The sequence below is a fragment of the Helianthus annuus genome, chromosome 7, assembly GCF_002127325.2.
Source record: "Helianthus annuus cultivar XRQ/B chromosome 7, HanXRQr2.0-SUNRISE, whole genome shotgun sequence".
Classification (NCBI taxonomy): domain Eukaryota; kingdom Viridiplantae; phylum Streptophyta; class Magnoliopsida; order Asterales; family Asteraceae; genus Helianthus; species Helianthus annuus.
In genome coordinates, this window is record NC_035439.2 from 107,870,400 (window position 1) to 107,942,488 (window position 72,089).

The following is a 72,089-nucleotide window of genomic DNA, read 5'->3' on the forward strand; positions in this document are numbered from 1 at the left end:
CCGAATATCTCAGAACCTCGGCAATCTATCAAACGAAATTTCGGTACTAAGACCATATGCCAATGAATGGTTCCCACCTGGTCTTCAGTCGATTAAGATTTATATCGCCCTGCACACTTTAAAATGATTGTGAGCCTACCGATACATCTTATATAGAGCTGCTTATCGTTTTGCATTTAAGGTTTAAAGAGGTTTGGATAGACCACTGATGTACTATCATTTTCTCTTTTGCTCGCCAGGAAACTCATTTTTGTTTTTCTATTGTTTTTGTGTTTTTGAAATTTTTCGATGTTTTTGGATTTTCAGATTTTTGGATTTACTCCCCCTAAATTCAATAAACTAAGATAAATTTAAAAACACACAAAGATATTTACAAAAATGATTTTCCGATGTTGGTTTACTCTTGCTTGACCTTAATGCCGTTTACCAATAATAAGAAGTCAAATCTAGATTTGTCAAAAGCTTTGGTAAATAAGTCGGCACGTTGGTCATCGGTGTGGACCTTAACAACATCGATTAGCCTTTTCTCAAAGCAATCACGTATGAAGTGATATTTGATTTCGATGTGTTTGGTCTTTGAATGCTGCACAGGATTTTTAGTGATATCTAAAGCAGCAGAATTATCAACGTAAATAGGAGTAGTTAGGAATTCAAAACCGTAGTCCCGCAATTGTTGTTGGATCCAAAGAACTTGTGAGCAACAACTTGAGGCAGCAATGTATTCAGCTTCGCATGTTGATGTAGCGACGCATGTCTGCTTCTTGCACTGCCATGTGACTAGGCGATTTCCTAAAAACTGACATCCAGCCGTTGTGGATTTGCCGTCGATTTTGCATCCGCCAAAATCAGAATCACTGAAAGCTACCAATTCAAAGTTATTATCCCTAGGATACCACAGACCGGTGTCGGGGTAAGCCTTCAAATAACGAAAAATCCTTTTGACAGCTGCAAGATGTGAGGCCTTCGGATTAACTTGATATCTGGCAAGTAGGCACGTTGGGTACATTATATCTGGCCTTGATGCTGTGAGGTACATAAGGGATCCGATCATCGCGCGATAGAATGAAGGGCTAACAGGTTCACCCTTCAAGTCAGGAGTAATTCCGTGATTAGATGGCAATGGGGTACCAATGGGCGTTGCATCGGACATCTGGAACCGGCTCAAGATGTCTCCAACATATTTAGTCTGATGGATGAATATCCCAGACTCCGTTTGTTGCACTTGTAGGCCCAAAAAGAAATTCATTTCCCCCATAGCACTCATCTCGAACTTATCCTGCATGATGCGCTCGAAATTCCTACACAAAACATCATTAGTAGAACCAAATATAATATCATCAACATATACCTGTACCAGAAGAAGATCTCCATCTTGTTCTTTGATGAAGAGAGTACAATCGATAAGACCTCTTCGAAAACCGTTCTCCAGCAGATATGTAGATAAGGTTGCATACCAAGCTCGTGGCGCTTGATGAAGACCATATAGAGCTTTGTTGAGCAACCAAACCCGATCGGGATGGACAGGATCTTCAAAACCTGGAGGCTGTTCGACATACACCTCTTCTTCAACCACACCATGTAGAAATGCACTTTTGACGTCCATCTGGTAAACCTTGAATCCTTTGAATGAGGCATAAGCCAGAAAGATCCGAATAGCTTCCAGACGTGCAACTGGTGCATAGACTTCGTTGTAGTCAATCCCTTCTATCTGACGAAAACCTTGAACGACTAAACGAGCTTTGTTTCGAATAACCACTCCACGGTCGTCTTTCTTGCATTTGAAGACCCATCGAGTGCCAATCTTCTTGTAGTTCTCAGGCTTTTCAACAAGCTTCCAAACACCCAGCTTGTGAAATTGCTGTAATTCTTCCTGCATGGCTTCAACCCAAGCACTGTCTTTCAATGCTTCTTTCCACGACTTTGGTTCTTCTTGTGACACGTAACACGCGAAGGACCAGTCATTTTGTTGACCAGATTCTCTTATAGCTGAATACAAACCAGCATTTCGGTTGTTTCTCAGCTGATTACGCGTCTGCACACCGCGATGGACATCTCCTATGATATTCTGCTGGGGATACTGCAGAGAAAGTATTTTGTTTCTGCACACCGCGATGGACATCTCCTATGTTTGATGAAGTTGATTTGTAGATGGATACTGCAGAGAAAGTATTTTGTTTTAAGAGAGAGAAAGAGTGTTGAGAGTGAGAGAGAGTTTTAGAGAGAGAATATGTATTTAGATTTTTGTGTATATATAATATAGAACTAATTTTGTTTTAATTATTAGTTAAAACTAGAAATGTAACCCGCCGCGATGCGGCGGGGGCTAGATTTACATTTATATTTTAATACAGGTCCAAACAGGTCGGTCCTTTAGAGCCGACCCATCAACACTTCAAATTAACGAATTTGTCAACCAATTATTAGTCAAATGGGTCATACCTGGGACATCTACAATAAGAGCAAACAAATGTAGACATCAATTGTGATTACTTATATAAGTGCTTATATGCTTAAAAGTCTAATGTTGTTTGCTTTGTAGTTGTTATTAAAACCCCTAACCATGTTCATGATATGTAATAAATTGACCCAAAATTAAACTGGTTAACATTACCTGTACATAATTGAAGTCTTGAAGATAAAAAGAAGTGGGCCTTGTCACGTGTTTTGATTTGCTGCATGAAAATGGAGAAACGGTTAAAAAGATCTGCTTAATAAGCACAATGATCTAGTTGGAAAAGAGCAGCAGTAGGTAAGGATGTGTCATGCGAGAGATGGTCGCATCGAAGATTTGGTTTACAACTAATTGTGTTGACCACGGTTGTATGTGTTCCCGGTTGTTCAGCTGAAGCCGCAAAAGCTTTGTAGCATGACTTATTGCTTCAATTGGGTCGGATATGACATGTGGATCAGTGTACCCTTGTATAACTATTTGTTTACATTTTGTTTGCACTAACTTGTAAACAGTAAAATGATAAAACGATTGATTATGGTTTTGTTACTTAAGAAAATTCATCAGATGTGTCTCAATACATAAAAAGATATTATCCATCATCTCTCTCTCTCTCTCTTTCAATAAAGTTCGAACAAAAAACGATAATATCTTTTGTAGACGACTTCCATAAAATGTTCCGACTTCGTATAAGTAAAGCGAGAATTTTACCTTACTAAATTGTAGCAACCCCCACTCAGCTCAAAAACCAATAACTGCATACACAAAACAACATTATCCATCAAACAATGTATAAATGCAACATTGATCATATTGTTAAACCATAAACAGCAGCTAAGATTATTGAACAAACAACTTAAACCATATAGTTAAAGCATAAGAAGCAACTTTGGTATATATCATTCTAGTTGTAACACACAATATGAACTTTATTATGATTAGTAATTAGTAATACCTTGAGTCAAATCTTCATACCTTGCCTCTTTGAACTGTTGGTTTCAATAGATATCAACTGTCAAAATTCTTTACACTGCATCAAATAGGAACCCATTCATTGTTTTATTTCCAATGTCAATAATAATTAATTCCTAAAATTGCTAGAATGAATTACACTATTATTTATTGAAATAAAGAAAAAAGTGGTGAAAGATGCTACATTTGGTGTTCTATTTTACATCTAACAAGACATGCAGGTCAAGTTTCCTTCATCGGAGCTTGGTCGGAACGTGACCGGATTCTTGCCGGAATTATTTATTACCGAAAATAGTCTGAAACGACGCACCAAGAGCCGATCTAACTGAAACTATAACATGAAACAGAATAGAAGACTTACCGGATCTTCGCCGGAGACTCGTCATAGTTTACCGGAATACACGCTAGAATAATCGCACCCCTAATAGCAATCGCAACCTCCTAAACCCACGTGCCTGTTACCATCATCCACCACCACAAACGCCTTGAACCGGGTTCGTTGACCGGCCCGGGTTTGTTTCCGAAGTACAACTCCACAACTCACCACCACCATGGCAGTCGTTTATGCGTCGGAAGTGAGAGGCGCTATCGTGCGCAGCCGGGTTCACCACCAAAAAAGGTGGTCCTTCCACCGTATCTCTCTTCTCTCTCTCTAAAACTTCTGGAAGTCTTTCTATTATTTGTGTTTGTGAATTGTGACGTGTGTGGCTGGTATGGAGCAAAGCCCAATTATTAGTGAGATAACAATTGGTATAACATTTGAAGCACAATTTACAACCATTAAAAGCATACTAAACCAACAATGCATGAAGTACAACCAGTAATTGCATAAGTATGTTGTAAATTAGAGTTATTGATTTGTAGATGGATACTGCAGAGAAAGTATTTTGTTTTAAGAGAGAGAAAGAGTGTTGAGAGTGAGAGAGAGTTTTAGAGAGAGAATATGTATTTAGATTTTTGTGTATATATAATATAGAACTAACTTTGTTTTAATTATTAGTTAAAATGGTTTTCTAAATAAATAAATAAAAAGATCAATCTGCCCTTTACTTAGCAATTAAAATTAATTGGGTTAGGGCTAAAGGGCAAAGAGTGTAAGATTTTAAAATATTAAGGATAAAACTCGTCAATTTTAAAGATAAAGGACAACGTCTGAAATTGGGTATATAGATAAAGGACAAAACTTGTAATTCACTCTTTAATAAATTAATACAACCGAGTATTCATTTTTCAAAGAGTTACTAAACGCAATATAAAAACAATAAATTAGTTAAAAATTAAATTGGTTAAAAGTCGTATACTATACAAATATAAGGAGTGAAATGAAAATTTAAAAATAATATTAAAAGTGTTCATTAATACTTTTTAATTAGTATATAATTTGAAATATAAATGATGATATTTATATCACATGGTTTTCATTAACATTTGACAATTTATAACGACATTGATATATAATTAAACATCATGTACTATTCTTAATAGTTGTTTTTATATATACCAACTGTCAACATGATGACAAAATGAATATATAGTTGAAAATCCTTATAATGCTTAATGTACTTTAAATCTGAAGACAGCTGATAGTATATTAATTTTCAGATTATAAATTCTCAATTTATTTCTATTTTGTAATCAACATAGTGTCAAATTTGTTTATGCCTTTTGGCATTTTTTTTTTTTTTTCAGTTCTCTTTTGAGTTTTCTTCAACGGGGATTCTGAACAGACAAGTGGAGCCTTTTTTTTTCCGAACTCTTAACACCCCCAAAGACCTCTAGGATAAGGAAGGCAATACCCAGGTATTTGAGTTGGGGGTATCAAATGGTATCAGAATTAGGGGTCGGAGCGAGAACGTTGGGCTCTTTAAGGGGTAGAGATGTAAGTCCCACATCGGTTGGAGAAAAGAACTTATATGGGGTGAAAACCTTTTCTATCATTATGTGTTTTGCATGGGCGAGCAATTATTCGGGTGAAAACAAGAACGTGAGTTATTTGTTGTGCAATTCGTCGGGGGCAAACCAGACAATATATCCTGACACAATTTATTTGGTCCGTTACGTTGGGTGTCACCAAGAATTATATTTACGACTGAAAATTTTACAGCACTAACAATTACAATCAAGTTAAGAAAAAACAACTGAACTTGCAGTTTGAGAGATTAATGTACTTTATACATTCATGAACACAATTTATCACCAAGAATTATAGTATCTTCCCCGCTGACGTTTTCACGCAATGAGCTGACGTTTTGGAAGGGTTTTACAAATCCCAGAAACAAAAATTCCCTCTAACACATCAGCATATGCTTATGATGTCAATACCTCAAATCACTAGGTACTTTATTCGCATGCACAGGTTAATGATCTCAAGGTGTTTGATGCCGATGGATTGCCTCACTGAACTTGCTTGCATCATCCCTATAACCTTTTTACTTTATTTTCATATATAACTTGCCTGATACCCTAAAGTTATCATTCTTTTCGGAAACAAGCATTTTGGTTGGAAAATGATGAAGTCATGCACTATAAATTTTTAACCTACAGTTTGTTGGTTTTGTTTTAGTTGTACTTTAATGGAGGTTTTGGGTTCAAGGTCATTGAATAATGGATGATGATGTTGAAGATGAAAGACACTGATTCCAATTCTTTTTGTTTTGGTTAAAGCATGTGAGGATGTCAGTGTGTTTATGTGTGGATTGATTGTTTTCCATTCAAAACTCATGGCAGTGTGTGTGTATTCTCAGGCAACCATGCATGTGCTTTCCTAAAGACACTTTTATCATTGTATTTACTACATCCCTGTGTTTTAGTTTGCCTTAGGTGTTATGATCAGGCTACCCTGCATTATTCATGTCAATTACCATTAATAACTGCACCTACACCTTTCATCAATAAAAGATTTGAACTTTTTTTGTACCAAATTGGAAAGGGATTGGAACCTAATTGGTGGAAATTGTAAAATTGTTGAAATTTTGTGTACTATTACAAGAGATTGAATCCAAAAGGTGGAAATTGTGAAAAAGTTGGAACTTTTTTTTGTACTAAATTTTACAAGGGGATTGGAACATAATTGGCGGAATTGTAAAAGTTTGAACTTTTATGTAGCATATTAAACACCGTGCCGGATTGTTAATTTGGGGGGGGGGGGGGGGGGGGAGGATCGAGATCCATTGCAATTCCAATGGCGACGTTAATGAGGAAGAATGTGGGGCCCACCCCAATCCAACTAATCACATTGTTTTCTTTTTGCTTTTTTTTAAAATTTGTTTTAATTATTTCACCACATCTAGTTATTGAGTGTTTAGTTATTGCTCAAATTTCTACGTAACAACGACATGACAGTGATGTGACAGTGGTTTAGTTTATCGACAACACATAGTCTTCCTGGAAATTGTAAAAATTTGAACTTTGTTGTACAAAGTTACTAGGGGATTGAAACTTAATTAGTGGAAATTATAAAAATATGAACTTTTTCATACCAAAGTACAAGGGGTTTGGAACCAAATTCGTGGAAATTGTCATATTTTGAACTTTTGTGTACCAAATTACAAGGGGATAAGAACCCAAGTGGTGGAAACTGTTGTGGTGACTTTGAATTGTTCTTTTGCAGAGAGATATGGATATGTCAGAGTGAAAAGGGTGAGAAAGAGAAATGAGAAAAAATGGGCAGACAATCTGAAAAAGAATGCAAGTCTAGTAGTGAAATAGGTAAGGAAATTAGGTCTCTTATTCATAAGGAAGAAGAGCCATGAAAGGAAATAACTTGAAAGCAAAAGCCTGTGTAATCAATGAAAATCAAGGTTGGACCACTTCTTTCTAGCCTCTACCTATTACTCCCCTATATCATGACAATGAATTACCATCTAGTTTGTTGTTTCTTAGAAAAGGTATGAACACAAGATTTGTGTCTTTTTATTCACTTTGTATCTACTTTGTTTTAAAATAAAATCAGGAAAGTTACAATTATTCTAAGAGTATTATACCTCTGTGGTTATGTAATATAGTCATGACATACACTAACCTTTGATTATGTTTTTTTTTTTGAACGGCAATATTTTAAGAAAATGACTAGCAATGAGCTAGACGCGAGAACAAATGCAAAAGCGGAGATACAACATCAAATGAAGCTAAATTTCCACAAATCCTGCTAATCGACCTAAGACATATTTCTTTATACTTTGATTATGTACCTACGTTTGCTTGCTTAAACCCTAAATATTTCCATTCTATATGCGAATCTAAATGCTATATGTGTCGCGTACACAATGAATTTAGGTGGTTATTGATGACAAAGTGTAATAATTGATGCTCGGTCTCATGGCTAAATGAATCATTTGTTTCGGACATGGCTATATAGGTATAACACGTCAAAAAATGATTATTTTGGTGATTCTAATTTTTTAATAGGGAAACTTCTCCATTTATTTTTGCATATTTCTTTTATAAGTAACCCGTAACGAGCTATTAGTTAACCTTTTTTATCGTCCTTTTTGTAATTGGCGTTACTCTGTGTTATGTGTATCAAATAAGTACATGTTATCTTTAGGCATGGCAAACAATTTTCAAGCAACAATTCCTTTGGACTAGACCACTGTTTAAGTTCAAGTTTGTTTCCGTAATTTGATTGTTTAAAAGCATATAACATTACACGTTCCTATGATAATGTTTTTATTGATTGGATAATTGATATAAAAAGATAAAAAAAGGTAAAAATAAAAATAGACCCACGTGCTATATATAGCATGAGATAAATGAAAGAAAAAGGTTGGGGGTTCATATGAAAGTAGATTTTGATTCTGAAGCTGTGAATGTTGATTAGGGGGTGCAGCCATCATGCATTTAAGGCTTGAACAATATCATTGAATGATGAGTTGTCATGATTTGAGTGGGACAATCGGAAGGCATAGGACTAATAAGTCAAAAGGTTCAATACAAAAGGAGGCAGAAGGAGTACAACTTCGTTTTATCTCTTTAGACCGGGTAGCACTTCTTTGCACCTTAGCACAATAACAAACATAACACCCCTCCGCCACTCCCTCATTGCCACGACGCTATTAACCGTTGTTTGTGAGGCTAGATCAATGTTAAATCAATAAGAAAGGGGGGGGGGGGGATTACTTACCTGTCGCTGTCGCTCATGTGACGTAATGAAGCCCCTACACCCAACTTTAGAATTATAAAAAGATATATCCATCACGAATGAAGCTTTGTTTGTATTCATGTGTTTAGTTTTGATAAAAATGTAAGTTTATATATATTGCTTTTAACTCTTCTATAGTATCGTATAATCACCTCACTTCCTCTCACCAAATAAATCTGATATGCATTACGTACAATGTGTATCGATTTTATATTCAAAATTATTTTTGTATTGGACACGCCATATATATAGTTAATGAACAAATGCTTACAAATATAAATTAATGAACCAAACATGTGTTTATATGTTAATATATTTAACTAAATAAATAATTTGTTCATATTAATTGTTTATTGGATATATTTTAGGAAAATTGATTTTTAATAAACCAACCTTTGTCCCGTTGGTAAATTATAATCTTACCTACGTAATTGGTATATAATAATCCTACTCATCAACATGTTGGTACTCAATGAACTTCGTTAATTTTTTTTAACTGAAGTTAATTTTTAAGTTTTACTTATTATACAAAAAGTCCCTGTAGTTGTAATTTACTAGTTTTAACTATTTTATAAAACAAAAAAACCTCAAGTGACTGTAATTTACTAGTTTTAAAATAGTTAAAACTAGTAAATTACAACTACATGGACTGTTTGTGTAATAAATAAAATTTAAAAACTAATTTCAGTTAAAAAAAATTAACGGAAGTTCATTGAGTACCAACATGTTGATAGATAAGATTATTGTATACCAATTACGTAGGTAAGATTATTATTTACCAACGGGACAAATATTGGTTTATTAAAAACCAATTTTCCTATATTTTAATATATTATTTTTCTTATAGTAAACTACAATTTTCGTTTATGTGGTTAACACCCAATGGCACGTTCAGTCCCTGTTGGCCAAAATTGAATAATAAGGACCTTGTGGTTGTTAATTTGGATCAATCAAGTCCCTGTTTACAGACTTAGTTTGTCAACCGTTAGTTTACCAGGGTAGATATGTCTTTTTAAGTTGATTTGAAGGGTATTATTGTCTTTTCACTATTGTTATTGTTGTTGCTGCTGTTGTTGATGTTTTTGTTGCTACTACTGATTTTATTAAATATTTTTCTTTACAGTTATTATTATATTTTTTTTATGAATTTGAAGTTTTGCAACAGGTAAGTGAAAGTAAATAACAACCACATACCACGATATCTAAATTTATTATATATTAGAGTAAACGTTAGTTTACAACCCTGTTATACTTGTTGTTGTTGTTATTAAAACCAGTTAAATTTAATCACAATCAAATATTAATAAAACCAATTCTTATATAATATACCACCTTCTTCACAGATCATTAACATCCCCCACCCCTACTGCACCACCACCGGCCCCCAGTGCACCACCACTACCCCTACTACACCGTCACCACCCCCACCGCACCATAGTGACTAGATCAACGAACTAGGGTTTGATTATGGTAACTTAGGAGGTTTACCATCGACAACATGAGTATTCTAGCAACACCAAGTGTAATCGCTGGGCCAGGTCCCTCGTTCTTCATGAACAATTTCATATTCAAATTTTCGCACTTAACTTTTCAATCTTACATAATCAATTTCTAATTTATTCACACGGAGATATGCAGACGAAAGCTAGGGTTAGGGTTTGCGGAAGGTGGTGGTTCGGCGCATCAACTGGTGCCACATCACCACAAGACGTTGTCGCAACATCATCAATTGCAGATCAAAGCAGTTTCTCAACTCATCGTTGGTGGTGTCATTGGTGCCAATAGTAAAACTCGCACTGCTCCACTTGCTCGCCTCACTATACTCTTTCAGGCATCGTTTTGTTGATTTGTTATTGTTTATATAATTATATGTGTGTTCAGTTTGATTTGATGAAATATGTAAAATTTGTTGAAGTTGAATCTCATTAATTGTATGTGTGTCTAAATTGTTGTTGTTTAAGTTAGGTTTTCGGATAGAATAAGTGATATTATTGTTTTCTTGTGTTTTAGTAACTTATTTATGTAACTAATTAGTATGGGAGAATCATTGTAAATAATGAACATATGAAATGTTGTAATTGAAATTAGGTTTTCGTCTGTAAGTTAATGCTGCAACAGACCACTCCGATGATGAAGCTATGATTTGTAGTGTGGATTCCTGGGTCATGGGTTCTGGTGCTTCATGTCTCGTTACCCACAGGCATGGTTGTAAAACAAGGTTTTCAAGGCCGAGTACTCCCCGAGTAGTCACTACAAGGTAGGCTGCCGAGGAGACTTTCTTTGACTCTGCCTAATTACTCGGAATCGGTTAAACACGGTCAACCTCGGCTAAAATTGTATCTAGGAGGTCAACTCAGGCCGAGTTTGACTTAAAATATAATAAAACATAATTTCTATGCCTATCATATTTTCACGTATTTTGTTATAGATATTAGTAAATTTATATTATTTGACATATATTAAATTTTCAAAAACTAATTTCTTTATAGTTTAACATGTCCGAGTACTACCCGAGTACTCTCCGCCTAGGCCAAGTACTCTCAACTCCCGGATCGACCGACTAGGGAGCGCCTAGCGACTTTTACAACCATGCCCACAGGGTGATTCCAAGCTTGAAGAAATGATTAATTTTTGTTGGGAAGTTGGATGAACAGGGACATGAAGTTAAATTCTAGAGCGGGAAGTGGAAAGTTGCAAAGGAAAATTTATTCATAGCTTGAGGAAGACAGAGAGGTTCACTTTACATGGTTATTTTACCGTCTGAAGGAAAGACCATCCCGGTTCAGAAGAAGACCAAAGTCAGGTTCACGATATCTTATGGGCAGAAGAAGGTTGTCTTTGTAAGTGAGAAACGTAGGTGGTGTTTGTTTTTCTAAAAAAGGATCTATGCAGGCTCTTCTGTATGTGCTGTGCAGAACACACGCAGACATTGCCATCTGCAAACTGTTTGTTTTTTAGAAGACGTTTCATTAAAAAAACATTTGCGCGAGCTCTTCTTGGTGTAGACTTGGCCAAGCCAGTTCTAAGATCTTCTAAGGTCTACAGAGGGTTAAACACCACCACTCACCACCACCGTCCACCACCCACCATCGTCCATCATGTCACATCCCAATTTCCACGTGTATCACCGGTGGGCCCGGTGGGGATTACCGTGACGTAGTTGGCAACAATATAGTCAAACCACAATATATAAATGCACAGCGGAAGCATAAAGATAAATATAATTCAACCATTTACTGTAATATCAAATGTATCACAAGTAGTTAAATAGTATCCACAGGAGGGATCAAAATAAATAAAAATGTTGTTCAACAGATAAGACATCAAGCTTGCGAGACTTCTTAAGATGCTAAGGAGCTATTGCCAGCCGATTACGTGTAGTACCTGCACTTAATCTTTTTGGGAAAATACGTCAGTTTACACTGGTAAATACGTTCAACCGACACTTTTGAAAAATGTTTATTAAAATTGATTTGAATGCACGAGGCACAAATTCTTTTATAACTTGGGAGAATTATTTAAAATTATAATCTTGTGAACGAATTACATGTTCCTTCTATGCGTTCAGTAGCCCGGATCCAGTCCGGGTTAAAGATCAATAGACACACCACATTTGCGTAAAACCGAGGTGGGTAAACCATCGGCTACGTCTTTTAATAGTATAGACATAATACCGGGTGTACGCCTACACCCGACTGTCAAGGTCGTGGCCATTTCTTCGAATGATGCCAAGGATATCCGGGACATGGTCATTAACCCCCCAAAGGCTTTTAAGTAACAAGACTGTTTAAATGAGCCGATCAAATTATTCAATTAACCACCTAAGCGATGGAAGATTTGATGCTCAATCAAGCGGTATTTTATATACCGTAACCCAAGCCCGTATAAGGGAAAATAAGTTAAAAGTATTTACCTTTGCAAGTATTGACCTTAATCAGTTAAATCACAGATATCTTTTACTGGGGCTCCTATTCTGGAACGAAGGTTTTAAAATAACCTATTAGAATCCTAACGGGTCTTTATATTAGCCGTAGCCTAGACCGGTTAGTCTCGAGGGATAGATACGGTTTAATTGCGTGAAAGGCGAAAACCGAGAATGGAATGTGATTCTGACCCAACAAGTTCGGAGACTTGTTTCATATGGGTTTAATATTCACACTCTGAATCTTGGGGTCAAAATGATATGGTTTGACCCGTATCGGCTAATTTATGTAAACTAGTTACATAAGCCGAACCGTGCGCGCAATAGGCGCAACGGGTAACCGTAGGAGTCCTACACTGTTTTCCTAAGTCAATATACTTTAAAGAGGTTGTGGTATCAGTAGGATACCTTGCATAATGCCCGTAACGAGTTTTAGTTCATTATACGCCCCGTAGGGGTTTTCCGGTCATTTTAAAGACTTTTAAATGGATTTCTGAGTTCTACAGGAACCCTGAGTTTCCCGATCAGTTTAATAAGTCTAAATTATCTTATTTATTATTTAAAATCAGTAGCAACTGGAATCGGGTCAAAAGACCTTGTAGAACTCGAGTTTTGGCCGAAAAGGGCATATTCGGTATCTACCGAACCGTAGCCATAACCGCAGGTTATGAGCAGGTTAAAATTAATTAAAAATCTTTAAAAATCCCAAAATATTATTTTACTACAGTGGTTAAAAGTTTTGGTGACGAAATCTTGGCTTAGGTAGGCGTTATGCTAATTGCGCCGTTTATTACAAAAGTTTCTTATAAATGCGCTATTTAGCATAACTCCCATTCTAGACCTCGGATTGGCGTGAAACTTTAGGGACATGCTTAGAATTTAGTAAGCAAGGTTATGGTCCCTTCACGTGTCCGAAATACTCGTTTTATTTTAAAAAGGGCGTTACGGTCAACTTTTAAGTAATTAACGGAAATGCGTAAAAGACTCGGACAAACAACGAACCGGTCACAGAGGGTGATACCATCACGTGACCTGGTCCTAAGAGAGTCCTAAGGCATATCTACATTGTATTAAAACGGGTCAGAACTGAAGTCAAAGCAAAAGTCAAACTTTTGCGACTTTCGGCTCCGAACCGGGTCAATATGGCAAATGACCGAATCAAACGAGCTTAGACAAGTTAATATACTTAATATCATGTTTTATGAGTGTTCAAACAGGTTTCATAGCATATACATTACAGATTATGTACAAAATCGCAAAACGGCTTTCTGTTGACTTTTTAAGCATACGTTTGACTCGATATTTGAACTAGTTAGAGTGGTGATCAGGGGGAACCCTTTCAGAGGTTTATTACCCTCATGAATACCAACACATAACTACTTTTGATTCGAGAATTTACTGGGCCATTCGTGATTTATCGCAAAGTCAATCGTTAGTTACGACGGATTGACTTTTTGGCGAAACTAAGCAAAAACAAAGCCATAGAAGGTTTGGCATACTTACAGAGACTTGATGTAAGACTTAGAACTAGAGAAGAACACTTGGGAGCTTCAGAAATGATCAGAGAGTGTGTTTTGAGGTGTGTTTCAATTGTGAACCATGTATGCCTATTTATAGTACACAACTTGCCTCTAGATCATTACAACACACACTACAAAGGAGTATGGATGATGGGCAGGTGGCCTAAGGTGCTATGGGTCGAGTAGGGGACGCCCATACCTCTGGGAAACCCATTCATAATTGTTTTGCCGCTTTAAACAGCCAACAGCCAAGTTTCTGTCGCTGGGCATCGCTTACGGACCGTATGGCTTGGGCCTTGCGGTCCGTAAGCCTGTGGCGGAGACAAACTTAATCATTCACCCCTTTACGGTCCGTAAGGCAGGACCCTTGCGGTCCGTAAAGGATGTTTTTAAATCTTTTTCAATCTTTTGAAATGATTAATAAAATCTTTGTAATTAGTAACGAAATCTTTGGTAATTAATAACCTGACCTTTCGGGTTTGAAGGGGTAACTTTGCGATTTGGCCCTTGATTATTTACAACTAAGGGCCTTGTGTTATTTACCCGTACTATCAAGCCCCCAGTTATCTTATTAACTATTCGAAAAGCCTTAACTTTCATTGTTGACGCTTTTAACCCTTCTCGTACGAATTTGATCATATCTTTCTCGTTTTAAAACAGAACTTCGCGGAATTTATACAGTACATTCCAGTGAGCGTATTTTACTGTTACAAAGCCTTGGGTACGTCAAAGGGTCACTCAGAGGTATAATTAAACATGTTGACACAGTTAACCCCCGCAGCTTGTAATCTCTCACTTTCTTCCGCGTTTTGCTTCCGTACGATCCATGATTTATTCGTTTGAAGGTACGAGCATCATTAGGGTTACTGTACAGTATATTTACTCTTGTTTGACATTTATAACCCTCGAATTTATATACTTTCAAGGTTTGTCAACATTAGTCCTTTATTAAATATGAAACGCCACGTGTAAACTTAAGACACGTGTCAATACGTTATTGGACACAAAATTTCGAGGTGTTACATCCTCACCCCCTTAAAATAAATCTCGACCCGAGATTTACTCAAATAAATAGGGATATTTCTCTTTCATCGTGGATTCAACTTCCCACGTGAACTCGGGACCTCTCCGGGCATCCCATTTAACCTTAACTATCGGCACATGTTTTCTTTGGAGCTTTTTCACCTGTCGGTCTTCAATCGACAAAGGCTTCTCCACAAATTTTAAGCTCTCATCTATGTGCACATCTGTGTGTGGGATCACTAACGATTCATCAGCAAAGCACTTCTTTAGATTGCAGATGTGGAACACATTATGAATTCCATTGAGCTCTTCCGGTAAGTTCAACTTATAGGCAACTGACCCGACACGTTCGATAACCTCAAAAGGTCCTATGTATCGCGGGCTCAGTTTACCCTTCTTACCGAAACGCATCACCCCCTTCCAGGGTGATACTTTTAGTAACACTTTTTCACCTACCTCGAAGTGAAAATCTTTACGCTTTGGATCAGCGTAACTTTTCTGCCTATCACGGGCAGCTTTGAGACGTTCTCGGATCTGGACAATCTTGTCCGTTGTCTCGAAAACTATCTCTGGTCCTGATAATTGGACCTCTCCCACTTCCGCCCAAAAAACAGGCGATCTACACTTCCTACCGTATAATGCCTCGAAAGGCGCAACCTTTATGCTGGTATGGTAGCTATTGTTGTAGGAGAATTCGATTAGGGGTAGGTTCTTATCCCAACTACCACCTAAATCGATAGCACATGCGTGCAGCATGTCTTCTAACGTTTGAATAGTACGCTCACTCTGGCCATCTGTCTGGGGATGGTAAGCCGTACTAAAGTTCAAACGCGTGCCCAAAGATTGTTGGAAACTCTTCCAGAAATGTGACGTGTATCTAGTATCTCGATCAGAGATAATAGACACAGGTATACCATGTAAGGCGACAATCTTATCAACATATAACTGGGCCAAAGTATCGGAGCTATAAGTCTCCTTGATGGGTAAGAAATGAGCTGACTTAGTCAGTCGATCGACTATAACCCATATTGTGTCGTTTCCTTTGCTCGTTTTTGGTAACTTGGTGATAAAATCCATAGTTACACACTCCCATTTCCATTCAGGAAGTTCAGGCTGTTGTAGCAAGCCAGATGGCTTTTGATGCTCAGCCTTGACTTGCGCACAAGTTAAGCATTTGGCTACATAAGCGGCTACAGACTTTTTCAAGCCTATCCACCAATAGTTTGCCTTTAAGTCCTGATACATTTTATCTGCTCCGGGATGGACAGAATATTTGGAACTATGGGCTTCCTGGAGGATAACGTCTCATAGTCCTCCATAAATAGGAACCCATATTCGCCCATTCAATCTCAAAAGTCCATCCTTGTGAAGAGTTAACTGTTCCTCAGTTACTCCTAATTTTTCCTTATGATAATTAGCTTCCAACACAGCCTCTCGCTGTGCAGCTAATATCCTTTCAATCAAGTTATTCTTTACTTCCATTCTCCTAGCATTGATTCGGATGGGTTTCATCCTTTCTTTCCGGCTCAGGGCATCGGCGACTACATTTGCCTAGCCGGGATGGTATCTAATCTCACAATCGTAATCATTTAAGGTCTCCATCCAACGGCGTTGCCTCATGTTTAGCTCCTTCTGGTTGAACAGATGTTGAAGGCTTTTGTGATCTGAATAGATCACAAACTTGATTCCGTATAGATAATGCCTCCACAGTTTTAGTGCGAATACAATGGCACCCAACTCCAAGTCATGGGTGGTGTAATTCTTTTCATGCACCTTTAACTGTCATGAAGCATAGGCAATCACCTTGCCTTTCTGCATGAGCACACATCCCATGCCAGTGTGTGACGCGTCACAGTAAACTACGAACTCTTCGGTACCTTCCGGTAGCGTCAACACAGGAGTGTTGCTCAGCCTTTGTTTCAAAATATCAAAGGATTCTTGCTGCTTAGGGCCCCAAATAAACTTTTCCTTCTTCTTGGTTAGAGAAGTTAATGGTGCAGCGATCCTTGAGAAATTCTCAATGAATCTCCTGTAGTATCCTGCCAATCCCAGGAAACTACGGATCTCTGTGGGCGTCTTTGGCTCTTGCCAATTCATGACCGCCTCTACCTTAGCGAGATCCACCTGGATACCACGCTCGCTTACGACATGTCCAAGAAATTGGACTTCTCGTAGCCAGAATTCGCATTTAGAGAATTTGGCATAGAGTTTCTCGCGATGCAGCAATTCGGGAATACATCGTAGGTGTTTCTCATGGTCGGCATTATTCCTTGAATATATAAGAATGTCGTCGATGAACACGATGACAAATTTGTCCAAGTACGGCTTGCAGACGCGATTCATGAGATCCATGAACGCAGCCGGTGCATTTGTGAGCCCAAAAGGCATCACTAGGAACTCGTAGTGACCGTAGCGAGTCCTAAATGCTGTTTTATGCACGTCTTCATCTCTGACCTTCAGCTGATGGTAGCCCGACTTAAGTCGATCTTCGAGAAATAGCTAGCCCCTTGCAATTGATCAAACAAATCATCGATCCTTGGCAATGGGTATCTATTCTTTATCGTGACTTTATTAAGTTCACGATAATCGATGCACAGACGCATCGATCCGTCCTTCTTTTTAACAAACAGTACAGGTGCTCCCCAAGGAGATGAACTCGGTTTAATGAAACCTTTTGCTAACAGTTCATCTAGCTGGGTCCTCAGTTCCTTCATTTCAGTCGGTGCTAGCCGGTAGGGTGCTCTAGCAATGGGAGCTGCTCCAGGGATGATATCTATTCTGAATTCCACCTGCCTATCTGGTGGCAACCCAGGTAGATCTTCGGGGAAAACTTCTGGATACTCCGCAATGACAGGAATGTCTTCTATCCTTGATTTGGGCTCTTCAATAATCACTTGTGCCATGTAGATGACACAGACTCTTTTTAAACTCCTTGAAGCTTTGAGCATAGTTACGTTCTCGGGCAATCCATACTGCGTATCCCCTCGAATGGTGAGCGATTCACCAGTCGGGGTCTTTAGCACAATTTTTTTCTATTGCAGACGATCTGGGCCTGGTTATGTGATAACCAGTCCATGCCCAGAACGATGTCAAAACCAGCTAGATTAAAGGGAAGTAGAGATAAAGGAAAAGAGTGGTTCTTAATGGATATCATACATCCCTCTAATATAGTGGAGACGGTTTCTACAGTGCCGTCTGCTAGCTCTACTTCGTATTTCACATTTAGGGTTTTGATAGGCATGTTTAGCAACTTGCAAAATTTTTGGTCTACAAAGGATTTATCAGCGCCTGAATCGAAAAGTACTCTTGCAAATATATTATCCACGAGAAAAGTACCTGTGATTACGTTGTCGTCCTGCAACGCTTCCTTCACATCCATTTTGAAGACTCTAGCGTTATTCTTTTTGGTTTCCTCGGTCTTCTTGGCGAGCTTGGGGTAGTTGCTCCTGATGTGCCCCTTCTCACTATAGTTGTAGCAGGTCGCGTCTTTAATCTTCTTACAGTCCAAAGTCTTATGGTCTTTGGACTTGCACAGTCCACAAGTATGCATCTTTGACTGGGACTGTGAGTTCGGCCCAAACCTGCACTTCCCAAAGTGGAATTTTTGGCAGTTTTTGCATTTGGGCTTCTCTCCGGTTTGTTGCCCATCTTTTCTCGGCTCTGTTCCTCTCTTGCCATCACCGTTCCCACGGTGCTTCTTTCCCGACCTTCGCGAGGTATCATCCTCACGCTTCCTCTTTTCGGCCTCTTTGTTCCTTTGCGATCTCAGTCGGACCGCGTCCATCGTGAGGGACAAAGAGAGGTCAGTCACAGACCTGAAGGTCGTTGGCCGAGAGGCCTTCACACTAGCCTTTATCGCGGGTTCTAACCCCCGGATAAAACGAGCAATCCTCCTTGGTTCCGGGGTGACTAGATATGGAACCAATCGAGACATCGTGTTGAAGCTCGTTAAGTAGGCCTGGCAGTCCAGATTTGTCATCACCAATGACACAAAATCGGACTCTATCTTCTCCACCTCATGCTGAGGGCAGTAATTTTCTTTGATGAGAGAAACGAATTCCTCCCACGTCATGCTGTAAAGCACAGCTTTTCCCGAGGCCTGAACCAGTGCCCTCCACCAAGCTAGGGCCTCGCCCTTAAACGACTGCGACACAAACTTCACTACATCCCTTTCCGCGCAGCCACTGATGTCCACCACTGTGTCCATCTCATCCAACTATGTCATACATTCGACGGCACCCTTCTCCCCCGTAAAGTCTCGGGGTTTACAAGATACGAAGTACTTGTATGTGCAGCCCCTGGCTCGGGAAGCATCAGTATACTCCCTTTCGCGACGAACACTATTTTCATTCGACGAGTGATTGTCGTCGTCCTTTTTGGGCTTGGACGAGTGGTTATCGTCGTCCTTCTTGGGTTTGGATAGTGGTTTGCTGTGGGTTTTTGAGTGTGTCTTTGGCTTTGATGGTGGTTTGGAAACTGTTCTACTTTGAGATTCTGTATATTGTCGATCTAGAGCTGCTTGCACAGCGTTGTCGACAAGAGCCTTGAGTTGAGCGCCCGTTAGATTTATTTGGGCATTATCATAATCATCTTCATTGGTATGACTACTTCCTCCATTAGGATTCGCCATAGTAGCTTGTATCTGCTGCAGAAGATAATGAAAATTCTATTTAGGAGTTTATCATTGAATTGTCTTTTATGGCAATTCATTAACCATGGTAACGAAGACCATATCCGGTTAATTTTTTACTCACTTTATATTTAGGATTTGAACATACTTATCCTAATCACAATTAATATTGCTAGCGGCATAAAAGCCTAGTCTCGTGGACGTTATTATAATATTTAGCCGAGATTTCGGAGAATCAAGGTATGAAGGTTTGAACCGTAGTCCTTTTACTCCTTCTGACAGGGAGTCCTAAACCACCACTGTCCTTTGCCTTATTATGACAATATGTTTGACCCGTAGGCACTACATCGCTTATGGATGATTAACGAGGGATCATCTTCATTGATGATTTAACCCATGATTTATTATATCACTAATTTGGGTTTTGGAATCCTTTAAAGGATTCTTGTATAAGAATGACGTGTGTGACTTAAACGAATCACATCTGTCATGATTGTTAACATGCTTACAGAGGTTAACAGGGAATCAGAATCTTTTAATTAGGTCTTACCATCTTGGCCGGATCTTAAAAGACACCTGGCTAGGTTTCACTCTGAAGATTCTTTATTCAGGTAGATCAAATTAAAAGGAATGATTTTGACTTATTTCATATATAGTAATAACAAAAATGAAATTCGTAATATAACATTCCATAATTTTAATACGATTACACACCGCCCTAAACGGGACTTTTAAATAGTACATACCTACATAGAGGTTTAAAATAAATGACAAGTCCACGCAGGGACTAATACAAGATAAGTGTCCACGCAGGGACTAAAAGATAAGTCCACGTAGGGACTGAGATACGATAAACGTCCACGCAGGGACTTATTTAAAATAAACATTACATTAGAACATACATAAGGACTAATGGTCACGTTTCTTCTTCTTGCCCTTCAGTAGGTTTGCTAAGCCCTTGAGGAATCCTCGGTGGCTCTTACGTTCTTCCTCGAAGTCTCTTTCCACACGGCTCAAACGGTGGAGTATTTCTTCTTGTTCGGGAGGAGAGAAACGTGGTTGTGGCGCCTGTTGCGGAACTGGAGGTCTGGGAGGTGCTGGGTACCCATGAGCTGAGTAGTCCGGTACTCCCATGTTTCCATGGGCTCCGTCGGGATAGCGAGCATTATACCTAGCCGCTACCACATATGGGTCGCGCTCATAGTTGTAGTTGTAATGTGCTTGCGATGACGGTTCGAACGGGTTGTAAGCCGTTGGACCCGTGTAAGCAGGTATTGGGTGGTCATACCCAAATGGTGGCGAAGTTGGTGCAGCTGGTGCGGAGTTCGCCTCCTGTACAGGACTTGAAGGTCCTTCTTCTTGTAGTGGCGGGTAGTGGCTACTACTAGAGTGTCGAGGGGTGCTGAAGTGGAAATCCCCTCCTCCTCGTGTGGACATACGGGCATTTGTCCTCCTGCGCCTTGGCGGATCAGGCATTACTGGCTGTACCGGTGGCGGAGGTGGTGGCGTAACTGCCACGAAATGTGGATCCTCGGAGGGATCTCGCGGATGTTGCGGCTATTGTGATGTCTGTGGCGTGTGGTACCACTCGTGTTGATTAAACAACGCCATGAAGCTATCTGGTTAGGGTGTACCATGAAAGGATGACCCGTCAGAGATTTCTATTGGATGCGTGGGCGTACCACGAGCAGGTTCTGTCGGATCAGTATCCTCGTCCATATGATCTTCGGAGAAGTGATCTTGTGGTCCTAACGGAACAAAGCCTGAAGGTTCCTGGATGTAGTCAGCTGGATTAAACTAACCTCTGAAGTATGGAGTAGGGTCGTCAAAATTTCGGTGCGATACCGAGCGCTGTAGAGGTATGAAGGAGGGTTGCGGGTTGTTGGGATCATTTTCTGAATTTGGCCCGAATGAGTGCCGGTATGATGGTGTCGAGCTATGCGAGGTGGAATGCCTCGCCGGTTCATAAAGGTCTCTTCGCCTTTGCGGTTCTTCACTCCTTGCGGTCGAAGGAGCTCGCGTATTTGAAGGTCCGGCTTCGTGATCGTGATGAGTAACGATCTCTCCTCTGCCTCTTCTTCCCCTTCCTCTTCCTCGGAAAATCACTGGCGGCATATTTCCTGCTTTTTAAAACTTTAAATACCAAAATAAAAGGAAAAGACAAACTTGGAATAACAATTCGAATTTGCCCTATGTTCTTGTCTAGACTCAAGTATGTGCAATTGTGTCACTGAGATTAAACACATTAGGATAGTGTTTAATTCACTCAATGTTGGCTCTGATACCAACCTGTCACACCCCAATTTCCACGTGTATCACCGGTGGGCCCGGTGGGGGATTACCGTGACGTAGTTGGCAACAATATAGTCAAACCACAATATATAAATGCACAGCGGAAGCATAAAGATAAATATAATTCAACCATTTACTGTAATATCAAATATATCACAAGTAGTTAAATAGTATCCACAGGAGGGATCAAAATAAATAAAAATGTTGTTCAACAGATAAGACATCAAGCTTGCGAGACTTCTTAAGATGCTAAGGAGCTATTGCCAGCCGATTACGTGTAGTACCTGCACTTAATCTTTTTGGGAAAATACGTCAGTTTACTGGTAAATACGTTCAACCGACACTTTTGAAAAATGTTTATTAAAATTGATTTGAATGCACGAGGCACAAATTCTTTTATAACTTGGGAGAATTATTTAAAATTATAATCTTGTGAACGAATTACATGTTCCTTCTATGCGTTCAGTAGCCCGGATTTAGTCCGGGTTAAAGATCAATAGACACACCACATTTGCGTAAAACCGAGGTGGGTAAACCATCGGTTACGTCTTTTAACAGTATAGACATAATACCGGGTGTACGCCTACACCCGACTGTCAAGGTCGTGGCCATTTCTTCGAATGATGCCAAGGATATCCGGGACATGGTCATTAACCCCCCAAAGGCTTTTAAGTAACAAGACTGTTTAAATGAGCCGATCAAATTATTCAATTAACCACCTAAGCGATGGAAGATTTGATGCTTAATCAAGCGGTATTTTATATACCGTAACCCAAGCCCGTATAAGGGAAAATAAGTTAAAAGTATTTACCTTTGCAAGTATTGTCCTTAATCAGTTAAATCACAGATATCTTTTACTGGGGCTCCTATTCTGGAACGAAGGTTTTAAAATAACCTATTAGAATCCTAACGGGTCTTTATATTAGCCGTAGCCTAGACCGGTTAGTCTCGAGGGATAAATACGGTTTAATCGCGTGAAAGGCGAAAACCGAGAATGGAATGTGATTCTGACCCAACAAGTTCGGAGACTTGTTTCATACGGGTTTAATATTCACACTCTGAATCTTGGGGTCAAAATGATATGGTTTGACCCGTATCGGCTAATTATGTAAACTAGTTACATAAGCCGAACCGTGCGCGCAATAGGCGCAACGGGTAACCGTAGGAGTCCTACACTGTTTTCCTAAGTCAATATACCTTAAAGAGGTTGTGGTATCAGTAGGATACCTTCCATAATGCCCGTAACGAGTTTTAGTTCATTATACGCCCCGTAGGGGTTTTCCGGTCATTTTAAAGACTTTTAAAGGGCTTTATGAGTTCTACAGGAACCCTGAGTTTCCCGATCAGTTTAATAAGTCTAAATTATCTTATTTATTATTTAAAATCAGTAGCAACTGGAATCGGGTCAAAAGACCTTGTAGAACTCGAGTTTTGGCCGAAAAGGGCATATTCGGTATTTACCGAACCGTAGCCATAACCGCAGGTTATGAGCAGGTTAAAATTAATTAAAAATCTTTAAAAATCCCAAAATATTATTTTACTACAGTGGTTAAAAGTTTTGGTGACGAAATCTTGGCTTAGGTAGGCGTTATGCTAATTGCGCCGTTTATTACAAAAGTTTCTTATAAATGCGCTATTTAGCATAACTCCCATTCTAGACCTCGGATTGGCGTGAAACTTTAGGGACATGCTTAGAATTTAGTAAGCAAGGTTATGGTCCCTTCACGTGTCCGAAATACTCGTTTTATTTTAAAAAGGGCGTTACGGTCAACTTTTAAGTAATTAACGGAAATGCGTAAAAGACTCGGACAAACAACGAACCGGTCACAGAGGGTGATACCATCACGTGACCTGGTCCTAAGAGAGTCCTAAGGCATATCTACATTGTATTAAAACGGGTCAGAACTGAGGTCAAAGCAAAAGTCAAACTTTTGCGACTTTCGGCTCCGAACCGGGTCAATATGGCAAATGACCGAATCAAACGAGCTTAGACAAGTTAATATACTTAATATCATGTTTTATGAGTGTTCAAACAGGTTTCATAGCATATACACTACAGATTATGTACAAAATCGCAAAACGGCTTTCTGTTGACTTTTTAAGCATACGTTTGACTCGATATTTGAACTAGTTAGAGTGGTGATCAGGGGGAACCCTTTCAGAGGTTTATTACCCTCATGAATACCAACACATAACTACTTTTGATTCGAGAATTTACTGGGCCATTCGTGATTTATCGCAAAGTCAATCGTTAGTTACGACGGATTGACTTTTTGGCGAAACTAAGCAAAAACAAAGCCATAGAAGGTTTGGCATACTTACAGAGACTTGATGTAAGACTTACAACTAGAGAAGAACACTTGGGAGCTTCAGAAATGATCAGAGAGTGTGTTTTGAGGTGTGTTTCAGTTGTGAACCATGTATGCCTATTTATAGTACACAACTTGCCTCTAGATCATTACAACACACACTACAAAGGAGTATGGATGATGGGCAGGTGGCCTAAGGTGCTATGGGTCGAGTAGGGGACGCCCATACCTCTGGGAAACCCATTCATAATTGTTTTGCCGCTTTAAACAGCCAACAGCCAAGTTTCTGTCGCTGGGCATCGCTTACGGACCGTATGGCTTGGGCCTTGCGGTCCGTAAGCCTGTGGCGGAGACAAACTTAATCATTCACCCCTTTACGGTCCGTAAGGCAGGACCCTTGCGGTCTGTAAAGGATGTTTTTAAATCTTTTTCAATCTTTTGAAATGATTAATAAAATCTTTGTAATTAGTAACGAAATCTTTGGTAATTAATAACCTGACCTTTCGGGTTTGAAGGGGTAACTTTGCGATTTGGCCCTTGATTATTTACAACTAAGGGCCTTGTGTTATTTACCCGTACTATCAAGCCCCCGGTTATCTTATTAACTATTCGAAAAGCCTTAACTTTCATTGTTGACGCTTTAACCCTTCTCGTACGAATTTGATCATATCTTTCTCGTTTTAAAACGGAACTTCGCGGAATTTATACAGTACATTCCAGTGAGCGTATTTTACTGTTACAAAGCCTTGGGTACGTCAAAGGGTCACTCAGAGGTATAATTAAACATGTTGACACAGTTAACCCCCGCAGCTTGTAATCTCTCACTTTCTTCCGCGTTTTGCTTCCGTACGATCCATGATTTATTCGTTTGAAGGTACGAGCATCATTAGGGTTACTGTACAGTATATTTACTCTTGTTTGACATTTATAACCCTCGAATTTATATACTTTCAAGGTTTGTCAACATTAGTCCTTTATTAAATATGAAACGCCACGTGTAAACTTAAGACACGTGTCAATACGTTATTGGACACAAAATTTCGAGGTGTTACACATCACCACCCCCACCGTCTACCACCACCATCGTCCACCACCACTCATCGTCCATGTCCATGTCCATGTCCGCCACCTACTACCACCATCCAACACCACCACCATCACTGTCTAGACACCACCACCAATTTATTTTAGAAGTCTACATACGTTAAAATAAACAACCTTTTTTTTTGCAGACTACAGAGGTTTGATCCACATCTTGTTCTACAAATGTCTGCAGATGTGGTTCGTAGACTGCAGGCATTTTACCTCTTAAAACACAAACAAGATAACCGGGGGTTTAGTTAGAGTTCCTACACGACATTGGCTCAGGAGAACAGGTGTTCCAGCTAATAAAATCTCTATAGTCGATTATTTGCTGAATGTGGGAAGTGTTTGTTCTCAGGGTGTTCCAGGATCCGATAATTCATGTCAGTGGGAGCCGGTAGGGATCGTGGATGGGCCAGGGGCAGTTTCAGCCATGACTGATGTGTTGGAGCTCGGTGAAGCTTCAACGGGCCTTCAAGTTAATTGATAAGAAGGCGGTGGTAACTAGGTCAGCTTGAAGTTCAAGTTGAAGAAGTGCATTTGGGAGTACATGCGAAAGTATTCAAGGCCTCTGAGTGGGAGATTATTGGGTTCGTAGGCCTTGTGGGCCCTATATGGGTTTAACTTGGAGAGCAATTTTGCCAAACCCAAGACAAGTCTCTATAAATATTTGATGTACTTGTAATTATTTAATACCTCAATAAAGATATTCTAGTTGCCACCCTTGGACGTAGGTCAGTTTAGAATGAACCACGTGTATCCCCGTGTTCGTTTATTGCTTTCGGTGTCATGTTCGTATTCGTGTGTGTGCTCGATCCTAACAATTTTATTGTATTCTAGGATCCTTATAGATGATCCATTTGTTTATCATAGTACAATTGGGGATTTGCTGTTTTTGATCTTGACTCGACCAAGACTTATATATGTTTTGAGTAAAGCTTATCAATTTCTACACACCAATAGGGATTGAAGTGTAATAGGGTATTTTTAGGCACCTTCAAGGTACCTATTATCGTTTGACTACTTGACGCTTTTCCAACACTTTATACATGCTTATGCAAATGTTTAATGTCCGGATATTCTTTGAGCTAGTACTGTCTATTGTATAAAATTTATAGTACGGTAAATTTTTTGTCTATTGATTCACAACCCAACATGGGTTATATAGAATGGAAGGGCCTTGGTAAAAAGGCAATACAATCAATAAAATATGGAAAATATCAATTAGAATAAAACGAAAAATTGTTTCCTTTCTATAATCCCTCTCAAGTTGGAGCACGAGGATTATAAATGCCCAACTTGCCAAGTAATAACTGTTGTTGCCTAGATCCCAATAGCTGCTTTGTGAACAAGTCTGCGATTTGAGACTTTGTGTCAAAATGCAGCGGTTCGACTTCATTTGACTCGACCCGCTTTTTTACGAAATAGCAATCCATCTCTGTGTGCTTCTTTCATGGAACACCAGATTATTGGCAATGTGTTTTACAGCTAAATTATCACAACATAATTGTGTCTGGTTACCTTATTCAACATCTAGTTCTTTTAGAATCCATCGCAACCAAAGGATCTCACTCACAATTGTTGCCATGGCTCAGTATCCAGCTTCTTCAGAGGAACATGATACAACTGATTGTTTATTAATAATATAAGCAACAGTTAGTATGCATTCTCCCAAAAATGTTGTCAAATTTGCCTCAAATTTGAATGCCCTTGCAATTTCAAGCTAGTGTCGTTGCTTTCGCTCGACAACTCTGTTTTGTTGGTGGGTGTGGGGGTGCATGGTTGTAAGTAATATCCCTTCTTCACTGTAGAAGTTCATCATACGGTTCGATGTGAACTCTCCTCTATTATCACTTCAAACCCTTTTAACATTGTTGTCAAATTGAGTTTTGATCATTTTATGGAAGCTAATTAGACAATCACTAGCATCCAACTTGCGTCTGAAAAGATACACGCAAACTGATTGACTAAATCGTTTACTATGGTCAAAAGATAATTTGCACTAGTTAAAGAATGTGTATGATATTTTCCCCATATGTCATAATGTAAGTGTTCAAAACATTCTTTTGATTTAATAAAACTGGAAAGAAATGGTAGTCTAGTAAAATTTTCCTTAGCACACGAATCACATGTTTCATCATTCGTCTTTAAAGAAATAAAATCAAAACATTAAAGTTTTCTATGAGAGGCATGCCCCAAAAGTTGATGCTAAAGACCACTTCCAACCGCCATTGCCATCCTCTCGCTTCCCACCATCCTCATCCGGTATAGACCTTGTTGACATCTACCCGTTCCAATCAATTTCCTGAAATTCAAGTCCTGCATGACAAAGAAATCCCAGGTTACAGTACAATGGAGATCTTTGGTTAAGCGGCTAACATATAACAGGTTATAAGTGAGTTGCAACACATATAAGACATTTCGAATCTTTGTCCCGTTTGGTAAAGTGCATGACCCTCTACCCTTAACAGGTATAGAGTTACCATTGGGTATGGTTACGGGTAATTCGTGTGTTGTTTTGATGTTATCATGAAATGTTATCATAAAAAATGTTATAATTTGGTACAACTCGAGTCGACAACCCATTCGTTACCTTCGTCGAGTCTACCTGCCATATTTGCCATCGGTTGGGTAACTTCAACATTAGACGGATATTGTGTAGTAAACATGTGTATGAACTGTTTATACTGTTCCTCATTCAAGCCCGGTAAGGGGCTTGCTCCAACTTGGATTGGTTTGTTCACAGTAGAGATGGCTTCAACATAAGCGGCCTTAGCCCTTCCCTTTTCGGGTTTCCTTTTCCCGGGCCACCATTCCGGTATCCAATTCGTTTGAGACACTCATCACGGTTCTGTCCATCCTTCCCACAATACTCACAGTGCTCCACCTTATCATTAGTGACCTTCTTGTTGTTTTCGTTTGTGGTTCGATTCTATGTGTTAGCAGCCCAATTTCTCTTCATGATAGCTTAAAATGCAGCGGAATTGGTGTTTGTTTTCTTGCCCATGGAAATAGCCTTTTGTTGCTCATCTTCCACAACAAGATGGTATGCTTCTCCTAAGGAAGGTATTGGTTTCATGGTAAGGATCTGTTCTCAAATGGTTTAATATTCATTGTCAAGTCCAAGAAAGAACTCGTACAATATTTCTTTGTCTTTGGATTCAGTTTGTTTCTTGCTTACACCACATGTACAACCTGCACATGAACATCTGGGAAATGAAAAAACGAAACTCATCTCGTCCCATAGAGTTCTCAGTCTGGTGTAGTATGCGGACACTAAAGATCCTTCTTGCTTTGTCTTTGTCAATAGTTGCTTTAGTTCATATGCCCTAGGGGTGCTCTCTTTCTTAAAACGCTCCTGTAAATCTTTCCATATTTCTTTTGCAGAATTAGCGTATTTCACGCTAACCCAAATTTCTTTTTCCTTATCTGTAGTCAGCCACCCTCTGATCATGGCATTACATCGACGCCATGACATGTGATCAGCATGAGTCTTCTCCAGTTTCTCTAGGGTTCCATCGACGAATCCTATTTTATTCTTTGCAAACAAAAAAGTCTCCATCTCCTGAATCCAATAGAGATAGTTGTTGTCGTTCAAGGCCCTATTTACATGCACTTGTCTTAGATAATCAGACGAATGGAGGTAGTAAGGCGATGTGTGATCAGCAGCATTGCTGTTGACTGGTTCGAGGTGCTTTCTTTGTCGCCAGCCATGTGGATGATTGACAGGTGTTTTAGGGATTGGTGTTTTCGTTGAACGTGTTAAGGAATGATGCTTTGATACCATATGCATTTAGAGTATGATAAATTTTTTGTGTTTTGATTCACAACCCAACATGGGTTATATACAACAAAAATTCCTTGGTAAAAGGCAACACAATCAATCAAATAAGGAAAATATCAATTAGAATAAAACGAAAAATTGTTTCCTTTCTATATGTTGTGTTTCCTGGACTCAACTTTAAGAATTAACGTTGCAAGAAGCGTTTCATTGCTATTGAGGCTAAGTATCATGCATTGGCTTATACAATTGTGGCTTATGTTTATCTTATATGAGTTACATCTCTCTTGGATGTCCACCCTACTATGTTGCGACAACATTGGAGTTACATATCTTATAGCCAATCTCATGTTTCATTAGTGTCTGAAACATATTAAGATTGATATGAACTTTACCCACGGCAGGGTTATGTGTCCCCAGTTTGGGGTTTGCTATTTTTATATGGTTGATTTGTTTGCCAATATCTTGACCAAAGGATTGACTTTGACCTAGATTGATTGTTGTAGGTACAAGCTTCACGCTCTTTTGAATGTTTTGCTTGCAATGGAACGTTAGTGTTACATCATTGTGTTGATTCTCTCATCATTTTTTATACTGCACGTGAAATGTTTATATACAATGCAATGCTATTACATTATACACATCATATATGTATCTTGTCGTGTCATGTGGTACAACTAGTGGTTGTTACTTAGAAGGCAGTCTAGTGTTGCATGCATATCACTTAATGACTTTTGTATCCATGTATAAATACAACTAAGTAAGCTAAGTGATCTTTAAGCTTTAATATTAGTAATTTATGTATTGATGTATAAATACGACTCAGTAAGCCAGGTGATCTTTACACTTAATCTTTAATATTAGTAATTTATTACATTATAGTTGTTTCTCTATATCATGAACTTTATCATGATGACCAACCTCAACAATCATACAGACAAGTTGTTAGTACACTAAACGCATCGAAATGTTTCTTGGTCTAAGATTTAAGAATTTTCTAGGACACAAAACACGTGGAGAATTGTTGATCAGCATTATATCAATTTTCTATTTAGCGTTGTCAAAAGAGACAAGCTTGAGTCGATGCTTTAATGTCGCCACTTAGATTATTTTTGGTGTGTTATGTTGATATTGTAACAAGGTAAGTTTCAAGATAAAGAGACCCTCATGCCTTACCTTATCTAATTATGTTAAAGTAGTCACTTTTTTGCATCTCTTTAGGACAAGCTAGAAACAAAGCTTAATTGGTTCAAGTAGCTCTAGTAATGTCGTCCTAATATCTTGTTAGGATACATATTTTGATTATAGTTCCCCTGCTTCGAATATATATGAACGAGAAATTAACACATTTTATATCTGGTAAATTAAGCTAAGGCCTTTTGACAATACTTAGATATGAGTCGATTTTTGAAGAATGGTCCACACACATGACATGTGATAGTGGGGTTTCCTTAAAGCAACCACAAGACTTTGCACAAATCTACACCCTTCCGTCCTCACCCCTTTTTTCCTTGCTTCGTCTAGCTCACTCCAGTTTGATTTTCTAATTTTTACCATATAAAATTTAAAAAAATTAGTATTTTAACTAAATATCAGAAACTAAGATCGTAACAATTTAAAAGATTGGTGTAGTTTGGCCTATTAGATACAAAATCCAAAGTAAAGCATAAACTTTGAAACAATAAGGTTAATTCATGTACGTGGTAGAGAACTATAAGATCTTACAATTTCAAAAAGAAAAAGAAAATCAAGTTCATTAGATTTTTAGACAATACACGTAATTATAATTGAGTTCAAGTTGAATACATTTGTCTAACTTGAAGAATCATAAATATACAAATAGAAACTAAAAGAGAAGTTATATGGACATTTTAAGGTTGTTGAAGTTGAAAATATAATGTTAGATGAGGTAAATCACGTACGAATTGATTATTTTAATGTTTTATATAATTAATTTGTAAACTTAGTTTTTTTTTATTAAACGTACAATTAACCATAAGGAAAAATTGTTTGGTATGATTAAAGCAATTTATTGTACCATTTCAGAAAATTAAATTTTACTGTTTCAGAAAAATTATACATATCTTAACTTTATATGATGAGTCACATGAACATCAAGTTTATAATATGTTTTTCCTTGACATACGTTTGATATCAACAACTGATGGCTGTTGCATAGGATATATTTTCACAATCACTATTGTTCGACATCTATTTAAATGTTAAAATCCATTAACATAAACCATAATTAAGTTGAGGCTATTGACATATTATATACTCATAAGCAAACTAATATTATATAAAGACGCAGTGTAATATTATTTGTCTTGACATATTGTTTACTCATATATAGCTTTAATGTTGACAAATTGTATGATATAAACAATGACGCAATGTAATATTTAGCTTGTCGCATTGTCTACTTGGAAATAGGTACGCATCAATATTGGTCTTGACGCACAATATGATAATAAGGATATTAGTGTTCATGCATTATATATGTTTGCATAATCTAATAATAAGTATGCGTTATCTAATAATACGTATGCACAATTAATAACGTCTACACTGTGTCAAATAGCATATTCAAAATATAAGAAGATCAATAAGGATACTTAAAAACATGTCTAGTCACTTGTTAAATAGAAAAAAAAAAAAAAAAACACTTATTATTCAAAAGCACCTAAAACTTACCCAATAAGAAATCTTAAAAAAACATTGATACATTATCAAATCCTTCTACATTTATCTTTGGTTACCAATCTATTTTTATATAAACTATCTTAAAATTTTTAAAGTTTTTTGTCTGAGAGAAAAAATAAAATTTAAAAGTTATAATTTATGGTAAAATAAAGTTATTCGTCATACAGTCTTAGAGTTATAATAAGTGACCTGAGCAAAATATTTGTCACACTCAATTTTTAACCAAGTGCATATGTATTTAACTTATAAAATATTCTGACAAAAAAAGGTGTAGGCATTGTGTTAATCAGTTAGTTTTCATTTAATATTTTTAAATAGACTAATATGGTGTTGATCATTTAGTTTTCATTTAACATTTTTATAGACATTAATATAGTGTTAATCAAGTTAGTTTTCATTTAATATTTTTATGTACACTAATATTCAAATGTGACAAACATATATTACCTGATCAATCATCTGTTGTAGCAATAAATATAAGCTCTAATAAAAGTGCATTAAAATATTAGGTTTGAAAGTGTTATTTATACCCCTTCCACTTGCATATCCCTTAAGCACTATGCTATATCCATAAAACACTAGTTACTCTCTACCCACTGCTTTTGTGATCTCAACCCTAATATCAAATGGAGAGGTTTCCTATGATGATAGAGTTGGATGAGCTTCCTGAACAACTTCCTCATCCTTTCCAAAATCTTTCTGAATCGCCACCACTCATTGAATTCTCCGGCGGAAGCTCCATCATCAACCACCTCACACCACCACCAAAACCCCTAAACATTTACCGTTATCCACCTTCTTTAGTTATGCAATCACAACCATTCCAACGAGCGAAACCGGACTCCGTGGAGGCTATGAGAGAAATGATATTCCGGATGGCAGCTTTGCAGCCGGTGCAGATAGACCCGGAGTCCATCAAGCCACTAAAGAGACGGAATGTTAAGATATCAAAGGACCCTCAAACGGTGGCCGCGAGGCACCGAAGGGAGCGAATCAGCGAGCGGATTCGGATACTACAAAGATTAGTTCCCGGAGGTACTAAAATGGACACAGCTTCTATGTTGGATGAGGCTGCTCATTACATGAAGTTCTTGAAAAAACAAGTGCAATCTTTGGAACAAGCTGCCACGGCCTCCGGTGGCGGTATGGCTACGAAAACATCACCACCACCGATGGTGAACGTTGGTGGATGCTACCCAACCGGCACCACCACCACTATGAACCATCATGGTACTAATAATTATTCTCATTTGGTTAGAGCATGTGGTCAGCCTGCTACTTAAGCCTCTAATATGTTAGGGTTTTATGGTGTTGCTAATTATTAGGTGATTTCTTTCTTTTACTTTTTTTTTTCTTGATTTTACTGATTGTGATGGATTTAAGTTGTATAAACCTTTAGGTTCAACTATGCTAGCATTTATATTGGTTGTGTAATTTAAATCAACTAATATAAGCTACTTTATTAATATATTTCTTTGGTTTGCATTTGTAATTGTTTTGGTTTCGTACAACTAGTTTCTGGCAAGTCTTATTTTTGACTTTTAATAACATCTTTGCTGTAGTTCAAAAAAAAAAAAAAATGAAAATAAAAAAAAAATAAAAAATAAACATAAGCTACTTTATTAATTAAAAATCATGCATATATCTAATTACAAATCATAAGCATGTGTGGTAACAAATTAATACAAATAAAAAAAAATTGAGGTTATGTTTCTTTACATGTGTACTGTTTACTAGAATAAATAATACATCTAATTAATATATCAATCTGTTTAATTAATGGTTAATTAACACATACTGAATTACTGATGCTGTCGTAAATGTGTGCTTACTTTTATTTGTGTATTTACCAACCATAATGTAACGCATTGGGCAACCATAATTATTTCTTGATCTCCTTGTTTGACAGGGTCAAGAAAAACAGGTCGTAAATGACACGTTGACGAACTTTATACTTTTTTTTTTTTTGAAAAATAAACTTCATTAGACAAAACCCGAACCCGAAAACCGGGACAGGCACCAAACCAAAAAGGCTACAAATTTACAAATTTACACCAATCCGACCAAGAGGTCACAACACCCTTACGTCTATGCTTATACCATAAGAATCCTAACGATCTAACATCGCTGAAAACGCTATCAACCTTAACATCCACATTCGAAAAAACCGCTCTGTTACGAGCAAGCCACAAACACCATAAGGAAGTAAACAACACACCTTGCACCACATGCTTTGTCCCGGGACTGATGTTCCTGTCTTTATGCGTTTCCAATAGGTCGAAAACAGAGAACGCAAAGATGGGAGGCAGCCCACACCACCGAGAAACTTTCTGCCATAGAATGATAGCCACGACACAAGAAGTGAATAGATGCTCCACAGATTCGTCGCCTGACTTGCATAACGGACATACCCCTTCACCAACATGGATACCCCTCCTGAGCAATGCATCGGCAGTAGGGATACGGTTTAAGCCGACCCTCCAAACAAAAACATTACATTTTATAGGGACCCAGCTGCACCAATCGATAACGGACCTGTTAACATCAACCTCCGCAGCCACGAGAAGCTTTCTGACAGACCGGACAGAAAACATACCCGAGCGGTCAGGCAGCCATTTCCAATCGTCCTTCGAATCCCGCAACGAGACCGCCGCCACCTCAGAGTTAAGAGCAACCAGTTCGAAAACTTCGTCGTCCAACTCATGATCATGTTTCCAAAGCCACATACCGGACAAACGATCCTTAACCGAACAATTTTTTACGGTCTCCAGCTTGAATAAATTAGGGAAAACCTCCATCAATGGAACGTCTCTCAACCACGGATCAAGCCAAAAGAGAATCTTCTCGCCATCTCCTACACATCCCTTGAAAAAATTCCGAAGCCGAGGGCGACCCGACAAGGGTCTACTGATCACGGAAACAATACTCGACCAAACACCACCAAGAGACTTCTTAACCGGAAGAAACGACCAACCCGACCCATTCGCGTGGAGAGCATCCACCACCTTAACCCAAAGATTATCGCCTTTTTTCTTAAATCGCCAACCCCACTTGCATAAGAGAGCTAATTAAAATTATGATAAAAGTGGTTAAAAGATGGAATAATGGATTTTAATAATCCAAACTTTCACCCATTGGCCGGCAACGGACCCAACTTCAAAAATAACCGGTGGTGGTCCCAACTTTTCGTATATTGTAAACCAATGGACTTTTACTAAAAAAAACCTTCATTTCTTTTTGTCTCCTTATCCTTTTCGGTTTAGTAAAGGTCCATTGGTTTACATTATACGAAAAAGTTGCCGAAAAGGATAAGGAGAGAAAAAGAAATTAAGGTTTTTATTAGTAAAAATCCATTGGTTTACAATATACGAAAAGTTGGGACCACCACCGGTTATTTTTGAAGTTGGGTCTGTTGCCGACCAATGGGTGAAAGTTTAGATTATTAAAATCCATTTTTCCTTAAAAGATTACATTAGCTGACGTAAAAACTTAAAACCGTAGAGAAATTAAACAATGAATTACCATATTTCTACAAGTTTTTTTTTTCTTATATACATGCATAGCAGCTGTAAAAACTTTTTTTTTTGTTATGATTTAAATTATTTATGGGTAAACAAGGGAATGAGTATTATTATCATCTATTTTCTGTTTTCGGCATGGTGAGGTGAGCTGGGGCTTACCTTTAACTTAAAGCTCGGAGAAGGATTCAGATTTGTTATGCTTGTCTGTGCCATACATTTATATATATTTATATAATAAAATATGTACTTTTAAATTAAGTAAGACAAGAATTACGAAATAATTAGGTCAAGTTCCTTATCTTTAGATCCCACTTCCCAAACCTAATTTATCATATTGGTTAACTTTTGCATATATACATTGTCTTTGGTAGGTGTTGCATCTTATTATTCAAAGATGCGATTAGTTTAATTCATAAATTATTGTTAAGAACTTTTGTAAGTCCACTAGCGGAGGATCTAGTAATCTTATCCTTGTTACTGAACATATCCGGTTGTGCGAAATCCAATCGGGTAAGCAAACCGAGCAAAGAACACGAAAATACAAGACAAGATTCAAAGTTTAAGCACACTTGTATTCACTTCCAGAAGAGTTACAACACACTGTTTTTACAAGAAAAGCTCAAAAACTCTAACTGGTATATCCTCTCACTGTGTTCTCTCGTGTCACTAACTTCTGTCTTCAGATCTGCTGCCTATATATATACTGCAGGTCGAAGAAACATGCTACAGGTCGACGAAAGACCTGTAGCGACGAAACATCTCGACGAAACACATGCAGCCGACGAATGATGTTGGCGAAATACCATAGCTGACAAAAAACAGCAGGTTTTTCGTCAGGATCAAGTGCAGGAGATTCGTCATGCAGGCTGGACTGTTTTTTGTCATGCATTGGATCAGGTCTTTCGTGGGAGTTGGATCATATAGCATAACCAATCAGCAAACAAGAATAATCAGCATCATCAAATGGTTCACAACTCTATTTATGTGGATATGTAGTTTTCACATGAAAAAGTCTTCTCATGACATCATCATGGTGATGTGGCGTCGGGAAAGTTCGCGGCTCTTCGTGCTTCGCGTGTCGATCTCTGGGGCGCACGACGGAGGAATGTCGCGACGTCGGGCTTGAACCGAAACTAACCGAGTTGAACCGATCCGAGTCGAACCGAACCGAGTCGCGTCCACATAATATGTATCAACCGAACCGAGTCGAACCGACGTCGGGCTAGATACAAATGTTGGCTGTTCATGAACAATGGCATGATCGATATTTTGGTAGTGTTAGGGACATCAGTTAACTTGGATAACCTAAAGATGTTTTGTTATGTTAGTTTTGTTCTAGTAGATGCAGTTTTATATATATAAAAAAATTCTTGTAGGTCCCGATACAGATCGTCGGACTACGATGATTTCTTGTTTCAGATGCCGTAGCGAGTGCGGAATCCAAGCTACGACACAAACCGAGTGAGAGAATGGACAATACACAAAGATATTTAACGATTAACGGTTTCGTGTATTGATTTCGACAGAGTTTCGTTACAAGATTCGACTAATACAAAGCAACCCGACAACTCTCTCTCACTACACTCTCCCTCTCTCTGTGTTCCACTGTGTGTCTTTGTCTCTGTGCTCTTATCTCTTCAGTCTTCGGTCTGCTGCTTATATAAGAACATGGTCGACGAAAGATGATGCAGTGACGAAAAGCTCGACGAAACATGAGCAGCCGACGAAAGTCCACAGCCGACGAAAGACTCTTGACGAAAGACATGGTCTTTCGTCATTCACATGTGCAGGAGGTTTTTCTTCAATCATGCAGGTCTGTTTTTCGTCAACAACATGCAGGTGTTTCGTCATGGACTTGGTTAGGTCTTTCGTCATGCAAGACAGCAGCAAACAGATATATCTGCAACATGCAGATCAGCAGCTTTCGATCCGAAACTTTGACGGAGGATATCGTGTTTCAGAATGTATCTCATAACTTTGTCGAACCGAGCGAGACGCATCCACAAAGTGTATCAACAAACTCCCCCTGGATGCTGTTCGTGAGGGTTCGTCTTTTATGTCTATCATGTCGGAGGATCTTCAAAGTCTTCACGCACCGTAAGTAGAGAGTGTATCAACAAACTCCCCCTTTCATTTAGGAAGTGTGTTAACAAACTCCCCCTTAAAATAAACTCTCCCTTGAGTTATGCTCGTGAATCTTTTGATCTTCAATGCTTTAGATCCTTGTGGTATTGATGAGAGGTCAGCGGCAACTCGATCATCTTGATAGCTTCCTTGTTGTGTCTTCATTCCAAAGCTTGTTATCCAACACATTCTCTTCGCCTTTAGCTGATTTGAATGTCGCATCTACACATACAAGAAAGCTAAACACGTAATGAGAACAACCGCTTGGAATATAGTTAACATAAACAAACGACACATATGTGACCATTTTTCAATCAACTACCGTCCAACAGTTTGAAAGTTTAAAGTATTTTTCACTTTTAGTTTTTAACTTTCAAAACTTGAAAATTTCGACCGTTTATGAAGATTTAGTCGTTTTGGTTATCGATCAGGTTTCAGGTAACGAAAACTCGAGTTCCAACATCGGGTAATCAAAAGAAATTAGAAATAAAATCTTTTTGGCTTTTAAAAAGTTTATATTAGAACACACCTAAAATCTTTTTGGTATTTTGAATATTTCAGATGTAAAGACTTAAAGCAGTAAATAAATATATACGAAGATGCAGAAACGAAATACAGTAAATAAATATTTACAGACATTCTTTTTGCGAGTTTCGAGGGTAAGAGAATCATATCAGTGTGCGGTCACGCCAAAACGCGCTTGTTGTTCAGTTAGTTAATATTTAGATTAGCATCCTATAACAATTATCGGTATTGTTGTCCACTTAAGCTCAACTTATCAGATGTAATCGCGGCGAGGGGATACGATTAGTATATGATTTATACTTACCAACCGGTGTTCATCCACACACGACACATTCCCGTATCAAGGTATGCACGAGGGTTCATCTTACTGGTGAGTATACCATTTATCATCTGTTTTGACGTATATGAAAATGTGAGATACTCACATATTTTGATTGAAAACAAGCCCTTTGTGATAGAATCACTTATTGATGAGGAACTTGATATTCGACGCATGAGGGCACAGGAGCAAATCCGTGAACAGGTCCGTACTAACGTACAACAAAGAGACAAATTTGACTCCCGGATAAATGTGATATATTATCACTTATTTTTGTGGACATGTGATTGTTGATCACTAATTGAGGTCGTATGCAATATGTACACGTATGTATGGTATCATGGAAGATCTAGACTTGCGTCCCCGTTATATTCCGGTAAAAGAAACAACCATGATACCCAGATGATAACAACATAAAGACCACATATCTCAGAACCTTGGCAATCTCTCAAACGAAATTTCGGTACTAAGACCATATGCCAATGAGCGGTTCTGTGACAACCCCGAACTTGAAAGGTCAGTATCTTGTAGTTTCACGATCCTATTTCTTAAACATTCTCATATGTAAATTAGCACACACTTTAATCACCTTACACTACCCTTCGGCCCATAATATTTGGAGTGTAACCGAGCCCACTGAGCATTCACGTTGATTTCGGCCCATAATATCTGGCATCGGCCCACATATATGGTGTCTTCTTTTATCACTAAATGAACCGGCCCAATATCCTTATTGTTTAGAAAAGGGAACCGGCCCATAATCCATATAATTAGGAGCATACGTAGTCTACTCTAAATCAAACTCTGCCTAGTTTAAAACCATAACAAACCCTACCCTACCCTATCTCTCTCTCAAGTCTACGTACGGCAACAGGAGAACCCCCCCCCCTCACGAAACACTATTCCGGTCAACCTTATTATTGGGTTAGTAATCTCTTTTGCAAGTTATTTGATATATGCAAACTATAAATTGAACCATGTGCATACTGATTCTTATTTGATGATCTTGTTTATGTGTAGTCTTAATTAGCGAATTATATGTATGTTGATGTGGTGTTGTTGCATTATTAAAGCGATGCTAGGAGGTTCGTTATGATAATGGTCTAGCCGATGTGAATGTATTGGGAATTACCAGATCGTGTTTTAAGACTCATGTTAGTTATAAAGTGCTAGTGTTTTTATTAATCGATGGCTATGACTTATAACATGCTTATAGATGTGTTAATACGATGTACGGATCTTAAATTACACTTGATTAGATTGGTTTGCATGATAATAGATTATGTGTTGGATAGTTTATGTTAATCAACTGATAGATCCGAGCAAGATCTAGGGCGGCTGAATATTAACTAATTGTCCCATGATCATGACTGAATATTATCTAAGTATTAGAGGAATGGCCATGTGCATTGATTGAATACTTTCCTATCGGTTCAATAGAGGTTAAACACATATGAATCACTTTGATATTATAAATGATGGCCCATGTGTTAACTGAAAAGGTAATAATTAGAATGGCAAGCCACTAACTCAAATCGGCCCAATGATGATTTTGTGTGCATATGATAACTGATTGCATTTATTGTGAGGATGTTCTTTATCATGTCAATTTATGATGTTAGATGTCAGGCCTTCATGTGATCTTATCGGCCCAAGACACTATCAGAATTACCTGTGATTTGTTATGGAGGCCAATAGGATTAATGTGGGTATTTGTTGATATCGGCCCAATGGAATAATAATATGGGTATAGTTGTCGGCCACTGATAACATATTTCCTTATGCAATTGAGTGTGGAGGTTATAGTTGTTTGAAAGGAACTATGAACTACTGATGTGCATATAATTATTTTAGAAAGAAACTGCGGACTACTAGGGGGTTAATAACCAAGGGAATAAGGGGAGATATTTGGGCTAAAAGGGGTATCACAATAATACGTGATCTGATATTGGGCTCGTTTGGCAGATGGGCCGCGCAGGTAAAACAGCCAGTGCGGGCTGGGCCTCAGCGGGCCGCACACACAAGCAATCGCTTGGGGTGGTGGTTGGGTACACTTGGGCTCGCACGGTTGGGTTTTAAAGGGCCGGGACTTAACATTTACCCAATCTAATTAATATGATGGGCTGATGTGTTTTTGTAACTTGGGCCGTGATCATTGGGTTGAAGAGTGTGATTTATATATGTGTTTATTGCTTGAGGGTATGCAGGCATATGTTTGTTAAATGAATTGGATTAATTATTACTAGAATGTTATGATAATAGTATTCATATGATGTGTACCATTAAATGGCTAAGTCACAAATTGGGGGTTGACCAGTTTCTTTGTGGTTGGACCGGTAAAAGAATTAGTACTTCGGTATTCCCATCTAAAAGTGTAAAACACCATTTGATTTATTAGGTCTAACAGGGGACTTATCACATATGAAACATAAGATATAAACATGTGATCAATAATCTGGGCCGGTAATGAAAGGGTCACGGGTTGAGTTAGAGAGTTGGGCTTTGATGAATGCTAGAGTAGTACATGTGTAGGTATATTATGTTAGGTTGTTATTTGTATTGTTGGTAATTAGAATACGAGTGTAGCTATATGTCTTACTGGCATGGTACTTGTGAAATGTGAATGAACAATATGTGATCGATGTGTTATGCGTAACCCCGAATGTGTATTGTGATATAATATGTGATGAACGTCAGGACATGCCATGTTAAGTTGATAGTTGGGAACATGAATCTGGGTTGGGAACCATTATGTGCACTGAATGACTAGGATGTATATTGAGATCTTATGCATAATATGCAAGGTGTTTATCATGCGAGTTAAGTGTACGTGAACTAATTGTTATACGTAACTATCATAGGGCTTGATTGACCAACTTTGTTGAACAAGTAATTAATCTTACCGAGCAAACCAAAGGTGAGTTCATCTCTTGAGCATGCGTCCCGGTGGTTGGGACAGTCAGTGGGTATCCTTGGGAGGGATAAGTCTTTTGGGTAAAACGGGAATGTTGGATAATATACTCTTCCTATCACCTTTAAAGTCCCTCCGTGTTGTTTGGTTACCGGGAAGGTAACATGGTATTAGTTGGTAGCGCTACTTAGGTTTGGCAACCTCACCCCGTTCCTGGGAGGACGGGTGTTGAACTAATGACCTAGTCATGACCAATGCTTTGATAGGAGCATTGGAGAAAGGGCAAAATAATCAGAAGCCGTCTTGTATTGGGGTATTATCAACATTGTTTTCAACATTACTTTCGGAACTAAATTCAATGGATTAACTAAACACTTGGTAACCAACGTTTTTGTAAAACTATGGACTCACCAGCGTTGTCTGATACACTTGTTGCATGCTCGCAGGTCGTTAGGTATCTTGGTTATGGGGAACTTGCTGTCTGGAGTAGCTGGAGTGGTCATGGGTCGACAGGAAGGATTTATGTGACTGATTTCTTGACACTATACTTTGGTTTTGAAACAGTTTAATTTCGTTTACTATTTGCTTCCGCTGAACTTATTGATTTTCGTTTAAACTTATTGAAGATGCTTTTATTAATAATGGGGGATTTTAATTATAACTTGTATGGGTTCAATGTAATTGGTGGCTCGTTATTGGTACGTCACACGCCTATCAGGGACACTCCCTAGGTGGTATTTTGAGGGTGTGACAGGTTCCCACACAGTCTTCAGTCGATTTAGGTTTATATCACCCTGCACACTTTAAAATGATTATGAGCCTACCGATACATCTTATATAGAGCTGCTTATCGTTTTTCATTTAAGGTTTGGACAGACCACTGATGTACTATCATTTTCTCTTTTGCTCGCCAGGAAACTCATTTTTGTTTTTCTATTGTTTCTGTGTTTTTGAAATTTTTTGATGTTTTTGTATTTTTTAAAATTTTCAATGTTCTTGTATTTTTCGTTTTTACTCCCCCTAAAATGCAAAAAGTACGAGAAATTAAGAAAACACAAACAAATATTTACAAAAATGATTTTCCGATGTTGGATTTACTCTGGTTTGACCTTAATGCCGCTTACCATTAGTAAATAGTCAAATCGTGATTTGTCAAAAGCTTTGGTAAAAAGGTCGGCATGTTGGTCATCGTTGTGGACCTTAACAACATCGATTAGTCTTTTATCAAAACAATCACGTATGAAGTGATATTTGATCTCGATGTGTTTGGTCTTTGAATGCTACACAAGATTTCTAGTGATCTGTAAGGCAGCAGAATTATCAACGAAAATAAGAGTAGATAGGAATTCAAAACCATAGTCGCGCATTTGTTGTTGAATCCACCGGACTTGGGAGTAACAACTTGAGGCAGCAATGTATTCAACTTCACAGGTTGATGTAGCGGCACAAGTCTGCTTCTTGCACTGCCATGTGACCAGGCGATTTCCTAAAAACTGACATCCAGTCGTTGTGGATTTGCCATCGATTTTGCAACCACCAAAATCAGAATCACTGAACGCGATCAAGTCAAAGCTATCATCCCTAGGGTACCAAAGACCGGTGTCCGGGCAACCCTTCAAATAGCGGAAAATCCTTTTTACAGCTGCTAGATGTGAGGCCTTCGGGTTGGCTTGATAGTGAGCAAGCAGGCACGTAGGATACATAATGTCGGGCCTCGAGGCTGTGAGATACATAAGAGATCCGATCATTGCGCGATAGAATGAAGAGTTAACGCTTTCACCATTCAGGTCCGGAGTAATTCCGTGATTCTGCGGAAGTGGGGTACCAATGGGCGTCGCTTCGGACATCTGGAACCGGCTCAAGATGTCTCTGAAATATTTAGTCTGATGGATGAATATCCCAGACTCCGTTTGTTGAACTTGTAGGCCCAAAAAGAAGTTCATTTCCCCCATGGCGCTCATCTCGAATTTCTCCTGCATAACACGCTCGAAGTCCCTACACAAAACATCGTTAGTTAAACCAAAGATAATATCATCTACGTATACCTGAACCAACAGAAGATCTCCATCTTTTTCTTTAATGAAGAGAGTGCAATCAATAAGACCCCGGCGAAAACCGTTCTCCAGCAGATAGTTAGATAAGGTTGCGTACCAAGCTCTCGGTGCTTGATGTAATCTGTAGAGAGCTTTGTTGAGCAACCAAACCCGATCAGGATGAATAGGATCTTCAAAACCCGGAGGCTGTTTGACATACACCTCTTCTTCAACCACACCATGTAAGAATGCACTTTTCATGTCCATTTGGTAAACCTTGAATCCTTTGAAGGAAGCATAGGCTAGAAAAATCCAAATAGCTTCAAGACGTGCAACCGGTGCATAAACTTTGTTGTAGTCTATCCCTTCAATCTGACGAAAACCTTGAACAACTAATCTCGCCTTGTTTCGGCCAACTACTCCACGGTCATCTTTCTTGCATTTGAAAACCCAACGGGTGCCAATCTTCTTGTAGTTTTCAGGCTTCTCAACCAATTTCCAGACACCTAGCTTCTAGAATTGTTGCAGTTCCTCCTGCATAGCTTCCACCCAAGAATTATCTTTTAACGCTTCTTTCCAAGACTTTGGTTCTTCTTGTGAGACATAACATGCGAAGGACCAATCATTCTGCAAACCCGATTCTCTAATCGCTGCATACAAGCCAGCATTATTGTTGTTTCTCAATTGATTTCTCGTCTGCACTCCACTATGAACATTACCAATGATGTTTTGTTGAGGATGGGTATTATGGATTCTTATTTCTGGATTATCTAGAACTGGAACATTGATACCCAGATTGTTGAAGTTGAGATCAACAACCAAGTCAATACCCTGAACTAGCAAAGAGGATGATGCAGTTGCTTCAGCTGTTTTAGGACAGTCCTCAGGAGGTGTTGCCTCAGAAGTATCGTGCACAGCTGTTGTAGGAGCTTCTTGGTTTGCATCGAAAAATTCATCCTCCTTTGAAGATTCATTTAGTTCAGTAGCATCGTGAAAATCCTCATTCTCGAGAGCATTATTGTTAACTGACGATGATTCTTGATGGTTGACAATAATTGGACGAACCAACGGTGAATCTGTTGCATTGTCACTCTCGAAAACATCTGTGCTGCAACATGTACTACTTCTTCCTCAATATTGATCGAATTGAAAAAGTCATCGTACTCAAACATCCATGGCTGACCTGGACATCTCACTGGCAAAGGTGTGCCTTTGTACTCTGACTTCAGACCATTCGTCGATCCTTTTCGTTTCAAGATTCCAAACTCTTAAATTTAGGGTGGCATACCCAAGAAAGTATCCCTCAATTGCTTTTGCCCCAAACTTTCCATCCGGATCGATCATAGTGCAAGGAGCCCCAAACGGTTCAAGAAATTGTAAATCTGGTTTCCATTTGTGAAGAAGCTCAAAGTAGGTCTTGTTGTGTCTTTTTACTGTAAGGACTCGGTTCAACGTGTAGCATGCAGAGGCCACAGCTTCACTCTAGAAGGGAATGGGCAACTGTGACTCTACCAACATAGTCCTAGCAGTTTCGATCAATGTTCAATTCTTACACTCAGTGACGCCATTTTGTTGAGGAGTGTATCTAGCACTGAATTCATGAAGAATACCTTTGGATCTACAGAACTCCTCCATGGCATGATTCTTAAACTCGGTTCCATTGTCGCTGTGTATGCGTCTCACTTTCAAAGTATACAAATTCTCAATCGTTGTGATCAAGTTTTTGATAATTTCGAAAGTTTCACTTTTGTGTGCCATAAACGCCACCCAAGAAAATCTTGAATAATCATCTGTCACCACGAGGCAGTACGAGTCATTACTGATGCTTTTGCGATTGACAGGACCGAATAAATCCATGTGCAAGCGTTCAAGCGGCACTTCAACTGTGTTGATCTTCTTTATCGGGTGCGATTTCTTACTTTGTTTTCCTTTCGGACACGAAACACAGACGTCTTGCAAGTGAAAGTTTTTTTTGACGGGAACACCATTTACTAGTTCATTCTTCACCAGATGATTCATTTTCCTTAGGTGAATGTGACCCATCCGTCTGTGCCAAGAGATCGTTTCCTTTTCCGTGGCTTTGGAAACAAAACATGTTACTTGTGCAGATGTTATGATTGCTTGGCTCTTATCAAGGACATACAAATCATTAACCCTTGGTGCAGATAAGAGAATCTAGTCTTTCAGGATCTTGAAACCGAGCTTCAGCACATAACATCCATTAGCATCAAAGTGCACCGAAAACTCCTTATCACAGATTTGAGAAACACTTAGAAGATTGTGATCAAGCTGTTGCACAAAGTTGATCTGGTCAAAACTGACAACCCCGTTGGAAACCATTGCTTCACCAGTAATATATCTGCCTTTATCTCCAGCAAAAGCAACATAACCTCCTCTAATAGATTTAACGTCATAGAGAAGCCTCATGTCGCCTATCATGTGCCTGGATGCCCCACTATCAACAATCCAAAGACTACTGATAGTTCCTCCCGGAACACCCTACACATAAACTTAAATGATCAGTTGGAGATGGGGACCCAAGCCTTCGTGGACTTGGGTCTTCCATTTTCATCGACAAAAGTTATTCCGACTTCGCGATGATTTGGAAATGGTGATGCTCCCCCTGATTTTGTGACCAATTTTGGTTTCCATGTCTGTTGAGTTTTACCAGTTTGATTGTTTGAAATTTTAACTTCATGATTGTTTGAAGTTTTTGAAATTTTTGAAATTTCTGGTTTGACTGAAACATATTGTTTTTGAACCACATCGGTTTTAAGAGCCTTTTCAATTACCTTGATTTGCTTGCGTTTTTGTTTCTTCTCCCTTTCTTTCACAAGACGGGGATCTTGTTTTGATGAAACAAATCGTTTTTGGTAATTTTGCTCACGGGGAGCATCAACTTTAGCTTTTAACTTATGAAGATACGAACAATTTCGAATTATATGTCCAATTTCACCACATTCGAAACATGATCTTCGTTCAACAAACCCCGAAGTATCATTTTGATGTCTCGTTGTTGAACTTTGTGATTTCGAAGTACTTGGTCCTGAATTGTTTTGACCATCTCTTTTCAAGTTTTTAACTTGCTTAACATAGTCTATGTTAGACTTGTTTTCAAAAGTTTCAAGTTTATCGGTTCCCTTCGACTTCACAAAGTTCACTCTTTTGTTCTTCTTCAGGCTTTGTTCCTTTCGACCTTGAGTTCTTGATTTTCCTTTTGTTTTAGTGTGATTTTGCTGAGTTTTCTCTGTTGGTAATTTCTGATTGCCATACTATTTTTGAATTTCAGCTTTTAGAATCGGAGGACATTGTGTTACCACAACTCGTGAGCTCGACTCTCCCAAAAACTTACTTGTCGAATCTTCAAAAACTTTGTTGATTAAAGATTGATATACATTTTAATCGGAAAATCTTTGTTTGAATAAACTTTATCATCACCAACTAGAGTGTACAACAAATTCACACTCTCAGACTCTTGTGCATAAGTGGACTCAACCTGAACAGTCTTAGCCGGTTTTGCGGGAGGATCACATAGAATGTGATTCTTGAGAGGTATGTCCTCTTCTTTGATAACTACTTCAGACTGTGCAGAGTCAGTATCATCGAATTCATCATCCGAAGAATCAGCATCCTCAACAATGACTAGAGGATCATGATTTTGTTCAGCAGTTGATACTTTCGTATCTGCTGACCCGTTCAAATCTGATGATACTTCTTTTGTGTAACCAAGTCCAGCTACAAACTCCTCAACATTTAAAGGAACAAATGGCTCAAATTGAGGCTTATCCTCCTCATCGGGCATTGCGGTATAATTGTGTCTGTATGGTGGAGGACACTTCTTATATCCAATGCACGTGACATCCTTTTTCTCCTTCTGTATATCAATAATGTGATCCAGCACATACCTAGAGTTTGAGTAACTATTTAACCTAAGCTGGATCGCCTCATTTTCACACTTGACACAGGCCAACTCTTTTTGTGCTTCCTCGAGCCTAGTAATGTAATTGTTTATGGCAGTTTGTTTTCTTGAAACTGTTTTTACTAGCTCGATTTTATCCTCCCTTAATGTGTCAATTACTTTCTTAAATTCATGATGTGTGTAAAATGCAACATATAAAATACATCAAATAAGGCATAAAACTAACCCTTTTTAAGTACTAATGTTGGAAAAAGAGTGCTTTTGTCTTCCTTTTGTATTTTCAGGATTAAATGAGCTCAAATTCACAAAAGAAGCAAAAAGACAGCTAAATCTAACATAAATACAAGAAAAGGAACATAAGTGGATTGCCCGACCCCTCAACAGCATCCTCCCAAGAAAAATAGAGAAGACAGAAGACTGAACACGCCCCGTGCTCAGCCAGCACGGGGCCGTGCCCAAGAAGCAGCAGAAAAGACAAACGTATAGAAGCTTCTATTGCCCACCACGGGGCCGCGTCCAGTGAACACGGGGGCGTGGCGAAAGTACAGCAGGCGCATTAATTGTAATTGCGAATTACAATTAATGAGGAGAGAGAGTGTCAGACAGGCACGGGGGCGTGTCCAGCGGACACGGGGCCGTGCCCAGCCTTCTGTTCAGCCTATAAATAGGAGTGCTTGGCTTCATTGCAACTCATCCCTTGGCACACCACCTCTCTCACACTTCATCCACCACCCACCACCACCATAACACCATCATCCACCACCATCATCCATTGTCCATCATAGAGTGTGTGAGTCGTCTCGGGATCCAAGACTGATCGTAAGAGTTCTTGACAATCAAGGCCATGTTTGCCTAAGTCTCTTACATCACTTGGTGAAGACAAGTGTTTAGTATAATACTTTTTATTTGTAATCTTTTGCACTTTTTATTTGGTTTTGTATTAATGACTTTAATAACTAGTTGCTTATGTTGAAGGTGATCTTTCCTTATCGTTTGTCCGTGGTGTCTTGGCATTATTTTACTGTCTATATAAAATAAAAGATTTTCACCATTCATATCTCCACGGTCTATATGGAGGCATGTTGGCTACCTGGTCGGGGGTTAAGGGAACTGTTTGGTAAGGGTCTTTCCCTTGTTCAGCGTTTAGAGGTCCTGCAAGGGACCTGGGTCAAATTTAGTAGGATCTCCTTCAATGCCCGTAGGTATTGGATGGCGGGGATCCAAACTCTTTGACCCCCTCATAAGTTAACTACTATTAATACTATAACCCGGCTATTTAGGACTGTATCCCTGCTGACTCAGACTACTTAGTCGAGGGTAACGTCACCGCCAAAAGCGGGGCCTACCATAATTTGCATTAATAACTTAATTCATTATCTTCCAATAATCCAACCCTTTAGGATTGTATCCTTGCTGACTCAAACTACTGGGTTGAGGGTAACGTCGCCTTCAAAAGAGGGGCCTACTACAATAACTAAGATAATCTCTTAAACAAGTGCAAAAGTGCGAAAATAATCAAAGGTTATACTAATACACGAGTCGGATCTAAGTGATTCATCTCGTCTATCTGTTTTCACTTTATTTTTATTTTTCAGCATTTAGTTAGTTTTCATTTTCTTAGTATAAAACCTTTTCTAACTTTTTTATTTGATTAGACGTTGAGGATAAACCGGTACGAAAAGCTCTTGTGTCCTTGGACGACCTCGGTATCTTACCAACACTATACTACGTCCACGATGGGTGCACTTGCCCATATGTGTCTTTAGTGTTAGTGAATATCGTGTTTTATAAATTTAAAACTTGGCTAAAAGTGTAAAAAAGGGCTTAAATATATATCAAAAATATATTACACTACACACGCATCAAGTTTTTGGCGCCGTTGCCGGGGACACAAGGATTTTAAGAAAGTTAGGAATCAACGGCCTAATCATGTTTTTATTTTTCTTTTTAACTTTTTAGGATTTTCTTAGTTTTTCAGCTTTTGCAGAGCTCAGCACGGGCCGTGCCCGCTGAACACGCCCCCGTGCTCAATCATTGGAACTGGCAATCCTGTTTTAAGTCAGACAGTAAGCTGAACACGGGGCCGTGCTCACTCAACACGCCCCCATGCCGAAGATTCACTTACTGAAAACAGAACCGTTAGATCCTGGCGGTTGGTAATTTCTGACATAAACATGAGTGATAGTAATTCTTTTTACTTTCGGCACTCTTATGGTACATGGTGTCAATTATGTGGAGGCGAACATAAAGAATTAGAATGTTACTTTCTAAATTATAGGCCCCACTACATAGACCCACCGATTCCTTATAACCTTAAGAGGGGCGAAAGTAAAAATAAGCACTATCTCTCCCTCGAATGCGCCGAGCCAGATATTCTAGGGGAAATGCTCCTTGATGAGTTATTTCAACTAGAAGAGCTAATTCTAAATTGGTCAAAAGAGCTTAGGAAGGATTTTATTGATCCGCCCCATGACGATGACCATGAAGAAATGTTGGGATCGCATTCCGACAACCTCGTTGCTCCCAAAAATACCTTCATTCCTAGCGAAGACTTGGACGATAGTCGTCCATGTGCCGATTGTGCCGTGAAGGACTCTCCATCGACTTCGTTCGGTGCATACATAGACCTGAGCGATTCGGCATACACCTTCTTTAACGAGAGCCTGGGAAAGGGTTGGACTTGTCCACCTAGAATGAAAATAGGAATTACCCTCACCGACAACCACTTGCGTTCTCGCCTTAGTCTAGGACAATTAAGGTATCTTAGGCACTTTGGGGTTGTTCCAACCAATCAGGAGCCACCCGATACTAGTGAGTTCCTTGAAAAAATTAGACAACTTCATAAAACAGTCCCTCGACATGGGGCCGTGTCCAGCCAACACGCCCCCGTGTTCACCAAAAGATTCTTCTGATCAGTACGTCAGAATACGGACAAACTGTGTCAGAATTTCACCTGCACACGGGGCCGTGCCCAATGAACACGGGGCCGTGTCCAGGAGGCTGTCGTTTTCTATAAATGAAGCCAAGAATTCTGCACATTTGGACCAACTTGGGACAAAGATTTGAAGGAATCTTCTCTCAACTATCCTAGGTAAGTCTAAAAGAAGGTTCCAACAACCCATCTTGTCCTTTCCTCTTTTAACCATTTCCTTCTTCTTCATCTTTCTCCAAGAACCTCCATTAAAGTTTGAATTTTTCAAGCTTTGTTCTAGGGGTTGATGAGTTTTGATCAGGGAATCTTAGTAAAAATATGTTTTATAACATTGTTTTAAGTTACTAATGTTTACAAAGACCCCACAAGTTCAGAAAATGACTTAAAACTTCAAGTTTCCCTGCTCCAAAACTCTGCAGAAAGATGGACACGGGGCCGTGCTCAATGAGCACGGGGCCGTGTCCGGACTACTGTCTCAATAAATAAACTATCTTTAGTTTGTTTTTCGTAGAATGTCAAGTGAAAACAGCGAAACATCTTCCGTGCATTCATCAGACAACCGAAGAGGAAGGAGGCCCTCCATTGAAGCTACACTTGTGCATTATGTAATAGCATTAAGGGAGGCCCTCGACGAAATGAAGTCAGTAGAGGAGGTCTTAATCGACCGTATTAACGATCTTACGGTGGGACTTGAGAGTAGCTTCCAAGAAATTAACCTCTTGCACCAGCGGCTAAATACTCTTGTAACACCCCCGATGGAACCGGTCCTCCCTCAACAGGATTGGAACCTGGCACTCGGAGTTAACAACCCTACCGGGTGGGACGACTTTCAGGCGGAACCTCCCATGGAGCATCAACAAGAGATCCCGGTGGAAATTTCAACTCCTCAAACTGACGCTAATGAGCCCTCTTTTCTCCTTCCAAGGGAGGTGGAGGAGTGGCTCGCCGACATATGAGGAAAACCACACCCGGAAGAAGGAGTTCTATAAGGCCACATCTAACCAAGACTACTAGCTTCTTGGAAATTTTGCTAACTAAAATAATGTGTAGGCTAGAACTCCATGGTTTAATGCTTCTTTATCTTCTTATTTAACTTAATATAAATTTAGGACTATGTAAGATCTCTCTATGGTTTTAATAGAATGATGGTTTTAAGGATTGGATGAATAAAACACACTCATGGTGGTAAAGGATGAAAAGGGGAACGAGAAACATGACCCCATGCACAAGAACAAGGCAACCCGACATCAATTTCTCCGATACAGAAGGTTCAACACGGGCCGTGTCCAACCAACACGGCCCCGTGCTGCACCCCCTGCAGAAAAATGCCCAGTTCAGGTAACTGGACACGGGCTGTGTTCACCAGACACGCCCCCGTGTCCAGGCTTCTGTTTCTTTTCTTTAATTTTCGTTACTGGCACCTGAACACGGGGCCGTGTCCGGTCCCCACGGGGCCATGTCCAGACTGCCAGTAACATAAAATCTTTGCTTTTAACACCATATTACACATCTAATCAACCTAAAAATTTATTTTTTGGGACACATTGAGGACAATGTGTAATTTAAGTGTGGGGGGATGCTAAAACCTTGAAATTTTGCAAGTCCTAAAAACAAGCCTTACACAAAACTCTATTGGAACCGCTAATCACCCAAAAATTTTTTTCAAAAATTTTCAATTTTTTTTTCTTTACTTGTCTAAAGTTTAAGTTGGGAATTCTAAGATTAATAAGGTTATATTTGTACAAGTTTACAACCAATAGCGTCGTGATAAAAAGAACCAACATACGAAAATTATGAAACGGCATGACAAACTTAGTTAAAATTTGATTATATATACTAGATCACATAGAAAAAACCATTCCCACAAAAAGTGAGTTTTGAGCCTTTATTGAGCATACAAATTTACATCTTTAGACTAAATGCTCATTTTTCGTTTCTTGTGTGAATAGCAGCTTGGTTCTTACGACTCTAGAACTTGCCACGACAATTCATTCCCGGTCCTTACCAACTTAAACCCAAGTAAGTAAATGATGGAGGCATTAGGACTAACCCTTTTTCTTTCCACACCATTATTTTTCATTTTTTTACCACCTACCCAAAATCCCCCTAGTTAACCCCTTTGAGCCTAAACCTTTCATTTCTTTACCCTAAAACCTTTTTACCCACCAAAACCCTTTTTATTTTTTACCCTTTATTTTAGTAACAAGCACGGTTTTCGTGTGACTAGAAAAAATGAAGTTAGAAATAAACAAACAAAGCTCTTGAAACAAAAGCTTATTTGAAGAAATACTTCGAAATAAAAAGTCACTAAAACAAAGTGTTTTACGAAAACCGACGCTTTTTACGCTTTTTGCCCTTTTCCACTAACCCATTCACCCACCTTTAGCCCAAGCCTTTACCCAAAAATGTCCTCTTGATATTTACAAAGGTAACAAGTTAAAAAGGAGGAGGATTGATTGCTTGGCAAGCTTATGATAGGAATAAGTTCCATGCCACTCTCGAGTGATTCACTTAAAATACACCTTCGGCCGAGTGTGAGTGATTTCTCCCGTGAGGTATGTGAACTTGTATATAAATGAAATTTTAAAAAGGCATGTTATGCCCAAATAAGTAATTTTTCCTATGAAACGTTCTAAACAAATCATAACGAATAGGATTGTAAGTAAATAAAAATAAAACCCAAAAAGATCTTGGATTCCCGACACTCTATGACAAGCCAAAACTTTCTCTTCTACCCATTCCATTTGGGAGTGTAAGCCATATATTAAAGAGTTTTGCTTGAGGATAAGAAAAAGTTCAAGTGTGGGGGTATTTGATGTGTGTAAAATGCAACATATAAAATACATCAAATAAGGCATAAAACTAACCCTTTTTAAGTACTAATGTTGGAAAAAGAGTACTTTTGTCTTCCTTTTGTATTTTCAGGATTAAATGAGCTCAAATTCACAAAAGAAGCAAAAAGACAGCTAAATCTAACATAAATACAAGAAAAGGAACATAAGTGGATTGCCCGACCCCTCAACAGCATCCTCCCAAGCAAAATAGAGAAGACAGAAGACTGAACACGCCCCGTGCTCAGCCAGCACGGGGCCGTGCCCAAGAAGCAGCAGAAAAGACAAACCTATAGAAGCTTCTATTGCCCACCACGGGGCCGTGTCCAGTGAACACAGGGGCGTGGCGAAAGTACAGCAGGCGCATTAATTGTAATTGCGAATTACAATTAATGAGGAGAGAGAGTGTCAGACAGGCACGGGGGCGTGTCTAGCGGACACGGGGCCGTGCCCAGCCTTCTGTTCAGCCTATAAATAGGAGTGCTTGGCTTCATTGCAACTCATCCCTTGGCACACCACCTCTCTCACACTTCATCCACCACCCACCACCACCATAACACCATCATCCACCACCATCATCCATTGTCCATCATAGAGTGTGTGAGTCGTCTCGGGATCCAAGACTGATCGTAAGAGTTCTTGACAATCAAGGCCATGTTTGCCTAAGTCTCTTACATCACTTGGTGAAGACAAGTGTTTAGTATAATACTTTTTATTTTTAATCTTTTGCACTTTTTATTTGGTTTTGTATTAATGACTTTAATAACTAGTTGCTTATGTTGAAGGTGATCTTTCCTTATCGTTTGTCCGTGGTGTCTTGGCATTATTTTACTGTCTATATAAAATAAAAGATTTTCACCATTCATATCTCCACGGTCTATATGGAGGTATGTTGGCTACCTGGTCGGGGGTTAAGGGAACGGTTTGGTAAGGGTCTTGCCCTTGTTCAGCGTTTAGAGGTCCTACAAGGGACCTGGGTCAAATTAGTAAGATCTCCTTCAATGCCCATAGGTATTGGATGGCGGGGATCCAAACTCTTTGACCCCCTCATAAGTTAACTACTATTAATACTATAACCCGGCTATTTAGGGTTGTATCCCTGCTGACTCAGACTACTTAGTCGAGGGTAACGTCACCGCCAAAAGCGGGGCCTACCATAATTTGCATTAATAACTTAATTCATTATCTTCCAATAATCCAACCCTTTAGGATTGTATCCTTGCTGACTCAAACTACTGGGTTGAGGGTAACGTCGCCTTCAAAAGAGGGGCCTACTACAATAACTAAGATAATCTCTTAAACAAGTGCAAAAGTGCGAAAATAATCAAAGGTTATACTAATACACGAGTCGGATCCAAGTGATTCATCTTGTCTATCTGTTTTTACTTTATTTTTTTTTCAGCATTTAGTTAGTTTTCATTTTCTTAGTTTAAAACCTTTTCTAACTTTTTGATTTGATTAGACGTTGAGGATAAACCGGTACTAAAAGCTCTTGTGTCCTTGGACGACCTCGGTATCTTACCAACACTATACTACGTCCACGATGGGTGCACTTGCCCATATGTGTGTTTAGTGTTAGTGAATATCGTGTTTTATAAATTTAAAACTTGGCTAAAAGTGTAAAAAAGGGCTTAAATATATATCAAAAATATATTACACTACACACGCATCAATTCTTTTTCATGATTTTTATGAAATAATTTGGCCTCTGTGCATTTTGCGAGATCCACAATCAAACTTTGATTATGGATAAATGTCACGTCATACTTGCTTTGCAAATCATCATATTTGCTTTGCAGGTCAGACAATTTCCCACCCAAATCAGCACATTTATCACATTTATCAGATTTAGATTCATCGACACATACCTTACTTGACGAACTGCCAACATTAGCCATAAAGGCTGAATGATTAGAAGAAAAAGAAGAAGAATAAGCGGCTTGATCCACCAGAATAGACCTTCGGTCATTCCCTACTTTAGCTTCACTCAAAAGCTCCTCAACTTCTGCATCAATGGACTCATGTGACACTTCTTCCGTGCCGTCTTCACCTGAACTCGAGGTTTCCTCATTTGAGCTTCCACTATAACCAGAATTGTCTTCATCAGAAGATTCTCCACCACACGCGTGCTTTAGATCCTTGAAAATTTCAGCAAAACAAGCTGTTCCACCCTGATCACCATTACCCAGTTGAATCGACCAGTCACAACCTTCATCAACTTGTACTACAAGAGCTCGATTGTTGTTTGATAGACCTGCTTGATGAGTATTGCTTACAGGCATCAAGGCACGCTCATTATTCCTGGTCTGATTATCATTCTGTTGATTGCTTTGATTTCTGAACGGATTCTGGTCTCCATGTTGAGCTGGCTTCGTACATTCGCGCTTGAAATGGCCTCGTTCACCACAGTTGAAACACTTGACTGCTTGCTTATTAAAACCATACTTGGTATCTTTCTTGCTTTCCAAGCTGGCTCTACCAGTTCTTTCCATGAAGTCTTTTGCTCGCCTCACAGCACTAGCAAATGCCCACTTGATATCCATCAAATCCATTTCATCGTTATCTATCTGCTGATAATCTTCCTGAGTCAAATTGTGTCACAACCCCCGATCCCTATTTCCCGGGAACGGGCGGCCGTGAGCCAGTTTCGGTGGTATCACATTTAATTATCCAATTTGGCAGCGGAAATTTTCATCAGGACCGTAGTTAGGAAATATTTTAATCAGAGTAAACCACCATGATTTATAACATTAAACATATGGGTAAAACCCAAGTTTTCAATACACACGTTTCATAGGAATAAATCCTATTTATTTGAATAAAAACATCCATTTTATTATTAGGTAACTTTATTGCCACTTTTCCAAGCCTCCAGTGCTGTCCAGCTGGCTTCTATTTGGCTTTCACATTTTGTTACCTGAAACGCGTTTTAAAAACATTTTTGTCAGTGGGAAATACTGGTGAGTGAATCCCGGTTTAATCAGGTTTAAATAAAATTCACAGTGAACAGTATTGAGGGCGCATCCGCAATTACATTTGTTTCCAAGTTATATCAATTACCACCACACGGTAATGTCGTTCCGACTTATGGTCATGTTACTCCTTTACCAGGTGGTAACAAATTTTGTATACAAAACCCCAAATTTACCGACTGTAATTGTATTCTTACAAATACTCAATAACTGTCATTCGCATGGAAAGATATTCAAGGTTTTGTAAAAACAGTTTTCAAAAAGAAGATTACTCACATTGCTGTCTTAGGTGATTCTTTAGGGTTTCCTGGTGAATATCTATAATTTACACAAATGCACGTGTGTTAGTATAATAACCCATTTTAACATTAGTAATACCCTCCCCGAGACGGCATTCCAACGACTACGTCGGGCAGAACCACGACAGCCGTTACGGAACCCTAGATCAATCGGGCAGCGTATCTAATACGTCTCCAGGGGTTATAATACTTACATCGTAGCAGAACCTCGCTATTTTAGGGGGTATAATGCCCGGGTATAGTAACGCTACTACAGAAAATTAAGAAAGAAAGAAAGATTTGAGCGAGACGGACTGAAGGCCGTTGCCTTCTATTTATAGGGCTGTAATCGCACTTTCTCGCGGCCCGCGTGAAGAACAGGCCAAGCTTACGCGGCCCGCGTCAACGCTGGGTCAACGCGTAGCTTGGCTGGGTCAGCGTATAGGTCCGCCACGATGATGACACGTGTCATCACCGGGCTGCGCCACCATTTGAGACACTCGCGGCCCGCGTTAACTAATGGAATCTCTTATGCAGCCCGCGTCAACTAAAGAATTCAGCGGAGTCCGGTTACACCTTCATACGGCCCGCGTTAAGTTGAGGTGAGGTCCTACGCGGCCCTCCTTAGCTTAATAATTATTGTTTTTAATTTATTTTATATATTATATTCTAATTTGGGCTCGGTTTTCACATACGGGTTGCATATAAAGACATATTGATATATTTAAAGATATATTAGGGTGTCAGGAATATTATGAGGGTGTCAGTTTTACCGAGGGTTGTTATATCCTCCCCACCTTGTTTTAGAGCTCGTCCTCGAGATCTATTGAAACAAGTGTGGATATTTCTTTTGCATTTCTGATTCAAGCTCCCATGTGTATTCAGGTCCTCTTTTGGAGTCCCATTTCACTTTGACCAGAACTAATCTCTTATGCTTGAGATTTTTAATTTTTCTATCTTCAATCTGTAGAGGCCTCTCTACAAATTTGAGTTGTTCATTAACCTCTATATCTTTGAGAGGTACTACGAGTGATTCATCAGCTAGGCACTTTTTGAGATTAGATACATGAAATACATCATGTATTCCTGCCATTTCCTCTGGCAGTTGTAGCTGATAGGCTACAAGTCCTATTCTTTCAAGAATTTTGAAAGGTCCAATATACCTGGGACTAAGCTTTCCTCTCTTGATGAATCTTACCACTCCTTTCCAAGGAGAGACTTTTAATAATACTTTATCTCCCACTTGAAATTCTAATGGTTTGCGTCTGTTATCAGCGTAGCTCTTTTGTCGATCACGTGCTGCTTTCAGTCGTTCCTTGACTTGAATGATTTTGTCAGTTGTTTCTTGTACTATTTCAGGTCCAGATAGTTGCTTTTCCCCAATTTCTACCCAACAGACTGGGGTTCTGTACTTTCGTCCATAAAGTGCTTCGAATGGTGCAGCATTGATACTTGTGTGATAACTGTTATTATAAGAAAATTCTATTAAAGGTAAGTGTTCGTCCCAATTACTTCCAAAATCAATTACACAAGCTCTAAGCATGTCCTCCATTGTCTGAATTGTCCTTTCGCTTTGTCCGTCCGTTTGAGGATGATAAGCTGTGCTTAGATTTATCCTGGTTCCCATTGCTTTTTGGAAACTTGACCAAAAATGAGAAGTAAAACGGCTATCTCTATCGGAAACAATTGATAAAGGAATGCCATGTAAAGAAACGATTTCATTTACATACAATTTAGCTAATTGTTCCATACTAAAGGTTTCCTTCATTGGTAAGAAATGAGCTGACTTGGTTAACCTATCTACAATCACCCAGATTGTATCATTACCTTTCCTTGTTTTAGGCAATTTGGTAACAAAATCCATTGTTATCAATTCCCATTTCCAAACTGGTATTTCTAATTGTTGTAACAAACCTGAGGGTTTCTGATGTTCAGCTTTAACTTGTGAGCAAGTTAAACATTTAGAAACATAAGCTGCTACATCCTTTTTCATTCCTATCCACCAGAAATTTTTCCTTAAATCCTGGTACATTTTATCACTTCCTGGATGCATCGTATATTTAGACTTATGAGCTTCTTCTAATATACGGTGACGTAAATTTCCTAATTTAGGTATCTACATTCTCTTTTTATGGAACCTCCAAATTCCATCTGTTCCTTGTTCTAATTCCTTAATCATTCCCTTTAATTTTTCAGTATCCTCCTTGATTACTGATTCTTGTGCTTTTCTAATCTGATTATTTAAATCTACTTGTAGATTTAATTTAAGAGAACGTACCCTTTTTGGCTTTTCATGATACTTTCGACTTAAAGCATCTGCCACTACATTTGCTTTTCCTGCATGATACTGGATATCACAATCATAATCACTAAGTAATTCCATCCAGCGTCTTTGTCTCATATTCAACTCTTTTTGCCCAAAAACATACCTTAAACTCTTATGATCTGTGAATATGGTAAACTTACTACCATAAAGATAATGTCTCCAAATTTTAAGGGCAAAAATTATAGCTCCTAATTCCAAATCATGGGTTGAATAATTTTCTTCATGACTCTTAAGCTGTCTAGAGGCATAAGCTATAACCTTTTGACGTTGCATTAATACACATCCATAACCTAACTTTGAAGCGTCACAAAAGACTACAAAGTCTTCAGTTCCTTTTGGTAACGCTAGTATGGGTGTATGGGTTAATCTTTGCTTAAGGATTCTAAAAGCTTCTTCTTGTTTTGGTCCCCATTCAAACTTAACAGATTTACAGGTTAACTTGGTTAAAGGAATGGCTATTCTAGAAAAATCTTGGATAAATCTTCTATAATAACCGGCCAATCCTAAGAAACTTCTAACCTCAGTTGGTGACTCTGGGGTTTTCCATTGGGTAATTGCCTCGATCTTTGTTGGATCTACATGAATTCCTTCATGGTTAACTAAATGTCCGAGGAATTGTACCTGTTCTAACCAAAACTCGCACTTTGAAAACTTAGCATAAAGTTTTTCCTTTCTCAATAAACTTAAAAGTAAGTGCAAGTGCTTTGCATGACCTTCTTTACTTTTAGAGTAAATTAGAATATCATCTATGAAGACAATTATGAATTTATCCAAATATGGCTTACATATTCGGTTCATCATGTCCATAAATGCGGCTGGGGCATTGGTTAAACCAAATGGCATGACAGTAAATTCATAATGACTATACCTTGTTCTGAATGCGGTTTTAGGAATGTCCTCTTCCTGTACCTTTAATTGATGATATCCCGATCTTAAATCGATTTTAGAGAAAAATCGAGCTCCCTGAAGTTGATCGAACAAATCATCGATCCTCGGTAATGGATACCGATTCTTAATCGTGACTTTGTTCAATTCACGGTAGTCAATGCACATACGCATTGATCCGTCCTTCTTTTTAACGAATAAAATGGGCGCTCCCCATGGCGATGAGCTTGGCTGTATAAATCCTTTCTCCAACAATTCGTCTAATTGTTTCTTCAGTTCTTGCATTTCAGCGGGTGCCAAACGATAAGGTGCTTTGGCAATCGGTGCTGTCCCTGGTAACAGGTGAATTCTGAATTCAACTTCCCTGTCTGGCGGTAGTCCTGGCAATTCTTCTGGAAAGACATCTGAAAACTGGGACACTACTGGAATATCTTTTAATTCTTTTCCTTTGGTGTTAGTGATTATAGAAATCAAATACACTATTGATCCTTTCCTTATATAACTTGCAGTTTTCATCACAGAGATGAATTTAGTGGATCTAGATGGTTTATCTCCTTTAATTGTGATCTTTTCACCTCTTGGTGATTTTATCTGAATTAACTTTTGATCACATAAGATATTAGCTTTATTGGCTATTAACCAATCCATTCCTAACACGACATTAAATCCTACTAGATTCATCGGGTAAAGGTTTGCAATAAACTTTTGATTAAAAATTTCTATTCTTGCTCCTTGCAAGATTTCAGAAATTCTAACGGTTTCTCCATTTGCTGTTTCTAGTAGACATTCTTGTGGTAGTTTAGTTAATGATTGATTTAGGAGTTTGCAAAATGAAGTATTAATAAAACTTTGGTTGGCACCAGAGTCAAATAATACTTTAGCAAAAATATCATTAACTAAAAACGTACCAGCAATTACATCTGGAATCATCCTGGCTTCATCTGCAGTTAAAACGAATGCTCTAGCATTTTTAGTATTCTTGTTGTTCGCAGCTGGGGCTAACTTTGGACAGTTTGGCTTGATATGACCTTTTTCTCCACAATTGAAGCACATCCCATTAGTTGGTTTTCTTCTGCATGTTTCCTCCTTATGTCCTGGTGCTTTGCAGAAATTGCAGTAAGTAGAGCATCTTCCAGAATGTTTCTTTTTGCAGGCTTTGCAGTATGGTGCAGAGGTAGAACCTATATTCCTACGGTTGGAATTCCCCGAACGGAACTCTTGAGTAAGCCTTTGGGTTAGGTTTCTCCTCTGGTCTTCTTCTCTAGTACGGATTAACTCACCTGTCAAGGTATTGGCTAGTTCTACAGCTTCTTCTATAGTTTGGGGTCTAGCTGCCTTGACTACATGTCTAATCTCTCCAATTAATCCCCAGATATAACGGGAGATTAATACCGGTTCAGGTGATGCAAGGGTTGGTACTATTCTAGCATATTCAAAGAATGTGGTAGTGTAACCCTTACTGTCTACCCCGGTCATTCTAAGATTCAGGAACTTATTTGCTATCTGTTCCTTTTCATTGGGAGGGCAGAATTTCCTTTCTACCATGTTTTTAAATTCCTCCCATTCCATGTTATAAACCCTATCACTTCCTCTGGACTGGAGGATAGTGTTCCACCATTCTAAGGCTGCGTTTTTAAACAGATTTGAAGCAAACATTATCTTATCTTCTTCAGCACATTTGCTTATTTTTAGAACGGCCTCAGTTTTTTCTATCCAGCGTAGGGCTGCAATGGGTCCTTCATTGCCCGAGAATTCTATTGGTTTAGAGGACCAGAATTCCTTGTAAGAACAACCATATGGCATGGTTCTTCTTCTTTTGGGAATGGGCGTTTGAAGTACGGGTCCATTGTTCACGCTGTGTTCCGGTTCACTTGGTCGCTTACTGCTATGCTTACTTTTATTATTCGCTTCTTGAACTGTTTGAATAATAAATGGCATTGCATCTATAATTCCTTGTGCCACTATATGTTGAACGGCACTATTATCCATTTGGTTTCCATTGTTATTGTTGTCCAGATTCTCATTAACCACGTTAATTTTACTCTGGTTATCGTTATTCAGATTATCCTGATTTTCCTCGTCGGCCATCTGAATTTTAAACAATTTACCAAATATTAATATCACAATTAATATTTGAATATAGCCAATCACATGTCACGCACTTTTAACCAAAAGCGTCGAGCATTGCGACTTTTACTCTATTTATATAGTATGCATCATTACACACTAGCACTGAAATTTAAATTACAATACTGACTGAAATGTAAAGCTACAATACTAATAGTAGGCATCCATAGGTTTTTTTTTTTTAACACATACACACATATATTTTATTTTATTATTATTATTATTACTACTACCGTTTCTGCCATCACCTTCACTGATATGGATTCATCCAAAAATCCATATTACGCTCATCGTATTTCAATACGAGGCGTTCTCCCACCTGTCGCATACGATCACTGCTTTCTAAATTTTCCTCCCCAAAAGTCCTAAGTTCTTGGACATTTTTTGCACTCATTGGGGATGCAGGTTCTAGGACTGGGTTTGGAAACTGGGGTACGGGTTCCTGATACGGAGGCATAGGGGCCTGGTACGGGTATGGATTCTCTAAAATTTCCCTAACATATGCATCACTAATGTTGTAGGGATCTTGAGGATCTAACCCTGGGTAAGCTCCTAAGTTGGGCATTGGCACATTTTCCTGTATTGGGTTTTGTTGCACGTAGTCCCTAACATCGTCCCACCATGGGTCGTAGTAGTTTGGGTCTAGGGGATCTGGTGCAGGTACTCTAGGTATCTCCTTCGGGTTGTAATCAGGCATTTCTATCTGGTTTTCTACTTCCATGGGTTGGTCAGGATTTTGTGGTTGGGGTGCTAGCATTTGTTCCAGGTTTGGGTCAGCAGCAGTGGTTGCTAAAATATGGATATTAGCGATACTCCTATTGAGCATGTCCTGATTATAAGCATCAGTCTCTCTTTTTGCTGCGGCTAACACTCGCTGTTCCTGCAACTTTTTCATTCTTTTCCTACGCTCGTGCGCTCCCCTACTGAACCATCCCCTCTTTTTCTGAGGAAATGGCTCTTCAGACTGAGCCTTAAACACAAAGATTCCTTCTTCTGTGTCAGCAGAATACCCGAGAGGGCAGGCTGAGAAGAGGAGGTGCCTTCGCTCCTAGGCGAACCAGACAGTTGACGATAGGCGTCAGAAGGTCCTTGGTCGCTCATACTGTAAACTAACAAATAGTCAGATAACACATAGCAAGAAATACAATTATACACGTATTTCCATAATTTATTTCCTAACACTTTGAATTTTGATGTCAGCAGAACACTTCTGTGGCTGAATCAGTGGCATAGCTCTGATACCACCTTCTGTCACAACCCCCGATCCCTATTTCCCGGGAACGGGCGGCCGTGAGCCAGTTTCGGTGGTATCACATTTAATTATCCAATTTGGCAGCGGAAATTTTCATCAGGACCGTAGTTAGGAAATATTTTAATCAGAGTAAACCACCATGATTTATAACATTAAACATATGGGTAAAACCCAAGTTTTCAATACACACGTTTCATAGGAATAAATCCTATTTATTTGAATAAAAACATCCATTTTATTATTAGGTAACTTTATTGCCACTTTTCCAAGCCTCCAATGCTGTCCAGCTGGCTTCTATTTGGCTTTCACATTTTGTTACCTGAAACGCGTTTTAAAAACATTTTTGTCAGTGGGAAATACTAGTGAGTGAATCCCGGTTTAATCAGGTTTAAATAAAATTCACAGTGAACAGTATTGAGGGCGCATCCGCAATTACATTTGTTTCCAAGTTATATCAATTACCACCACACGGTAATGTCGTTCCGACTTATGGTCATGTTACTCCTTTACCAGGTGGTAACAAATTTTGTATACAAAATCCCAAATTTACCGACTGTAATTGTATTCTTACAAATACTCAATAACTGTCATTCGCATGGAAATATATTCAAGGTTTTGTAAAAACAGTTTTCAAAAAGAAGATTACTCACATTGCTGTCTTAGGTGATTCTTTAGGGTTTCCTGGTGAATATCTATAATTTACACAAATGCACATGTGTTAGTATAATAACCCATTTTAACATTAGTAATACCCTCCCCGAGACGGCATTCCGACGACTACGTCGGGCAGAACCACGACAGCCGTTACGGAACCCTAGATCAATCGGGCAGCGTATCTAATACGTCTCCAGGGGTTATAATACTTACGTCGTAGCAGAACCTCGCTATTTTAGGGGGTATAATGCCCAGGTATAGTAACGCTACTACAGAAAATTAAGAAAGAAATAAAGATTTGAGCGAGACGGACTGAAGGCCGTTGCCTTCTATTTATAGGGCTGTAATCGCACTTTCTCGCGGCCCGCGTGAAGAACAGGCCAAGCTTACGCGGCCCGCGTCAACGCTGGGTCAACGCGTAGCTTGGCTGGGTCAGCGTATAGGTCCGCCACGATGATGACACGTGTCATCACCGGGCTGCGCCACCATTTGAGACACTCGCGGCCCGCGTTAACTAATGGAATCTCTTATGCGGCCCGCGTCAACTAAAGAATTCAGCGGAGTCCGGTTACACCTTCATACGGCCCGCGTTAAGTTGAGGTGAGGTCCTACGCGGCCCGCCTTAGCTTAATAATTATTGTTTTTAATTTATTTTATATATTATATTCTAATTTGGGCTCGGTTTTCACATACGGGTTGCATATAAAGACATATTGATATATTTAAAGATATATTAGGGTGTCAGGAATATTATGAGGGTGTCGGTTTTACCGAGGGTTGTTATAAATCTCACGAACTGATGATAAATATCTTTGTTTAAGGCTTGAGTTAGAATTGAATATGCTTTCTTTTCTAAATCATATGCCTTTTTATCATCGGCAGAAAGATCTCCAAACGTTGCGGCATTTGAACCGGCTTCTTCAAGTGCTTGATCGAATTCCGTGGTAAAAGATAACCACAACTCCGTGTTTTGCCCATGAACATATGTATGAAATCTTTCTTCCCAACCGGGATACTCGTTCATATGCATCAGTTTTGGTGGACGGTTGTTACTACTGGTTTCATTTTCGCTCAAAAGAAGACTTTGTATACTTTGATTTTGGTTAGTAACAAATGCCCACTGGTTTGCCGTAATAGAAGTCGTTTGTGCTGATGACGAGGTCGTGGGAGACTGAGCCCATGAAGGGAGTAAACCTTTACCCGTATACATATCCGCATTAGGGTCAGGTTTCCAACCCCACTAATCTGAACTCATGATGTATAGAAAACACTTGAATGTTCACGAACTGTTGTGATTGTGATTGTGATTGTGATTGACCCAAATATAAATTTCACAAAAGCCCAATGTCTACAAAGACTAAATGCCACGAAGAGTGAATGATATATGAAGTCCACGAAGAACGATAAAATACAAATGTCCAGTAACAATATCCAACGAATACTTCAAATGTTTGAATTAATTCCAAAGACTAACTATTGAAGCCCAACTATTGAAATCCACTCAATCCTTTCATCCATAGTCCACGAAGACTATTAATGAAGACCAGGCCCAAATCTTAATTTTCAACTGGAGGCCCAATAAAAAGAAAAGTTTCCGTGATGTTGTGAAAAAGGACAAAGAAACAAAGTGTGACCCACGAAGACTTGTTTTATAATGGACCACGAAGACTACAGAAGATTAATTTTAATAAAGGCCCAAAGTTTGTAAGAAGCCCAAATGTTCACTACGAAGACTATTTGTAAAATATTCAATACTGGCCCAATGAACAATGCAAGTCCACGAACAGTTGATTGTTCCTTGAAATTGAAAATTGTGAAAGGTAGGTAAAATTTGGTAAGATATGGAAAAACTTTTTCTTTGTCAGGATAAGCTTTTCTAAGTTGGTGAAAAGTAAGGTACAAAATATAATTAAAAAAATCACCCTTTTGAAAGTTTTTAAAACCTTATCTTCTCCAAGCCACTTTCAGAGATTATTCATGTCAAACAACACACCGGAAAGTTTTTCCGAACACTATTTTGTCAAAAATTTTAAGAAAAACGAAATCTCTCCATGAGTTAAAATGAGGTTTTTATGAAAATTTTCAACAAACAACCAAGTTTTTCAGAGATTTAACCCATAATACCTTCAAAATACATAAAATTTCTGAAAAAGCTTGAAAAACAAAGTGCGAAAACTCAACACACACGGCTCGGTTTTAACAAGGACAAGAGCCAAGGCTCTGATACCACTTGTAGGTTCCGATACCGATCGTCGGACTACGATGATTTCTTGTTTCAGATGCCGTAGCGAGTGCGGAATCCAAGCTACGACACAAACCGAGCGAGAGAATGGACAATACGCAAAGATATTTAACGATTAACGGTTTCGTGTATTAATTTCGACAGAGTTTCGGTACAAGATTCGACTAATACAAAGCAACCCGATAACTCTCTCTCACTACACTCTCTCTCTCTCTGTTCCACTGTGTGTCTTTCTCTCTGTGCTCTTATCTCTTCAGTCTTCGGTTTGCTGCTTATATAAGAACATGGTCGACGAAAAATATGATGCAGTGATGAAACATCTCTACGAAACATGAGCAGCCGACGAAAGACTCATGACGAAAGACATGGTCTTTCGTTATTCACATGTGCAGGAGGTTTTTCGTCAATCATGCAGGTCTGTTTTTCGTCAGCAGCATGCAGGTGTTTCGTCAAGGACTTGGTTAGGTCTTTCGTCATGCAAGACAGCAGCAAACAGATATATCTGCAACATGCAGATCAACAACTTTCGATCCGAAACTTTGATGGAGGATATCGTGTTTCAAAATGTATCTCGTAACTTTGTCGAACCGAGCGAGACGCATCCACAAAGTGTATCAACAAGTTTGTTGTTAGTTATTTGTGTGGTGGTGAGCATTTATTGGTGTTTTCTTATCTAGTGAATGTACTAAAGGAATGCTGAAATGAATCCAGAAACAAGATGTATAAATATTAAAACATGAATACATAAATGTTGATCTAACGCATGCAGATGTGATTTGCCTTCTAAGTAGTTTGATGCACACGTTTAGGTTTATAACAATGCATCTAACCCATTACTGTTGGAAACAATCGACATAGAACAAATGATAACACGCAATATTTTGTGAGCGGACCAATATCACTGACGGACTTTTCTTTTATTAATAATGAAAAAAACTGATGAATTACATGGAAACCTACAGCCCATATATAACCTTTTATTGCTTGATAAACAAGTTGAGTATACTGACTCAAAGTAGGATTCCAAAATTTGGGATTCAAAATAAAAAATTCAAACATGAATGGATAAACTAATAATTATCTATTTGACAACCTGACCCGCAAGTCATGGTCTAAACTATTTGACTCACACAACAAACATGGATCATCACCCGATCCAATGAAGCAATCGGGATTACTCCTTAATTCTGATGCGAGCTTCCAAGATCCACTAACCCGAGTATATTTCTCATCTATGCAAACTTCACTCTCGGCAATGCTTTGGTTAAGATATATCCACTTGTTGCTCTTCCCCACTAACATGATCCACTTGAAATTGTCCTCTATGCATTCCCGAATAAAATGGAACCATGTGTTAATATGTTATCCCTGTCTGTGAAAAATGAGATTTTTCATTAGAGTATTAAAATACTAAACTACACATTAAGTGTAAGTGCCATTGTGTCATTAATTTAAAATAAGTTTAACGGGTCAAAGCGTCTTTATTAATTGCCAGTGGTCATTTATATGTATAATATAAGTTAGTAACATTTTATATGTGCCGTATTGTGAAGTGGTGTGTTTCTTGAAGGTGCCAATTCAACAAGTATGACTAGGCTTTGTGTATTGAACAATCGTATTCATTAATCATAATCATAGTTTGACAAATTCTTGTTCTTTTCTATTTAATATTTTGGTTCTTGATTACCAACATAGAGCTATTATCTACTCGAAGTGTTACCACCTTCTCACTTTGACCTGTTAGATCACTTAACATTCCTGATATGTTGCAAAACACATTTATTTATCTATGTATTTTGTGTAGTTGTATATAGGTTTTGAGTTGTTTTTGGTTTTTATTAGCTTGTACTTTGATATTGTTGTACTTTGTAGGGGAACTGTGCAAATGGAGCATAAACGAGCTAAACTGGAGAAGAAACGAGCAGACGAGGTAATCTATAAGAAGTAAACAATTTTCTGAAGAAATGGCATGTTGTCACGTCGCCAAGCATGTGATGAGTCCCGTTTGCAGGGCGCCAAGTTGGAACAATGCTCGAAAATGAGAAAAGTATCCCCCACAAGTCCACGGAATTACCACCAAGCGACCACGATTGTGTTGACGCAACTTGGTGGCTTGGCGTGTTACGATCCATTTCCAAGACTCCCTTGCGACGCGCGAGGGAGCGTTTTATAGAGAAAAATGAGTTTCTCACCAATATAACCTTTTTTTAACCCTAGTCGCCCGTAGTTGGCCAATTACAAATTCCAAAGTTTCCATAGGACAATTTTGGGTGATTTTAGCATGGAGAAAGTAGAGAGATCAAGTGGGTCGATTATATGCAAGTGTGTTTGGTTAGATTTATGTTTAGTGCTTTTGGTTTGTCTACGAATTGAAATTGTTGAACATTTGTACCGAATTCTTTTGTTTAGAGCTTACTTTTGCTTTTGTTATGAACATGAGTAGCTAAACTCTTAGAGGTATCTGGGCTTTATGATGATTGTTAACTCTTGAATGGTTTTTGGTTTTGGATAATTTTTGATTTGGCTAATGTTTTAGTAAAAGGTTTTCTAATCAGGTTTCTTATGTGTGTGCGTGCTTTATATCTTAATGATATTGCATATTCTACTTAATTCTAGTTAATTGATTTTGTATTGATTGATCTAGGGTTTGGTGATTTTAGTAGACTTTGTGTTTTCAATATAATCTTATGGTTGCTAGACATAGTAAACCCTAGGAACAAATTATTAAACTATTCGGTAATTTAGCATCCTACCATCTTTGAGTCCGAGAGGAGATTTAATGTTAGTGTGTCTAGGTTTATAGATATTCGGGACTGAGAGGATATACAGATTTAAGGAACGTTAGCATTTGTTTAGAGAGATCGAGAGGTGATCTGATCCCGAGACTGGTGCATTTACACACTTCCCTAGATACTAGATTGCATCATGTTTAGAGAGTGATCCAACATCCATTTTTCCTCTAAGTAGTGTATTTTAAGATCCCGATAGCCAAATCCCTATTATCAAATCCCTAGAGTTATGAGTGAGTTAACATGATATTTTCATTTTTAATTAGTTTTGGTAGTTGATAAATTAATCATTCACAAAATACAATTAGACTAAGACTCGATAGAGGTTTAGTATTGAGAGTCGTTATATTGTGTCCTTGGATTTAGTCATTTTACTTGTTTTTCTTAGATTTTCTTTACTTAAAAAATTGAAATTCTTTTTGATAGTTTATCTTATTTGTTTACTTTTTGCTTATGTAGTATCACTCTTTATTTGTTAGTAATTCATGCCAATTTATTCTTCCAGTCTATGTGCACTCGTTCTTCGAGCACGGCTGACGTTTCCCCACTCTCTAAGCCTGAATCTTCAATCCACCGTCGCCTACGCCAACTTAAATTTAAGGTACCTAAAGTTGATTTTGATTTTAATTAATAGTTAGAAATGGCTGCCTGTAAGATTGTTACTGACCATATTGATATTACACCTGCCCATATCTCGTCCAGTATCACTTAGTTTGCACTTGAGGCTAATAAGTTGACCATTCCACCTGCTCTAATTAACACCATAGCCCACTCTAATCAGTTTAGTGGTCTGCGTGATGAGGACCCTCACTCTTATTTGCCTAGATTTTCTAGGGTATGTGATACTTTCCAGCTGAATGGTGTTACTAAAAACGCGATGAAGTGTTGTCTACGCCCATTCTCACTTGTTGGTTAGGTGGCTACTTGGTTAGAATCCCTCGCATATGGATCCCTCGCCACTTGGACTGACCTTCACACCTAATTCCTGCAGAAGTACCCCCTCCCCCAGCTAAAATAGCTCGTCTAAGGAGCTTGATTTATTCTTTCACTGAACAGCCGAGGGAGTCCTTCTTTGTGACATAAGACTGCTTCAAGGCACTTCTCAATAAGTGCCCCCACCATGGTATTGAGAATTAATGATTCTTGAGTTATTCTATAATGTAGTTTCTGAAGCAATCAAATGCCTCCTTGACACCACAGCCTATGGTAACATGATGAAAACCAAAACTGCCAAGGAGTGTTTAGAGAGGATAGATAACCTAGCCACAAGTACCTACACTGAGCCTAACTCCGGGAGCATTCCTGTTGCTTCTAGGGGTATCCATTTGATTGTTTCAAACACTACACTAGCTGCCTAGGTAGAGTCTTTAGCTAAGACAATGAAAGATATTTAGGTTAAGATGAGTGCTAAGTGTGTGGTGTGTAGGGGTGGATATGAGACCATAGATTGCCCTATAGGTTTAGGTTCTAAGGCGATGTAAACTTTATCCAAAATTCAGGGCGAGGCTAGGGTTACAACTCTGGATGGCAGCCACGCCAGAACTTGAACCGAATGAGTGGGAATCCTAGTGGATTTTAGCCCCGCTAGAGTCAATTCTAGGGCTTTAGTGAAGGAGAAAGTGGATGAGATGCTAATTTTGAACTCACTAAGTTCTTGAGGAGGAATGAGTAGAACTAAATACAACAAATATGCTTCTAGAGTCTATATTCCTCCAAGGTGAAACATGGCATCAGGAAGTGCAGAAGAATCGAGAATATGATCAGATGTTTAGGAACCAAGGGGCACCATTCAAAATTAGAGAGAATTGTAGGTGAGATATCTAATAGATTCACTGAGAGGTATGCATGCACATTCCCTTGCAACACCCAGGATAACCCGAAGGCTCAGTTAAAAGAAGTGACTATCAGGAGTAACACGAGAGCTACAATTGAGGAAACAGTAGTTGAGGAAGAACCGATTGATGAAGAAATAGAGATGGAGGCCCAACCTGGCAAGGTGTAATCTAGGCTCAGCCTAGCAAGTACAATACAACCAGAGGGATCTCTTAAGGAGCAGATAGGTGAGAGAAAATTTGATAGGCTTCCTTATCCGTCTATACTTAAATCTCAGAAGTTTGAGAAGGAGTATGGTCACTTCCTTGATTTGTTCAAGAAACTTAAGGTGAATCTCCCTTTTGTTGAGGCATTACACTACATGCAAAAATATGCTAAATTCTTAAAGAACCTCATGTCCAGCAAGAAGAAGGTTAAAGAGATACTAACTTTGACACTTGGTGAGGAGTGCTTTATGGTGGTTTGAAACAAATTGCCTCAGAGAATGACAGACCCGAGTAGTTTCACCATTCCATGTTTATTTGGTAGTTTGTCTATGAGCCACACGTTGGCCAACCTTGGTGCTAGTATTAATCTGATGCCTTATTCGATTTTCTCGAAGCTAAACCTTGGTAAGCCTATACCGACGTGCATAGAGAAGTTTTCCTTTCTAGTTGATTTTGTTATTTTGGATATGAAGGATGATGAAAAAGTTCCATTGGTCTTAAGGAATTCGTTTCTTGCTACCGCAAAGGTAGTGATAGATGTCTTTGGTGGTAAGCTCACCCTTCGTGTAGGAACGGACACCGTGACTTTTGACATTAAGGAGTCAATGCAGCACACCGGTGCTAGTAATAATACTTTATACTTCAATGATTAGTTTATGTTCCGTGTTGATGAAAGATTAAATGCGTGTTGTAGAGGTGATCACGAGTTAGATTCTTTAGATGACAATTTGCGAGACCAGGAGGCCGAGATTACGGCCCTGACTAGTGAGCCTCATAGGGAGTCTGGGGAGAGTATAACGTTTGAGAGAGATGAGCCCACTAAGAGGCCATCTTTTGATACGCCACTGTCCTTAAAGCTTAAGAAGTTACCCGATTATATAGAGTACGCATTCCTGGATAACGAGGAGCGTTTTTCCATCATCATCTCTTGCGATTTGACAACCGAGAAGAAGAAGAGGCTATTAGATATGCTTAGGGACCATAAGTGTGCCATCGCTTGGAAGCCTGTGGGCATGGAGGGTATCAACCCGTTCTTTTGCACCCATAGGATTCTTTTAGAGGATGGATTTTAGCCCGTGGCGTAGCCCCAGTGGAGGTTGAACCAGAATATGCAAGAGGTGGTGAAACTATTTGACACCAACCTGATTTACCCGATTTCTGATTCACCATGGGTTAGTCTGGTTCAGGTTGTCCTGAAGAAACTGGGAATGGTAGTTGTGACAAATGAGAGATGTGAGTTGACTCCTATACGTACTGGAGAGTGTGTATTGATTATAAGAGACTGAATGATGCCCCTAGGAAGGATCACTTGCCCCTTCTATTCGTTGAGCAGATGCTCAAGCGATTGTCACGGCAATAGTTCTATTGCTTTCTTAATAGATTCTCCGGTTATTTTTAGATCCCCTTTGCACTTGAGGATCAGGAGAAAACCACCTTTACATGCCCTTGACTTTTGCGTATCGTCGCATGTCTTTGGACTATGTAACACTCCTGCTACTTTTCAAAGATTTATGGTGGCGAATTCCAATGGTATGATTGAGAACTCCGTGGAGGTGTTCATGGATGATTTTTTGGTGTTTGGCAGC

The 72,089-nt window shown here is 38.9% G+C and overlaps 1 protein-coding gene across 1 annotated transcript; it reads left to right on the forward strand.

Annotated features, from left to right (window-relative positions):
* Positions 1 to 32,377: 32,377 nt before the first annotated feature.
* On the forward strand, positions 32,378 to 33,316 carry LOC110881856 (transcription factor HEC2). The gene has a single exon (XM_022130005.2). The coding sequence runs from the start codon at positions 32,451 to 32,453 to the stop codon at positions 33,105 to 33,107; it is 657 nt and encodes a 218-aa protein (XP_021985697.1). The 5' UTR covers positions 32,378 to 32,450; the 3' UTR covers positions 33,108 to 33,316.
* Positions 33,317 to 72,089: the final 38,773 nt, after the last annotated feature.

Coding starts and splice junctions, on each gene's coding strand:
- LOC110881856 (XM_022130005.2), top strand. CDS start 32,451: ATGGAGAGGTTTCCTATGATGATAGAGTTGGATGAGCTTCCTGAACAA.